Source organism: Gorilla gorilla, chromosome 7, assembly GCF_029281585.2.
Source record: "Gorilla gorilla gorilla isolate KB3781 chromosome 7, NHGRI_mGorGor1-v2.1_pri, whole genome shotgun sequence".
Classification (NCBI taxonomy): Eukaryota; Metazoa; Chordata; class Mammalia; order Primates; family Hominidae; genus Gorilla; species Gorilla gorilla.
Genome location: NC_073231.2, coordinates 151471580 through 151543668, shown reverse-complemented (window position 1 = coordinate 151543668; position 72089 = coordinate 151471580).

Here is a 72089-nt window from a genome sequence, read left to right as displayed (position 1 = left end):
ATCTCTATAAACATGGAAATATCTACACCGTCATCTCTATGAACATGGAAATATCTACACCGACATTTGTATGAAAATGGAAATATCCACACCGCTATCCGTGTAAACATGGAAATGTCTACACCGCTATCTGTGTAAACATGGAAATATCTACACCGCCATCTGTGTAAACATGGAAATATCTACACCGCCATTCCTATAAAAGTGGAAATATCTACACTGCCATCTGTATGAACATGGAAATATCTACACCGCCATCTCTATAAACGTGGAAATATCTACACCGCTATCTGTATGAACTTGGAAATATCTACACTGCTCTCTGTATAAAATTGAAATTATCTACACCACTATCTCTATAAACATGGAAATATCTACACTGCTATCTGTATAAACATGGAAATATCTACACCGCTATCTGTATAAACATGGAAATATCTTCACCGCTATCTGTATAAACATGGAAATATCTACAACGCTGTTTCTATAAACTTGGAAATAACTACAACACTATCTCTGTGAACATGGAAATATCTAGACCGCCATCTCTATAAACATGGAAACATCTACACCACCATCTGTATAAACATGGAAATATCTATACCGCTATCTGCATAAACATGGAAATATCTACACCGCCATCTCTATGAACATGGAAATATCTACACCGCCATCTGTACGAACATGGAAATATCTATACCGCCATGTGTATGAACATGTAAATATCTACACCGCCATCTGTATGAACATGGAAATATCTGCACCGCTAACTGTATGAACATGGAAACATCTACACCGCTATCTGTATGAACATAGAAATATCTACACCGTTATCTGTATGAACATGGAAATATCTACACCGCTATCTGTATGAACATGGAAATATCTACACCGCTATCTGTACGAACATGGAAATATCTACACCGCTATCTGTATGAACATGCAAATATCTACGCTGCTATCTGTATATCAATAGAAATATCTACAATGCTATCTCTATAAACATGGAAATAACTACACTGCTATCTGTATAAACATGGAAATATCTACACCGCCACCTGTATGAACATGGAAATATCTACACTGCCATCCGTACGAACATGGAAATATCTACACCGCCATCTGTATGAACATGGAAATATCTGCACCGCCATCTGTATGAACATGGAAATATCTACACCGCTAACCGTATGAACATGGAAATATCTACACCACTATCTGTATGAACATGGAAATATCTACACCGCTATCTGCATGAACATGGAAATATCTACACCGCCATCTGTATGAACATGGAAATATCTCCACCGCCATCTGTATGAACATGTAAATGTCTACACTGCCATATGTTAGAACATGGAAATATCTACACCGCTAACTGTATGAACATGGAAATATCTACACCGCTATCTGTACGAACATGGAAATATCTACAGCGCTATCTGTATAAACATGGAAATATCTACACTGCCATCTCTATGAACATGGAAATATCTACACCGCCATCTGTACGAACATGGAAATATCTACACAGCCATCTGTATGAACATGTAAATATCTACACCGCCATCTGTATAAACATGGAAATATCAATACCGCTATCTGCAAAAACATGGAAATATCTACACCGCCATCTCTATGAACATGGAAATATCTACACCGCCATCTGTACGAACATGGAAATATCTACACCGCCATCTGTATGAACATGGAAATATCTACACCGCCATCTGTATGAACATGGAAATATCTACACCGCTATCTGTATGAACATGGAAATATGTACACCGCTAACTGTATGAACATGGAAATATCTACACCGCTATCTGTATGAACATGGAAATATCTACACCGCTATCTGTATATCAATGGAAATATCTACACTGCTATGTCTATAAACATGGAAATAACTACACTGCTATCTGTACAAACATGGAAAGATCTACACCGCCATCTCTATGAACATGGAAATATCTATACCGCCATTTGTATGAACATGGAAATATCTACACCGCCATCTCTATGAACATGGAAATATCTACACTGCCATTTGTATGAACATGTAAATATCTACACCGCTAACTGTATGAACATGGAAATATCTACACCGCCCTCTGTATGAGCATGGAAATATCTACACCGCTATCTGTATGAACATGGAAATATCTACACCGCTCTCTGTACGAACATGGAAATATCTACACCGCTTTCTGTATGAACATGGAAATATCTACACCGCTATCTGTATGAACATGGAAATATCTACACAGCTATCTGTATGAACATGCAAATATCTACACAGATATCTGTATGAACATGCAAATATCTACACTGCTATCTCTATAAACATGGTAATAACTACACTGCTATATGTATAAACATGGAAATATCTACACCGTCATCTCTATGAACATGGAAATATCTACACCGACATTTGTATGAACATGGAAATATCCACACCGCTATCTGTGTAAACTCGGAAATGTCTACACCGCTATCTGTGTAAACATGGAAATATCTACACCGCCATCTGTGTAAACATGAAAATATCTACACTGCAATACCTATAAACGTGGAAATATCTACACTGCGATCTGTATGAACATGGAAATATCTACACCGCCATCTCTGTAAATGTGGAAATATCTACACCACTATCTGTATGAACTTGGAAATATCTACACTGCTCTCTGTATAAAATTGAAATTATCTACACCACTATCTCTATAAACATGGAAATGTCTACACTGCTATATGTATAAACATGGAAATATCTACAACGCTATCTGTATAAACATGGAAATATCTTCACCGCTATCTGTATAAACATGGAAATATCCACAACGCTGTCTCTATAAACTTGGAAATAACTACACCACAATCTCTGTTAACATGGAAATCTCTAGACCGCCATCTCTATAAACATGGAAATATCTACACCACCATCTGTATAAACATGGAGATATCTATACCGCTATCTGCTTAAACATGGAAATATCTACACCGCCATCTGTATGAACATGGAAATATCTTAAGCGCTAACAGTATGAACATGGAAATATCTACACCGCTATCTGTATGAACATGGAAATATCTACACCGTTATCTGTATGAACATGGAAATATCTACACCGCTATCTGTATGAACATGGAAATATCTACACGGCCATCTGTATGAACATGGAAATATCTACACCGCCATCTGTATGAAGATGTAAATATCTACACTGCCATCTGTATGAACATGTAAATATCTACACCGCCATCTGTATGAACATGGAAATATCTACACCGCTAACTGTATGAACATGGAAATATCTACACCGCTATCTGTATGAACATGGAAATATCTACACCGTTATCTGTATATCAATGGAAATATCTACACTGCTATCTCTATAAACATGGAAATAACTACACTGCTATCTGTATAAACATGGAAAGATCTACACCGCCATCTCAATGAACATGGAAATATCTACACCGCCATTTGTATGAACATGGAAATATCTACACCGCCATCTCTATGAACATGGAAATATCTACACAGCCATCTGTATGGACATGGAAATATCTTCACCGCCATCTCTATGAACATGGATGTATCTACACCGGCATCTGGATGAACATGGAAATAACTACACCGCAATCTGCATGAACATGGAAATATCTACACAGTTATCTGCATATACATGGAAATATCTACACAGATTTCTATATAAATATAGAAATAACTACAGCGCTATCTCTATAAACTTCGAAATATCTACACCGCCATCTGTATGAACATGGAAATATCTACACCACCATCTGTATAAACATGGAAATATCTATACCGCCATCTGCATAAACATGGAAATATCTACACCACCATCTGTATAAACATGGAAATATCTATACCGCTAACTGTATGAACATGGAAATATCTACACCACTATTGGTATGAACATGGAAATACCTACACCGCTATCTGTATGAACATGGAAATATCTACACCGCTATCTGCATACACATGGAAATATCCACACCGCTATCTGTGTAAACATGGAAATGTCTACACCGCTATGTGTGAAAACATGGAAATATCTACACTGCCATCTGTGTAAACCTGAAAATATCTACACCGCCATCTCTATAAACATGGAAATATCTACACCGCCATCTGTATGAACATGGAAATATCTACACAGCCATCTCTATAAACGTGGAAATATCTACACTGCTATCTGTATGAGCTTGGAAATATCTACTCTGCTATCAGTATAAAATTGGAATTATCTACACCACTATCTCTATAAACATGGAAATATCTACACCGCTATCTGTATAAACATGGAAATATCTATACCGCTATCTGTATAAACATGGAAATAACTTCACCGCTATCTGTATAAACATGGAAATATCTACAATGCTGTCTCTATAAACTTTGAAATAACTACACCACTATCTCTATAAACATGGAAATATCTAGACCGCCATCTCTATAAACATGGAAATATCTACACCACCATCTGTATAAACATGGAAATATCTATACCGCTATCTGCATAAACATGGAAATATCTACAACGCCATCTCTATGAACATGGAAATATCTACAGCGCCATCTGTAAGAACTTCTAAATACTTACACGGCCATCTGTATGAACATGTAAATATCTAAACCGCCATCTGTATGAACATGGAAATATCTACACCGCTAACTGTATGAACATGGAAATACCTACACCGCTATCTGTAGGAAAATGGAAATATCTACACCACTATCTGTATGAACATGGAAATATCTACACCGCTCTCTGTATGAACATGGATATAACTACACCGCTATCTGTATGAACATGCAAATATCTACACAGCTATCTGCATATCAATGGAAATATCTTCACTGCTATCTCTGTAAACATGGAAATAACTATACTGCTATCTGTATAAACATGGAAATATCTACACTGCCACCTGTATGAACATGAAAACATCTGCACTGCCATCCGTACGAACATGGAAATATCTACACCGCCATCTGTATGAACATGTAAATATCTACACCGCCATCTGTATGAACATGGAAATATCTACACCGCTAACTCTATGAACATGGAAATATCCACACCGCTATCTGTATGAAAATGGAAATATCTACACTGCTATCTATATGAACATGGAAATATCTACACCGCTATCTGTATGAACATGGAAATATCTACACCGCTATCTGTATATCAATGGAAATATCTACACTGCTATCTCTATAAACATGGAAATAACTACACTGCTATCTGTATCAACATGGAAATATCTACACCGCACTCTCTATGAACATGGAAATATCTACACAGCCATCTGTATGAACATGGAAATATCTTCACCGCCATCTGTATGAACATGGATGTATCTACACCGGCATCTGGATGAACATGGAAATAACTACACCGCTATCTCCATGAACATGGAAATATCTACACAGCTATCTGCATATACATGGAAATATCTACACAGATTTCTATATAAATATAGAAATAACTACAGCGCTATCTCTATAAACTTCGAAATATCTACACCGCCATCTGTATGAACATGGATATATCTACACCACCATCTGTATAAACATGGAAATATCTATACCGCCATCTGCATAAACATGGAAATATCTACACCACCATCTGTATAAAAATAGAAATATCTATACCGCTATCTGCATAAACATGGAAATATCTACACCGCCATCTGTATTAAGATTGAAATATCTACAAAGCTATCTGTATAAACATGGAAATATCTGCACCACTATCTGTATTAACATGGAAATATCCGCACCGCTTTCTGTATAAACATGGAAATATCTACACCGCTCTCTGTATGAACATGGAAATATCTACACAGCTATCTGTATGAACATGGAAATAACTACACCGCTATCTCTATGAACATGCAAATATCTACACAGCTATCTGTATATCAATGGAAATATCTACACTGCTATCTCTATAAACATGGAAATAACTACACTGCTATCTGTATAAACATGGAAATATCTACACCGCCATCTCTATAAATGTGGAAATATCTACACCGCTATCTGTATGAACTTGGAAATATCTACACTGCCCTCTGTTTAAAATTGAAATTATCTACACCACTATCTCTATAAACATGGAAATATCTACACTGCTATCTGTATAAACATAGAAATATCTACACCGCCATCTGTATAAACATGAAAATATCTTCACCGCTATCTGTATAAACATGGAAATATCTACACCGCCATTTGTATGAACATGGAAATATCTACACCGCCATCTCTATGAACATGGAAATATCTACACCGCCATTTGTATGAACATGGAATTATCTACACCCCCATCTCTATGAACATGGAAATATCTACACCGCCATCTGTATGAACATGGAAATATCTACACCGCTATCTGTATGAACATGGAAATATCTGCACCGCACTCTGTACGAACATGGAAATATCTACACCGCCATCTCTATGAACATGGAAATATCTACACCGCCGTCTGTATGAACATGGAAATATCTACACCGCTATCTGTATGAACATGGAAATATCTGCACCGCACTCTGTACGAACATGGAAATATCTACACCGCTATCTGTATGAACATGGAAATATCTACACCGCTATGTGTATGAACTTGCAAATATCTACACAGCTATCTGTATATCAATGGAAATATCTACACTGCTATCTCTATGAACATGGAAACATCTACACTGCTATCTGTATAAACATGGAAATATCTACACCGCCATTTGTATGAACATGGAAATATCTACACCGCTAACTGTATGAATATGGAAATATCTACACCGCTATCTGAATAAACATGGAAATATCTACACTGCTATCTGTATGAACATGCAAATATCTACACAGCTATGTGTATATCAATGGAAATATCTACACTGCTATCTCTATAAACATGGTAATAACTACACTGCTATCCGTATAAACATGGAAATATCTACACCGTCATCTCTATGAACATGGAAATATCTACACCGTCATTTGTATGAACATGCAAATATCCACACCGCTATCTGTGTAAACATGGAAATGTCTACACCGCTATCTGTGTAAACATGGAACTATCTACACCGCCATCTGTGTAAACATGAAAATATCTACACCGCAATACCTATAAACGTGGAAATATCTACACTGCCATCTGTATGAACATGGAAATATCTACACCACCATCTCTGTAAATGTGGAAATATCTACACCGCTGTCTGTATGAACTTGGAAATATCTACACTGCTCTCTGTATAAAATTGAAATTATCTACACCACTATCTCTTTAAACATGGAAATATCTACACTGCTATCTGTATAAACATGGAAATATCTACAACGCAATCTGTATAAACATGGAAATATCTTCACTGCTATCTGTATAAACATGGAAATATCTACAACGCTGTCTCTATAAACTTGGAAATAACTACACCACTATCTCTGTAAACATGGAAATATCTAGACCGCCATATCCATAAACATGGAAATATCTACACCACCGTCTGCATAAACATGGAAATATCTATACCGCTATCTGCATAAACATGGAAATATCTACACCGCCATCTCTATGAACATGGAAATATCTACACCGCCATCTGTACGAACATGGAAATATCTATACCGCCATATGTATGAACATGTAAGTATCTGCACCGCCATCTGTATGAACATGGAAATATCTACACCGCTAACTCTATGAACATGGAAATATCTACACCGCTATCTGTATGAACATGGAAATATCTACACCGCTATCTGTATATCAATGGATATATCTACACTGCTATCTCTATAAACATGGAAATAACTACACTGCTATCTGTATCAACTTGGAAATATCTACACCGCCATCTCTATGAACATGGAAATATCTACACAGCCATCTGTATGAACATGGAAATATCTACACCGCCATCTGTATGAACATGTAAATATCTACACTGCCATCTGTATGAACATGTAAATATCTACACCGCCATCTGCATGAACATGGAAATATCTACACCGCTAACTGTATGAACATGGAAATATCTACACCGCTATCTGTATGAACATGGAAATATCTACACCGCTATCTGTATATCAATGGAAATATCTACACTGCTATCTCTATAAACATGGAAATAACTACACTGCTATCTGTATAAACATGGAAAGATCTACACCGCCATCTCAATGAACATGGAAATATCTACACCGCCATTTGTATGAACATGGAAATATCTACACCGCCATCTCTATGAACATGAAAATATCTACACCGCCATTTGTATGAACATGGAAATATCTACACCGCTAACTGTATGAACATGGAAATATCTACACCGCTATCTGTATGAACATGGAAATATCTACACCGCTATCTGTATATCAATGGAAATATCTACACTGCTATCTCTATAAACATGGAAATAACTACACTGCTATCTGTATAAACATGGAAAGATCTACACCGCCATCTCAATGAACATGGAAATATCTACACCATTTGTATGAACATGGAAATATCTACACCGCCATCTCTATGAACATGGAAATATCTACACCGCCATTTGTATGAACATGGAATTATCTACACCGCCATCTCTATGAACATGGAAATATCTACACCGCCATCTGTATGAACATGGAAATATCTACACCGCTATCTGTATGAACATGGAAATATCTGCACCGCACTCTGTACGAACATGGAAATATCTACACCGCCATCTGTATGAACATGGAAATATCTACACCGCCATCTTTATGAACATGGAAATATCTACACCGCTATCTGTATGAACATGGAAATATCTGCACCGCACTCTGTACGAACATGGAAATATCTACACCGCTATCTGTATGAACATGGAAATATCGACACCGCTATGTGTATGAACATGCAAATATCTACACAGCTATCTGTATATCAATGGAAATATCTACACTGCTGTCTCTATGAACATGGAAACATCTACACTGCTATCTGTATAAACATGGAAATATCTACACCGCCATTTGTATGAACATGGAAATATCTACACCGCTAACTGTATGTATATGGAAATATCTACACCGCTATCTGAATAAACATGGAAATATCTACACCGCTATCTGTATGAACATGCAAATATCTACACAGCTATGTGTATATCAATGGAAATATCTACACTGCTATCTCTATAAACATGGTAATAACTACACTGCTATCCATATAAACATGGAAATATCTACACCGTCATCTCTATGAACATGGAAATATCTACACCGTCATTTGTATGAACATGGAAATATCCACACCGCTATCTGTGTAAACATGGAAATGTCTACACGGCTATCTGTGCAAACATGGAACTATCTACACCGCCATCTGTGTAAACATGAAAATATCTAAACCGCAATACCTATAAACGTGGAAATATCTACACTGCCATCTGTATGAACATGGAAATATCTACACCGCTAACTCTATGAACATGGAAATATCTACACCGCTATCTGTATGAACATGGAAATATCTACACCGCTATCTGTATATCAATGGAGATATCTACACTGCTATCTCTATAAACATGGAAATAACCACCCTGCTATCTGTATCAACTTGGAAATATCTACACCGCCATCTCTATGAACATGGAAATATCTACACAGCCATCTGTATGAACATGGAAATATCTTCACCGCCATCTCTATGAACATGGATGTATCTACACCGGCATCTGGATGAACATGGAAATAACTACACCACAATCTGCATGAACATGGAAATATCTACACAGTTATCTGCATATACATGGAAATATCTACACAGATTTCTATATAAATATAGAAATAACTACAGCGCTATCTCTATAAACTTCGAAATATCTACACCGCCATCTGTATGAACATGGAAATATCTACACCACCATCTGAATAAACATGGAAATATCTATACCGCCATCTGCATAAACATGGAAATATCTACACCACAATCTGTATAAACATGGAAATATCTATACCGATAACTGTATGAACATGGAAATATCTACACCACTATTGGTATGAACATGGAAATATCTACACCGCTGTCTGTATGAACATGGAAATATCTACACCGCTATCTGCATACACATGGAAATATCCACACCGCTATCTGTGTAAACATGGAAATGTCTACACCGCTATGTGTGTAAACATGGAAATATCTACACTGCCATCTGTGTAAACCTGAAAATATCTACACCGCCATATCTATAAACATGGAAATATCTACACCGCCATCTGTATGAACATGGAAATAACTACACCGCTATCTGTATGAACATGCAAATATCTACACAGATATCTGTATATCAATGGAAATAACTTCACTGCTATCTCTGTAAACTTGGAAATAACTATACTGCTATCTGTATAAACATGGAAATATCTACACTGCCACCTGTATGAACATGGAAACATCTACACTGCCATTCGTACGAACATGGAAATATCTACACCGCCATCTGTATGAACATGTAAATATCTACACCGCCATCTGTATGAACATGGAAATATCTACACCGCTAACTCTATGAACATGGAAATATCTACACCGCTATCTGTATGGACATGGAAATATCTACACTGCTATCTATATGAACATGGAAATATCTACACTGCTATCTGTATGAACATGGAAATATCTACACCGCTATCTGTATATCAATGGAAATATCTACACTGCTATCTCTATAAACATGGAAATAACTGCACTGCTATCTGTATCAACATGGAAATATCTACACCGCCATCTCTATGAACATGGAAATATCTACACAGCCATCTGTATGAACATGGAAATATCTTCACCGCCATCTGTATGAACATGGATGAATCTACACCGGCATCTGGATGAACATGGAAATAACTGCACCGCTATCTGCATGAACATGGAAATATCTACACAGCTATCTGCATATACATGGAAATATCTACACAGATTTCTATATAAATATAGAAATAACTACAGCGCTATCTCTATAAACTTCGAAATATCTACACCGCCATCTGTATGAACATGGAAATATCTACACCACCATCTGTATAAACATGGAAATATCTATACCGCCATCTGCATAAACTTGGAAATATCTACACCACCATCTGTATAAAAATGGAAATATCTATACCGCTATCTGCATAAACATGGAAATATCTACACCGCCATCTGTATTAAGATGGAAATATCTACAAAGCTATCTGTATAAACATGGAAATATCTGCACCACTATCTGAATTAACATGGAAATATCCGCACCGCTTTCTGTATAAACATGGAAATATCTACACCGCTCTCTGTATGAACATGGAAATATCTACACCGCTATCTGTATGAACATGGAAATAACTACACCGCTATCTCTATGAACATGCAAATATCTACACAGCTATCTGTATATCAATGGAAATATCTACACTGCTATCTCTATAAACATGGAACTAACTACACTGCTATCTGTGTAAACATGGAAATAGCTACACCGCCATCTGTGTAAACATGAATATATCTACACTGCCATCTCTATAAACATGGAAATATCTACACCGCCATTTGTATGAACATGGAAATATCTACACCGCCATCAGTATGAACATGGAAATATCTACACCGCCATCTCTATAAACGTGGAAATATATACACCGCTATCTGTATGAACTTGGAAATATCTACACTGCCCTCGGTTTAAAATTGAAATTATCTACACCACTATCTCTATAAACATAGAAATATCTACACTGCTATCTGTATAAACATGGAAATATCTACACCGCCATCTGTATAAACATGAAAATATCTTCACCGCTATCTGTATAAACATGGAAATACCTACAACGCTGTCTCTATAAACTTGGAAATAACTACACCACTGTCTCTATAAAGATGAAAATATCTAGACTGCCATCTCTATAAACATGGAAATATCTACAACACCATCTGTATAAACATGGAAATATCTATACCGCTATCTGCATAAACATGGAAATATCTACACCGCCTTCTCTATGAACATGGAAATATCTACACTGCCATCTGCATGAACATGGAAATATTTACACCGCCATCTGTACGAACATGTAAGTATCTACACCGCCATCTGTATGAACATGGAAATATCTACACCACTATCTGTATGAACATGCAAATATCTACACAGCTATCTGTATATCAATGAAAATATCTACACTGCTATCTCTATAAACATGGAAATAACTACACTGCTATCTGTATAAACATGGAAATATCTACACCGCCACATGTATGAACATGGAAATATCTACACCGCCATCTGTATGAACATGTAAATATCTACACTGCCATCTGTATGAACATGGAAATATCTACACCGCTAACTGTATGAACAGGGAAATACCGACACCGCTATCTGTATGAACATGGAAATATCTACACCGCTGTCTGCATGAACATGGAAATATCTACACCGCTCTCTGTACGAATATGGAAATATCTACACCGCTATCTGTATTAACATGGAAATATCTACACCGCTATGTGTATGAACATGCAAATATCTACACAGCTATCTGTATATCAATGAAAATATCTACACTGCTATCTCTATAAACATGGAAATAACTACACTGCTATCTGTATAAACATGGAAATATCTACACCGCCACATGTATGAACATGGAAATATCTACACCGCCATCTGTATGAACATGTAAATATCTACACTGCCATCTGTATGAACATGGAAATATCTACACTGCTAACTGTATGAACAGGGAAATACCTACACCGCTATCTGTATGCACATGGAAATATCTACACCGCTGTCTGCATGAACATGGAAATATCTACACTGCTCTCTGTACGAACATGGAAATATCTACACCGCTATCTGTATGAACATGGAAATATCTACACCGCTATGTGTATGAACATGCAAATATCTACACAGCTATCTGTATATCAGTGGAAATATCTACACTGCTATCTCTATAAACATGGAAATATCTACACTGCCATCTGTATAAACATGGAAATATCTACACCGCCATTTGTATGAACATGGAAATATCTACACCGCTAACTGTATAAAAATGGAAACATCTACACCGCTATCTGAATAAACATGGAAATATCTACACCGCTATCTGTATGAACTTGCAAATATCTACACAGCTATCTGTATATCAATGGAAATATCTACACTGCTATCTCTATAAACATGGTAATAACTACAGTGCTAACTGTATAAACATGGAAATATCTACACCGTCATCTCTATGAACATGGAAATATCTACACCGACATTTGTATGAACATGGAAATATCCACACCGCTATCTGTGTAAACATGGAAATGTCCACACCGCTATCTGTGTAAACATGGAAATATCTACACCGCCATCTCTGTAAACATGAAAATATCTACACCGCCATCCCTATAAACGTGGAAATATCTACACCGCTATCTGTATGAACTTGGAAATATCTACACTGCTCTCTGTATAAAATTGAAATTATCTACACCACTATCTCTATAAACATGGAAATATCTACACTGCTATCTGTATAAACATGGAAATATCTACACCGCTATCTGTATAAACATGGAAATATCTTCACCGCTATCTGTATAAACATGGAAATATCTACAACGCTGTCTCTATAAACTTGGAAATAACTACAACACTATCTCTGTGAACATGGAAATATCTAGACCACCATCTCTATAAACATGGAAACATCTACACCACCATCTGTATAAACATGGAAATATCTATACCGCTATCTGCATAAACATGGAAATATCTACACCGCCATCTCTATGAACATGGAAATATCTACACCGCCATCTGTACGAACATGGAAATATCTATACCGCCAAGTGTATGAACATGTAAATATCTACACTGCCATCTGTATGAACATGGAAATATCTACACCGCTAACTGTATAACATGGAAATATCTATACCGCTATTGGTATGAACATGGAAATAACTACACCGCTATCTGTATGAACATATAAATATCTACACCACCATCTGTATGAACATGGAAATATCTACACCGCTAACCGTGTGAACATGGAAATATCTACACAGCTATCTGTATATCAATAGAAATATCTACAATGCTATCTCTATTAACATGGAAATAACTACACTGCTATCTGTATAAACATGGATATATCTACACCGCCACCTGTATGAACATGGAAATATCCACACTGCCATCCGTAAGAACATGGAAATATCTACACCGCCATCTGTATGAACATGGAAACATCTGCACCGCCATCTGTATGAACATGGAAATATCTACACCGCTAACCGTGTGAACATGGAAATATCTACACCGCTATCTGTATAAACATGGAAATATCTACACCGCTATCTGCATGAACTTGGAAATATCTACACCGCCATCTGTATGAACATGGAAATACCTACACCGCCATCTGTATGAACATGTAAATATCTACACTGCCATCTGTAAGAACATGGAAATATCTACACCGCTAACTGTATGAACATGGAAATATCTACACCGCTATCTGTATAAACATGGAAATATCTACACCGCTATCTGTATGAACATGCAAATATCTACACAGCTATCTGTATATCAATGGAAATATCTACACTGTTATCTCTATAAACATGGAAATAACTACACTGCTATCTGTATAAACATGGAAATATCTACACCGCCATCTCTATGAACATGGAAATATCTACACCGCCATCTGTATGAACATGGAAATATCTACACCGCTAACTGTATAACATGGAAATATCTATACCGCTATTGGTATGAACATGGAAATAACTAGACCGCTATCTGTATGAACATATAAATATCTACACCACCATCTGTATGAACATGGAAATATCTACACCGCCATCTGTATGAACATGTAAATATCTACACCGCCATCTGTATGAACATGGAAATATCTACACCGCTAACTGTACGAACATGGAAATATCTACACCGCTATCTGTATGAACATGCAAATATCTACACAGCTATCTGTATATCAATGGAAATATCTACACTGCTATCTCTATAAACATGGAAATAACTACACTGCTATCTGTATAAACATGGAAATATCTACACCGCCATCTCTATGAACATGGAAATATCTACACCGCCATTTGTATGAACATGGAAATATCTACACCGCCATCTCTATGAACATGGAAATACCAAAACCGCCATTTGTATGAACATGGAAATATCTACACCGCCATCTGCATGAACATGGAAATATCTACACCGCCATCTCTATGAACGTGGAAATATCTACACCGCTATCTGTATGAACTTGGAAATATCTACACTGCTCTCGGTATAAATTGAAATTATCTACACCACTATCTCTATAAACATGGAAATATCTACACTGCTATCTGTATAAACATGGAAATATCTACACCGCTATCTGTATAAACATGGAAATATCTTCACCGTTATCTGTATAACATGGAAATATCTACAACGCTGTCTCTATAAACTTGGAAATAACTACACCACTATCTCTGTAAACATGGGAATATCTAGACCGCCATCTCTATAAACATGGAAATACCTACACCACCATCTGTATAAACATGGAAATATCTATACCGCTATCTGCATAAACATGGAAATATCTACACTGCCATCTCTATGAACATGGAAATATCTACACCGCCATCTGTACGAACATGGAAATATCTACACCGCCACCTGTATGAACATGTAAATATCTACACCGCCATCTGTATGAACATGGAAATATCTACACGGCTAACTGTATGAACATGGAAATATCTACACCGCTATCTGTATGAACATGGAAATATCTACACCGTTATCTCTAAGAACATGGAAATATCTACACCGCTAACTGTATGAACATGGAAATATCTACACCGCTATCTGAATGAACATGGAAATATCTACACCGTTGTCTGTATGAACATGGAAATATCTACACCGCTATCTGCATGAACATGGAAATATCTACACAGCTATCTGTATATCAATGGAAATATCCACACTGCTATCTCTATAAACATGGAAATAACTTCACTGCTATCTGTATAAACATGGAAATATCCACACCGCCACCTATGTGAACATGGAAATATCTACACTGCCATCCGTACGAACATGGAAATATCTACACCGCCATCTGTATGAACATGTAAATATCTACACCGCCAGCTGTATGAACATGGAAATATCTACACCGCTAACTGTATGAACATGGAAATATCTACACCGCTATTGGTATGAACATGGAAATAACTACACCGCTATATGAATGAACATGCAAATATCTACACAGCTATCTGTATATCAATGGAAATACCTACACTGCTATCTCTATAAACATGGAAATAACTACACTGCTATCTGTATAAACATGGAAATATCTTCACCGCTATCTGTATAAACATGGAAATATCTACCATGCTGTCTCTATAAACTTGGAAATAACTATACCACTATCTCTGTAAACATGGAAATATCTAGACCGCCATCTCTATAAACATGGAAATATCTACACCACCATCTGTATAAACATGGAAATATCAATACCGCTATCTGCAAAAACATGGAAATATCTACACCGCCATCTCTATGAACATGGAAATATCTACACCGCCATCTGTACGAACATGGAAATATCTACACCGCCATCTGTATGAACATGGAAATATCTACACCGCCATCTGTATGAACATGGAAATATCTACACCGCTATCTGTATGAACATGGAAATATGTACACCGCTAACTGTATGAACATGGAAATATCTACACCGCTATCTGTATGAACATGGAAATATCTGCACCGCTATCTGTATATCAATGGAAATATCTACACTGCTATGTCTATAAACATGGAAATAACTACACTGCTATCTGTACAAACATGGAAAGATCTACACCGCCATCTCTATGAACATGGAAATATCTATACCGCCATTTGTATGAACATGGAAATATCTACACCGCCATCTCTATGAACATGGAAATATCTACACTGCCATTTGTATGAACATGGAAATATCTACACCGCTAACTGTATGAACATGGAAATATCTACACCGCCCTCTGTATGAGCATGGAAATATCTACACCGCTATCTGTATGAACATGGAAATATCTACACCGCTCTCTGTACGAACATGGAAATATCTACACCGCTATCTGTATGAACATGGAAATATCTACACCGCTATGTGTATGAACTTGCAAATATCCACACAGCTATCTGTATATCAATGGAAATATCTACACTGTTATCTCTATAAACATGGAAACATCTACACTGCTATCTGTATAAACATGGAAATATCTACACCGCCATTTGTATGAACATGGAAATATCTACACCGCTAACTGTATGAATATGGAAATATCTACACCGCTATCTGAATAAACATGGAAATATCTACACCGCTATCTGTATGAACATGCAAATATCTACACAGCTATCTGTATATCAATGGAAATATCTACACTGCTATCTCTATAAACATGGTAATAACTACACTGCTATCTGTATAAACATGGAAATATCTACACCGTCATCTCTATGAACATGGAAATATCTACACCGACATTTGTATGAACATGGAAATATCCACACCGCTATCTGTGTAAACTCGGAAATGTCTACACCGCTATCTGTGTAAACATGGAAATATCTACACCGCCATCTGTGTAAACATGAAAATATCTACACTGCAATACCTATAAACGTGGAAATATCTACACTGCCATCTGTATGAACATGGAAATATCTACACCGCCATCTCTGTAAATGTGGAAATATCTACACCACTATCTGTATGAACTTGGAAATATCTACACTGCTCTCTGTATAAAATTGAAATTATCTACACCACTATCTCTATAAACATGGAAATGTCTACACTGCTATATGTATAAACATGGAAATATCTACAACGCTATCTGTATAAACATGGAAATATCTTCACCGCTATCTGTATAAACATGGAAATATCCACAACGCTGTCTCTATAAACTTGGAAATAACTACACCACAATCTCTGTTAACATGGAAATCTCTAGACCGCCATCTCTATAAACATGGAAATATCTACACCACCATCTGTATAAACATGGAGATATCTATACCGCTATCTGCTTAAACATGGAAATATCTACACCGCCATCTGTATGAACATGGAAATATCTTAAGCGCTAACAGTATGAACATGGAAATATCTACACCGCTATCTGTATGAACATGGAAATATCAACACCGTTATCTGTATGAACATGGAAATATCTACACCGCTATCTGTATGAACATGGAAATATCTACACGGCCATCTGTATGAACATGGAAATATCTACACCGCCATCTGTATGAAGATGTAAATATCTACACTGCCATCTGTATGAACATGTAAATATCTACACCGCCATCTGTATGAACATGGAAATATCTACACCGCTAACTGTATGAACATGGAAATATCTACACCGCTATCTGTATGAACATGGAAATATCTACACCGTTATCTGTATATCAATGGAAATATCTACACTGCTATCTCTATAAACATGGAAATAACTACACTGCTATCTGTATAAACATGGAAAGATCTACACCGCCATCTCAATGAACATGGAAATATCTACACCGCCATTTGTATGAACATGGAAATATCTACACCGCCATCTCTATGAACATGGAAATATCTACACATCCATCTGTATGGACATGGAAATATCTTCACCGCCATCTCTATGAACATGGATGTATCTACACCGGCATCTGGATGAACATGGAAATAACTACACCGCAATCTGCATGAACATGGAAATATCTACACAGTTATCTGCATATACATGGAAATATCTACACAGATTTCTATATAAATATAGAAATAACTACAGCGCTATCTCTATAAACTTCGAAATATCTACACCGCCATCTGTATGAACATGGAAATATCTACACCACCATCTGTATAAACATGGAAATATCTATACCGCCATCTGCATAAACATGGAAATATCTACACCACCATCTGTATAAACATGGAAATATCTATACCGCTAACTGTATGAACATGGAAATATCTACACCACTATTGGTATGAACATGGAAATACCTACACCGCTATCTGTATGAACATGGAAATATCTACACCGCTATCTGCATACACATGGAAATATCCACACCGCTATCTGTGTAAACATGGAAATGTCTACACCGCTATGTGTGTAAACATGGAAATATCTACACTGCCATCTGTGTAAACCTGAAAATATCTACACCGCCATCTCTATAAACATGGAAATATCTACACCGCCATCTGTATGAACATGGAAATATCTACACAGCCATCTCTATAAACGTGGAAATATCTACACTGCTATCTGTATGAGCTTGGAAATATCTACTCTGCTATCAGTATAAAATTGGAATTATCTACACCACTATCTCTATAAACATGGAAATATCTACACCGCTATCTGTATAAACACGGAAATATCTATACCGCTATCTGTATAAACATGGAAATAACTTCACCGCTATCTGTCTAAACATGGAAATATCTACAATGCTGTCTCTATAAACTTTGAAATAACTACACCACTATCTCTATAAACATGGAAATATCTAGACCGCCATCTCTATAAACATGGAAATATCTACACCACCATCTGTATAAACATGGAAATATCTATACCGCTATCTGCATAAACATGGAAATATCTACAACGCCATCTCTATGAACATGGAAATATCTACAGCGCCATCTGTAAGAACTTGGAAATACTTACACGGCCATCTGTATGAACATGTAAATATCTAAACCGCCATCTGTATGAACATGGAAATATCTACACCGCTAACTGTATGAACATGGAAATACCTACACCGCTATCTGTAGGAAAATGGAAATATCTACACCACTATCTGTATGAACATGGAAATATCTACACCGCTCTCTGTATGAACATGGATATAACTACACCGCTATCTGTATGAACATGCAAATATCTACACAGCTATCTGTATATCAATGGAAATATCTTCACTGCTATCTCTGTAAACATGGAAATAACTATACTGCTATCTGTATAAACATGAAAATATCTACACTGCCACCTGTATGAACATGAAAACATCTGCACTGCCATCCGTACGAACATGGAAATATCTACACCGCCATCTGTATGAACATGTAAATATCTACACCGCCATCTGTATGAACATGGAAATATCTACACCGCTAACTCTATGAACATGGAAATATCCACACCGCTATCTGTATGAAAATGGAAATATCTACACTGCTATCTATATGAACATGGAAATATCTACACCGCTATCTGTATGAACATGGAAATATCTACACCGCTATCTGTATATCAATGGAAATATCTACACTGCTATCTCTATAAACATGGAAATAACTACACTGCTATCTGTATCAACATGGAAATATCTACACCGCCATCTCTATGAACATGGAAATATCTACACAGCCATCTGTATGAACATGGAAATATCTTCACCGCCATCTGTATGAACATGGATGTATCTACACCGGCATCTGGATGAACATGGAAATAACTACACCGCTATCTCCATGAACATGGAAATATCTACACAGCTATCTGCATATACATGGAAATATCTACACAGATTTCTATATAAATATAGAAATAACTACAGCGCTATCTCTATAAACTTCGAAATATCTACACCGCCATCTGTATGAACATGGATATATCTACACCACCATCTGTATAAACATGGAAATATCTATACCGCCATCTGCATAAACATGGAAATATCTACACCACCATCTGTATAAAAATAGAAATATCTATACCGCTATCTGCATAAACATGGAAATATCTACACCGCCATCTGTATTAAGATTGAAATATCTACAAAGCTATCTGTATAAACATGGAAATATCTGCACCACTATCTGTATTAACATGGAAATATCCGCACCGCTTTCTGTATAAACATGGAAATATCTACACCGCTCTCTGTATGAACATGGAAATATCTACACAGCTATCTGTATGAACATGGAAATAACTACACCGCTATCTCTATGAACATGCAAATATCTACACAGCTATCTGTATATCAATGGAAATATCTACACTGCTATCTCTATAAACATGGAAATAACTACACTGCTATCTGTATAAACATGGAAATATCTACACCGCCATCTCTATAAATGTGGAAATATCTACAACGCTATCTGTATGAACTTGGAAATATCTACACTGCCCTCTGTTTAAAATTGAAATTATCTACACCACTATCTCTATAAACATGGAAATATCTACACTGCTATCTGTATAAACATAGAAATATCTACACCGCCATCTGTATAAACATGAAAATATCTTCACTGCTATCTGTATAAACATGGAAATACCTACAACGCTGTCTCTATAAACTTGGAAATAACTACACCACTGTCTCTATAAAGATGGAAATATCTAGACTGCCATCTCTATAAACATGGAAATAACTACAACACCATCTGTATAAACACGGAAATAGCTATACCGCTATCTGCATAAACATGGAAATATCTACACCGCCTTCTCTATGAACATGCAAATATCTACACTGCCATCTGCATGAACATGGAAATATTTACACCGCCATCTGTACAAACATGTAAATATCTACACCGCCATCTGTATGAACATGGAAATATCTACACCGCTATCTGTATGAACATGCAAATAACTACACAGCTATCTGTATATCAATGAAAATATCCACACTGCTATCTCTATAAACATGGAAATAACTACACTGCTATCTGTATAAACATGGAAATATCTACACCGCCACATGTATGAACATGGAAATATCTACACCGCCATCTGTATGAACATGTAAATATCTACACTGCCATCTGTATGAACATGGAAATATCTACACCGCTAACTGTATGAACAGGGAAATACCTACACCGCTATCTGTATGAACATGGAAATATCTACACCGCTGTCTGCATAAACACGGAAATATCTACACCGCTCTCTGTACGAACATGGAAATATCTACACCGCTATCTGTATGAACATGGAAATATCTACACCACTATGTGTATGAACATGCAAATATCTACACAGCTATCTGTATATCAATGGAAATATCTACACTGCTATCTCTATAAACATGGAAATATCTACACCGTCATCTCTATGAACATGGAAATATCTACACCGACATTTGTATGAAAATGGAAATATCCACACCGCTATCCGTGTAAACATGGAAATGTCTACACCGCTATCTGTGTAAACATGGAAATATCTACACCGCCATCTGTGTAAACATGGAAATATCTACACCGCCATTCCTATAAAAGTGGAAATATCTACACTGCCATCTGTATGAACATGGAAATATCTACACCGCCATCTCTATAAACGTGGAAATATCTACACCGCTATCTGTATGAACTTGGAAATATCTACACTGCTCTCTGTATAAAATTGAAATTATCTACACCACTATCTCTATAAACATGGAAATATCTACACTGCTATCTGTATAAACATGGAAATATCTACACCGCTATCTGTATAAACATGGAAATATCTTCACCGCTATCTGTATAAACATGGAAATATCTACAACGCTGTTTCTATAAACTTGGAAATAACTACAACACTATCTCTGTGAACATGGAAATATCTAGACCGCCATCTCTATAAACATGGAAACATCTACACCACCATCTGTATAAACATGGAAATATCTATACCGCTATCTGCATAAACATGGAAATATCTACACCGCCATCTCTATGAACATGGAAATATCTACACCGCCATCTGTACGAACATGGAAATATCTATACCGCCATGTGTATGAACATGTAAATATCTACACCGCCATCTGTATGAACATGGAAATATCTGCACCGCTAACTGTATGAACATGGAAACATCTACACCGCTATCTGTATGAACATAGAAATATCTACACCGTTATCTGTATGAACATGGAAATATCTACACCGCTATCTGTATGAACATGGAAATATCTACACCGCTATCTGTACGAACATGGAAATATCTACACCGCTATCTGTATGAACATGCAAATATCTACGCTGCTATCTGTATATCAATAGAAATATCTACAATGCTATCTCTATAAACATGGAAATAACTACACTGCTATCTGTATAAACATGGAAATATCTACACCGCCACCTGTATGAACATGGAAATATCTACACTGCCATCCGTACGAACATGGAAATATCTACACCGCCATCTGTATGAACATGGAAATATCTGCACCGCCATCTGTATGAACATGGAAATATCTACACCGCTAACCGTATGAACATGGAAATATCTACACCACTATCTGTATGAACATGGAAATATCTACACCGCTATCTGCATGAACATGGAAATATCTACACCGCCATCTGTATGAACATGGAAATATCTCCACCGCCATCTGTATGAACATGTAAATGTCTACACTGCCATATGTTAGAACATGGAAATATCTACACCGCTAACTGTATGAACATGGAAATATCTACACCGCTATCTGTACGAACATGGAAATATCTACAGCGCTATCTGTATAAACATGGAAATATCTACACTGCCATCTCTATGAACATGGAAATATCTACACCGCCATCTGTACGAACATGGAAATATCTACACAGCCATCTGTATGAACATGTAAATATCTACACCGCCATCTGTATAAACATGGAAATATCAATACCGCTATCTGCAAAAACATGGAAATATCTACACCGCCATCTCTATGAACATGGAAATATCTACACCGCCATCTGTACGAACATGGAAATATCTACACCGCCATCTGTATGAACATGGAAATATCTACACCGCCATCTGTATGAACATGGAAATATCTACACCGCTATCTGTATGAACATGGAAATATGTACACCGCTAACTGTATGAACATGGAAATATCTACACCGCTATCTGTATGAACATGGAAATATCTACACCGCTATCTGTATATCAATGGAAATATCTACACTGCTATGTCTATAAACATGGAAATAACTACACTGCTATCTGTACAAACATGGAAAGATCTACACCGCCATCTCTATGAACATGGAAATATCTATACCGCCATTTGTATGAACATGGAAATATCTACACCGCCATCTCTATGAACATGGAAATATCTACACTGCCATTTGTATGAACATGTAAATATCTACACCGCTAACTGTATGAACATGGAAATATCTACACCGCCCTCTGTATGAGCATGGAAATATCTACACCGCTATCTGTATGAACATGGAAATATCTACACCGCTCTCTGTACGAACATGGAAATATCTACACCGCTTTCTGTATGAACATGGAAATATCTACACCGCTATCTGTATGAACATGGAAATATCTACACAGCTATCTGTATGAACATGCAAATATCTACACAGATATCTGTATGAACATGCAAATATCTACACTGCTATCTCTATAAACATGGTAATAACTACACTGCTATATGTATAAACATGGAAATATCTACACCGTCATCTCTATGAACATGGAAATATCTACACCGACATTTGTATGAACATGGAAATATCCACACCGCTATCTGTGTAAACTCGGAAATGTCTACACCGCTATCTGTGTAAACATGGAAATATCTACACCGCCATCTGTGTAAACATGAAAATATCTACACTGCAATACCTATAAACGTGGAAATATCTACACTGCCATCTGTATGAACATGGAAATATCTACACCGCCATCTCTGTAAATGTGGAAATATCTACACCACTATCTGTATGAACTTGGAAATATCTACACTGCTCTCTGTATAAAATTGAAATTATCTACACCACTATCTCTATAAACATGGAAATGTCTACACTGCTATATGTATAAACATGGAAATATCTACAACGCTATCTGTATAAACATGGAAATATCTTCACCGCTATCTGTATAAACATGGAAATATCCACAACGCTGTCTCTATAAACTTGGAAATAACTACACCACAATCTCTGTTAACATGGAAATCTCTAGACCGCCATCTCTATAAACATGGAAATATCTACACCACCATCTGTATAAACATGGAGATATCTATACCGCTATCTGCTTAAACATGGAAATATCTACACCGCCATCTGTATGAACATGGAAATATCTTAAGCGCTAACAGTATGAACATGGAAATATCTACACCGCTATCTGTATGAACATGGAAATATCTACACCGTTATCTGTATGAACATGGAAATATCTACACCGCTATCTGTATGAACATGGAAATATCTACACGGCCATCTGTATGAACATGGAAATATCTACACCGCCATCTGTATGAAGATGTAAATATCTACACTGCCATCTGTATGAACATGTAAATATCTACACCGCCATCTGTATGAACATGGAAATATCTACACCGCTAACTGTATGAACATGGAAATATCTACACCGCTATCTGTATGAACATGGAAATATCTACACCGTTATCTGTATATCAATGGAAATATCTACACTGCTATCTCTATAAACATGGAAATAACTACACTGCTATCTGTATAAACATGGAAAGATCTACACCGCCATCTCAATGAACATGGAAATATCTACACCGCCATTTGTATGAACATGGAAATATCTACACCGCCATCTCTATGAACATGGAAATATCTACACAGCCATCTGTATGGACATGGAAATATCTTCACCGCCATCTCTATGAACATGGATGTATCTACACCGGCATCTGGATGAACATGGAAATAACTACACCGCAATCTGCATGAACATGGAAATATCTACACAGTTATCTGCATATACATGGAAATATCTACACAGATTTCTATATAAATATAGAAATAACTACAGCGCTATCTCTATAAACTTCGAAATATCTACACCGCCATCTGTATGAACATGGAAATATCTACACCACCATCTGTATAAACATGGAAATATCTATACCGCCATCTGCATAAACATGGAAATATCTACACCACCATCTGTATAAACATGGAAATATCTATACCGCTAACTGTATGAACATGGAAATATCTACACCACTATTGGTATGAACATGGAAATACCTACACCGCTATCTGTATGAACATGGAAATATCTACACCGCTATCTGCATACACATGGAAATATCCACACCGCTATCTGTGTAAACATGGAAATGTCTACACCGCTATGTGTGAAAACATGGAAATATCTACACTGCCATCTGTGTAAACCTGAAAATATCTACACCGCCATCTCTATAAACATGGAAATATCTACACCGCCATCTGTATGAACATGGAAATATCTACACAGCCATCTCTATAAACGTGGAAATATCTACACTGCTATCTGTATGAGCTTGGAAATATCTACTCTGCTATCAGTATAAAATTGGAATTATCTACACCACTATCTCTATAAACATGGAAATATCTACACCGCTATCTGTATAAACATGGAAATATCTATACCGCTATCTGTATAAACATGGAAATAACTTCACCGCTATCTGTATAAACATGGAAATATCTACAATGCTGTCTCTATAAACTTTGAAATAACTACACCACTATCTCTATAAACATGGAAATATCTAGACCGCCATCTCTATAAACATGGAAATATCTACACCACCATCTGTATAAACATGGAAATATCTATACCGCTATCTGCATAAACATGGAAATATCTACAACGCCATCTCTATGAACATGGAAATATCTACAGCGCCATCTGTAAGAACTTCTAAATACTTACACGGCCATCTGTATGAACATGTAAATATCTAAACCGCCATCTGTATGAACATGGAAATATCTACACCGCTAACTGTATGAACATGGAAATACCTACACCGCTATCTGTAGGAAAATGGAAATATCTACACCACTATCTGTATGAACATGGAAATATCTACACCGCTCTCTGTATGAACATGGATATAACTACACCGCTATCTGTATGAACATGCAAATATCTACACAGCTATCTGCATATCAATGGAAATATCTTCACTGCTATCTCTGTAAACATGGAAATAACTATACTGCTATCTGTATAAACATGGAAATATCTACACTGCCACCTGTATGAACATGAAAACATCTGCACTGCCATCCGTACGAACATGGAAATATCTACACCGCCATCTGTATGAACATGTAAATATCTACACCGCCATCTGTATGAACATGGAAATATCTACACCGCTAACTCTATGAACATGGAAATATCCACACCGCTATCTGTATGAAAATGGAAATATCTACACTGCTATCTATATGAACATGGAAATATCTACACCGCTATCTGTATGAACATGGAAATATCTACACCGCTATCTGTATATCAATGGAAATATCTACACTGCTATCTCTATAAACATGGAAATAACTACACTGCTATCTGTATCAACATGGAAATATCTACACCGCACTCTCTATGAACATGGAAATATCTACACAGCCATCTGTATGAACATGGAAATATCTTCACCGCCATCTGTATGAACATGGATGTATCTACACCGGCATCTGGATGAACATGGAAATAACTACACCGCTATCTCCATGAACATGGAAATATCTACACAGCTATCTGCATATACATGGAAATATCTACACAGATTTCTATATAAATATAGAAATAACTACAGCGCTATCTCTATAAACTTCGAAATATCTACACCGCCATCTGTATGAACATGGATATATCTACACCACCATCTGTATAAACATGGAAATATCTATACCGCCATCTGCATAAACATGGAAATATCTACACCACCATCTGTATAAAAATAGAAATATCTATACCGCTATCTGCATAAACATGGAAATATCTACACCGCCATCTGTATTAAGATTGAAATATCTACAAAGCTATCTGTATAAACATGGAAATATCTGCACCACTATCTGTATTAACATGGAAATATCCGCACCGCTTTCTGTATAAACATGGAAATATCTACACCGCTCTCTGTATGAACATGGAAATATCTACACAGCTATCTGTATGAACATGGAAATAACTACACCGCTATCTCTATGAACATGCAAATATCTACACAGCTATCTGTATATCAATGGAAATATCTACACTGCTATCTCTATAAACATGGAAATAACTACACTGCTATCTGTATAAACATGGAAATATCTACACCGCCATCTCTATAAATGTGGAAATATCTACACCGCTATCTGTATGAACTTGGAAATATCTACACTGCCCTCTGTTTAAAATTGAAATTATCTACACCACTATCTCTATAAACATGGAAATATCTACACTGCTATCTGTATAAACATAGAAATATCTACACCGCCATCTGTATAAACATGAAAATATCTTCACCGCTATCTGTATAAACATGGAAATACCTACAACGCTGTCTCTATAAACTTGGAAATAACTACACCACTGTCTCTATAAAGATGGAAATATCTAGACTGCCATCTCTATAAACATGGAAATAACTACAACACCATCTGTATAAACATGGAAATAGCTATACCGCTCTCTGCATAAACATGGAAATATCTACACCGCCTTCTCTATGAACATGCAAATATCTACACTGCCATCTGCATGAACATGGAAATATTTACACCGCCATCTGTACAAACATGTAAATATCTACACCGCCATCTGTATGAACATGGAAATATCTACACCGCTATCTGTATGAACATGCAAATAACTACACAGCTATCTGTATATCAATGAAAATATCCACAATGCTATCTCTATAAACATGGAAATAACTACACTGCTATCTGTATAAACATGGAAATATCTACACCGCCACATGTATGAACATGGAAATATCTACACCGCCATCTGTATGAACATGTAAATATCTACACTGCCATCTGTATGAACATGGAAATATCTACACCGCTAACTGTATGAACAGGGAAATACCTACACCGCTATCTGTATGAACATGGAAATATCTACACCGCTGTCTGCATGAACACGGAAATATCTACACCGCTCTCTGTACGAACATGGAAATATCTACACCGCTATCTGTATGAACATGGAAATATCTACACCGCTATGTGTATGAACATGCAAATATCTACACAGCTATCTGTATATCAATGGAAATATCTACACTGCTATCTCTATAAACATGGAAATATCTACACCGTCATCTCTATGAACATGGAAATATCTACACCGACATTTGTATGAAAATGGAAATATCCACACCGCTATCTGTGTAAACATGGAAATGTCTACACCGCTATCTGTGTAAACATGGAAATATCTACACCGCCATCTGTGTAAACATGGAAATATCTACACCGCCATTCCTATAAACGTGGAAATATCTACACTGCCATCTGTATGAACATGGAAATATCTACACCGCCATCTCTATAAACGTGGAAATATCTACACCGCTATCTGTATGAACTTGGAAATATCTACACTGCTCTCTGTATAAAATTGAAATTATCTACACCACTATCTCTATAAACATGGAAATATCTACACTGCTATCTGTATAAACATGGAAATATCTACACCGCTATCTGTATAAACATGGAAATATCTTCACCGCTATCTGTATAAACATGGAAATATCTACAACGCTGTCTCTATAAACTTGGAAATAACTACAACACTATCTCTGTGAACATGGAAATATCTAGACCGCCATCTCTATAAACATGGAAACATCTACACCACCATCTGTATAAACATGGAAATATCTATACCGCTATCTGCATAAACATGGAAATATCTACACCGCCATCTCTATGAACATGGAAATATCTACACCGCCATCTGTACGAACATGGAAATATCTATACCGCCATGTGTATGAACATGTAAATATCTACACCGCCATCTGTATGAACATGGAAATATCTGCACCGCTATCTGTATGAACATGGAAACATCTACACCGCTATCTGTATGAACATAGAAATATCTACACCGTTATCTGTATGAACATGGAAATATCTACACCGCTATCTCTATGAACATGGAAATATCTACACCGCTATCTGTACGAACATGGAAATATCTACACCGCTATCTGTATGAACATGCAAATATCTACGCTGCTATCTGTATATCAATAGAAATATCTACAATGCTATCTCTATAAACATGGAAATAACTACACTGCTATCTGTATAAACATGGAAATATCTACACCGCCACCTGTATGAACATGGAAATATCTACACTGCCATCCGTACGAACATGGAAATATCTACACCGCCATCTGTATGAACATGGAAATATCTGCACCGCCATCTGTATGAACATGGAAATATCTACACCGCTAACCGTATGAACATGTAAATATCTACACCACTATCTGTATGAACATGGAAATATCTACACCGCTATCTGCATGAACATGGAAATATCTACACCGCCATCTGTATGAACATGGAAATATCTCCACCGCCATCTGTATGAACATGTAAATGTCTACACTGCCATATGTTAGAACATGGAAATATCTACACCGCTAACTGTATGAACATGGAAATATCTACACCGCTATCTGTACGAACATGGAAATATCTACAGCGCTATCTGTATAAACATGGAAATATCTACACTGCCATCTCTATGAACATGGAAATATCTACACCGCCATCTGTACGAACATGGAAATATCTACACAGCCATTTGTATGAACATGTAAATATCTACACCGCCATCTGTATAAACATGGAAATATCAATACCGCTATCTGCAAAAACATGGAAATATCTACACCGCCATCTCTATGAACATGGAAATATCTACACCGCCATCTGTACGAACATGGAAATATCTACACCGCCATCTGTATGAACATGGAAATATCTACACCGCCATCTGTATGAACATGGAAATATCTACACCGCTATCTGTATGAACATGGAAATATGTACACCGCTAACTGTATGAACATGGAAATATCTACACCGCTATCTGTATGAACATGGAAATATCTACACCGCTATCTGTATATCAATGGAAATATCTACAATGCTATGTCTATAAACATGGAAATAACTACACTGCTATCTGTACAAACATGGAAAGATCTACACCGCCATCTCTATGAACATGGAAATATCTATACCGCCATTTGTATGAACATGGAAATATCTACACCGCCATCTCTATGAACATGGAAATATCTACACTGCCATTTGTATGAACATGTAAATATCTACACCGCTAACTGTATGAACATGGAAATATCTACACCGCCCTCTGTATGAGCATGGAAATATCTACACCGCTATCTGTATGAACATGGAAATATCTACACCGCTCTCTGTACGAACATGGAAATATCTACACCGCTATCTGTATGAACATGGAAATATCTACACCGCTATCTGTATGAACATGGAAATATCTACACAGCTATCAGTATGAACATGCAAATATCTACACAGATATCTGTATGAACATGCAAATATCTACACTGCTATCTCTATAAACATGGTAATAACTACACTGCTATCTGTATAAACATGGAAATATCTACACCGTCATCTCTATGAACATGGAAATATCTACACCGACATTTGTATGAACATGGAAATATCCACACCGCTATCTGTGTAAACTCGGAAATGTCTACACCGCTATCTGTGTAAACATGGAAATATCTACACCGCCATCTGTGTAAACATGAAAATATCTACACTGCAATACCTATAAACGTGGAAATATCTACACTGCCATCTGTATGAACATGGAAATATCTACACCGCCATCTCTGTAAATGTGGAAATATCTACACCACTATCTGTATGAACTTGGAAATATCTACAATGCTCTCTGTATAAAATTGAAATTATCTACACCACTATCTCTATAAACATGGAAATGTCTACACTGCTATATGTATAAACATGGAAATATCTACAACGCTATCTGTATAAACATGGAAATATCTTCACCGCTATCTGTATAAACATGGAAATATCCACAACGCTGTCTCTATAAACTTGGAAATAACTACACCACAATCTCTGTTAACATGGAAATCTCTAGACCGCCATCTCTATAAACATGGAAATATCTACACCACCATCTGTATAAACATGGAGATATCTATACCGCTATCTGCTTAAACATGGAAATATCTACACCGCCATCTGTATGAACATGGAAATATCTTAAGCGCTAACAGTATGAACATGGAAATATCTACACCGCTATCTGTATGAACATGGAAATATCTACACCGTTATCTGTATGAACATGGAAATATCTACACCGCTATCTGTATGAACATGGAAATATCTACACGGCCATCTGTATGAACATGGAAATATCTACACCGCCATCTGTATGAAGATGTAAATATCTACACTGCCATCTGTATGAACATGTAAATATCTACACCGCCATCTGTATGAACATGGAAATATCTACACCGCTAACTGTATGAACATGGAAATATCTACACCGCTATCTGTATGAACATGGAAATATCTACACCGTTATCTGTATATCAATGGAAATATCTACACTGCTATCTCTATAAACATGGAAATAACTACACTGCTATCTGTATAAACATGGAAAGATCTACACCGCCATCTCAATGAACATGGAAATATCTACACCGCCATTTGTATGAACATGGAAATATCTACACCGCCATCTCTATGAACATGGAAATATCTACACAGCCATCTGTATGGACATGGAAATATCTTCACCGCCATCTCTATGAACATGGATGTATCTACACCGGCATCTGGATGAACATGGAAATAACTACACCGCAATCTGCATGAACATGGAAATATCTACACAGTTATCTGCATATACATGGAAATATCTACACAGATTTCTATATAAATATAGAAATAACTACAGCGCTATCTCTATAAACTTCGAAATATCTACACCGCCATCTGTATGAACATGGAAATATCTACACCACCATCTGTATAAACATGGAAATATCTATACCGCCATCTGCATAAACATGGAAATATCTACACCACCATCTGTATAAACATGGAAATATCTATACCGCTAACTGTATGAACATGGAAATATCTACACCACTATTGGTATGAACATGGAAATACCTACACCGCTATCTGTATGAACATGGAAATATCTACACCGCTATCTGCATACACATGGAAATATCCACACCGCTATCTGTGTAAACATGGAAATGTCTACACCGCTATGTGTGTAAACATGGAAATATCTACACTGCCATCTGTGTAAACCTGAAAATATCTACACCGCCATCTCTATAAACATGGAAATATCTACACCGCCATCTGTATGAACATGGAAATATCTACACAGCCATCTCTATAAACGTGGAAATATCTACACTGCTATCTGTATGAGCTTGGAAATATCTACTCTGCTATCAGTATAAAATTGGAATTATCTACACCACTATCTCTATAAACATGGAAATATCTACACCGCTATCTCTATAAACATGGAAATATCTATACCGCTATCTGTATAAACATGGAAATAACTTCACCGCTATCTGTATAAACATGGAAATATCTACAATGCTGTCTCTATAAACTTTGAAATAACTACACCACTATCTCTATAAACATGGAAATATCTAGACCGCCATCTCTATAAACATGGAAATATCTACACCACCATCTGTATAAACATGGAAATATCTATACCGCTATCTGCATAAACATGGAAATATCTACAACGCCATCTCTATGAACATGGAAATATCTACAGCGCCATCTGTAAGAACTTGGAAATACTTACACGGCCATCTGTATGAACATGTAAATATCTAAACCGCCATCTGTATGAACATGGAAATATCTACACCGCTAACTGTATGAACATGGAAATACCTACACCGCTATCTGTAGGAAAATGGAAATATCTACACCACTATCTGTATGAACATGGAAATATCTACACCGCTCTCTGTATGAACATGGATATAACTACACCGCTATCTGTATGGACATGCAAATATCTACACAGCTATCTGTATATCAATGGAAATATCTTCACTGCTATCTCTGTAAACATGGAAATAACTATACTGCTATCTGTATAAACATGGAAATATCTACACTGCCACCTGTATGAACATGAAAACATCTGCACTGCCATCCGTACGAACATGGAAATATCTACACCGCCATCTGTATGAACATGTAAATAACTACACCGCCATCTGTATGAACATGGAAATATCTACACCGCTAACTCTATGAACATGGAAATATCCACACCGCTATCTGTATGAAAATGGAAATATCTACACTGCTATCTATATGAACATGGAAATATCTACACCGCTATCTGTATGAACATGGAAATATCTACACCGCTATCTGTATATCAATGGAAATATCTACACTGCTATCTCTATAAACATGGAAATAACTACACTGCTATCTGTATCAACATGGAAATATCTACACCGCCATCTCTATGAACATGGAAATATCTACACAGCCATCTGTATGAACATGGAAATATCTTCACCGCCATCTGTATGAACATGGATGTATCTACACCGGCATCTGGATGAACATGGAAATAACTACACCGCTATCTGCATGAACATGGAAATATCTACACAGCTATCTGCATATACATGGAAATATCTACACAGATTTCTATATAAATATAGAAATAACTACAGCGCTATCTCTATAAACTTCGAAATATCTACACCGCCATCTGTATGAACATGGATATATCTACACCACCATCTGTATAAACATGGAAATATCTATACCGCCATCTGCATAAACATGGAAATATCTACACCACCATATGTATAAAAATAGAAATATCTATACCGCTATCTGCATAAACATGGAAATATCTACACCGCCATCTGTATTAAGATTGAAATATCTACAAAGCTATCTGTATAAACATGGAAATATCTGCACCACTATCTGTATTAACATGGAAATATCCGCACCGCTTTCAGTATAAACATGGAAATATCTACACCGCTCTCTGTATGAACATGGAAATATCTACACAGCTATCTGTATGAACATGGAAATAACTACACCGCTATCTCTATGAACATGCAAATATCTACACAGCTATCTGTATATCAATGGAAATATCTACACTGCTATCTCTATAAACATGGAAATAACTACACTGCTATCTGTATAAACATGGAAATATCTACACCGCCATCTCTATAAATGTGGAAATATCTACACCGCTATCTGTATGAACTTGGAAATATCTACACTGCCCTCTGTTTAAAATTGAAATTATCTACACCACTATCTCTATAAACATGGAAATATCTACACTGCTATCTGTATAAACATAGAAATATCTACACCGCCATCTGTATAAACATGAAAATATCTTCACCGCTATCTGTATAAACATGGAAATACCTACAACGCTGTCTCTATAAACTTGGAAATAACTACACCACTGTCTCTATAAAGATGGAAATATCTAGACTGCCATCTCTATAAACATGGAAATAACTACAACACCATCTGTATAAACATGGAAATAGCTATACCGCTATCTGCATAAACATGGAAATATCTACACCGCCTTCTCTATGAACATGCAAATATCTACACTGCCATCTGCATGAACATGGAAATATTTACACCGCCATCTGTATGAACATGTAAATATCTACACCGCCATCTGTATGAACATGGAAATATCTACACCGCTATCTGTATGAACATGCAAATAACTACACAGCTATCTGTATATCAATGAAAATATCCACACTGCTATCTCTATAAACATGGAAATAACTACACTGCTATCTGTATAAACATGGAAATATCTACACCGCCACATGTATGAACATGGAAATATCTACACCGCCATCTGTATGAACATGTAAATATCTACACTGCCATCTGTATGAACATGGAAATATCTACACCGCTAACTGTATGAACAGGGAAATACCTACACCGCTATCTGTATGAACATGGAAATATCTACACCGCTGTCTGCATGAACACGGAAATATCTACACCGCTCTCTGTACGAACATGGAAATATCTACACCGCTATCTGTATGAACATGGAAATATCTACACCGCTATGTGTATGAACATGCAAATATCTACACAGCTATCTGTATATCAATGGAAATATCTACACTGCTATCTCTATAAACATGGAAATATCTACACCGTCATCTCTATGAACATGGAAATATCTACACCGACATTTGTATGAAAATGGAAATATCCACACCGCTATCTGTGTAAACATGGAAATGTCTACACCGCTATCTGTGTAAACATGGAAATATCTACACCGCCATCTGTGTAAACATGAAAATATCTACACCGCCATTCCTATAAACGTGGAAATATCTACACTGCCATCTGTATGAACATGGAAATATCTACACCGCCATCTCTATAAACGTGGAAATATCTACACCACTATCTGTATGAACTTGGAAATATCTACACTGCTCTCTGTATAAAATTGAAATTATCTACACCACTATCTCTATAAACATGGAAATATCTACACTGCTATCTGTATAAACATGGAAATATCTACACCGCTATCTGTATAAACATGGAAATATCTTCACCGCTATCTGTATAAACATGGAAATATCTACAACGCTGTCTCTATAAACTTGGAAATAACTACAACACTATCTCTGTGAACATGGAAATATCTAGACCGCCATCTCTATAAACATGGAAACATCTACACCACCATCTGTATAAACATGGAAATATCTATACCGCTATCTGCATAAACATGGAAATATCTACACCACCATCTCTATGAACATGGAAATATCTACACCGCCATCTGTACGAACATGGAAATATCTATACCGCCATGTGTATGAACATGTAAATATCTACACCGCCATCTGTATGAACATGGAAATATCTGCACCGCTAACTGTATGAACATGGAAACATCTATACCGCTATCTGTATGAACATAGAAATATCTACACCGTTATCTGTATGAACATGGAAATATCTACACCGCTATCTGTATGAACATGGAAATATCTACACCGCTATCTGTACGAACATGGAAATATCTACACCGCTATCTGTATAAACATGCAAATATCTACGCAGCTATCTGTATATCAATAGAAATATCTACAATGCTATCTCTATAAACATGGAAATAACTACACTGCTATCTGTATAAACATGGAAATATCTACACCGCCACCTGTATGAACATGGAAATATCTACACTGCCATCCGTACGAACATGGAAATATCTACACCGCCATCTGTATGAACATGGAAATATCTGCACCGCCATCTGTATGAACATGGAAATAACTACACCGCTAACTGTATGAACATGGAAATATCTACACCACTATCTGTATGAACATGGAAATATCTACACCGCTATCTGCATGAACATGGAAATATCTACACCGCCATCTGTATGAACATGGAAATATCTCCACCGCCATCTATATGAACATGTAAATGTCTACACTGCCATATGTTAGAACACGGAAATACCTACACCGCTAACTGTATGAACATGGAAATATCTACACCGCTATCTGTACGAACATGGAAATATCTACAGCGCTATCTGTATAAACATGGAAATACCTACACTGCCATCTCTATGAACATGGAAATATCTACACCGCCATCTGTACGAACATGGAAATATCTACACAGCCATCTGTATGAACATGTAAATATCTACACCGCCATCTGTATGAACATGGAAATATCTACACCGCTAACTGTATGAACATGGAAATATCTACACCGCTATCTGTATGAACATGGAAATATCTACACCGTTATCTCTATGAACATGGAATTATCTACACCGCTAACTGTATGAACATGGAAACATCTACACCGCTATCTGTATGAACATGGAAATATCTACACCGTTATCTGTATGAACATGGAAATATCTACAATGCTATCTGAACATGGAAATATCTACACCGCTATCTGGACGAACATGGAAATATCTACACCGCTATCTGTATGAAAATGCAAACACCTACACAGCTATCTGTATATCAATGGAAATATACACACTGCTATCTCTATAAACATGGAAATAACTACACTGCTATCTGTATAAACATGGAAATATCTACACCGCCACCTATATGAACACGGAAATATCAACACTGCTATCCGTACGAACATGGAAATATCTACACCGCCATCTGTATGAACATGGAAGTATCTACACTGCTAACTGTATAACATGGAAATATCTATACCGCTATTTGAACATGGAAATAACTACACCGCTATCTGTATGAACATGGAAATATCTACACCGCCATCTGTATGAACATGGAAATATCTACACCGCCATCTGTATGAACATGTAAATATCTACACCGCCATCTGTATGAACATGGAAATATCTACACCGCTAACTGTATGAACATGGAAATATCTACACCGCTATCTGTATGAACATGCAAATATCCACACAGCTATCTGTATATCAATGGAAATATCTACACTGCTATCTCTATAAACATGGAAATAACTACACTGCTATCTGTATAAACATGGAAATATCTACACCGCCATCTCTATGAACATGGAAATACCTACACCGCCATTTGTATGAACATGGAAATATCTACACCGCCATCTGCATGAACATGGAAATATCTACACCGCCATCTCTATAAATGTGGAAATATCTACACCGCTATCTGTATGAACTTGGAAATATCTACACTGCTCTCGGTATAAATTGAAATTATCTACACCACTATCTCTATAAACATGGAAATATCTACACTGCTATCTGTATAAACATGGAAATATCTACACCGCTATCTGTATAAACATGGAAATATCTTCACCGTTATCTGTATAAACATGGAAATATCTACAACGCTGTCTCTACAAACTTGGAAATAACTACACCACTATCTCTGTAAACATGGGAATATCTAGACCACCATCTCTATAAACATGGAAATATCTACACCACCATCTGTATAAACATGGAAATATCTACACCGTCATCTCTATGAACATGGAAATATCTACACCGACATTTGTATGAAAATGGAAATATCCACACCGCTATCTGTGTAAACATGGAAATGTCTACACCGCTATCTGTGTAAACATGGAAATATCTACACCGCCATCTGTGTAAACATGAAAATATCTACACCGCCATCCCTATAAACGTGGAAATATCTACACTGCCATCTGTATGAACATGGAAATATCTACACCGCCATCTCTATAAACGTGGAAATATCTACACCGCTATCTGTATGAACTTGGAAATATCTACACTGCTCTCTGTATAAAATTGAAATTATCTACACCACTATCTCTATAAACATGGAAATATCTACACTGCTATCTGTATAAACATGGAAATATCTACACCGCTATCTGTATAAACATGGAAATATCTTCACCGCTATCTGTATAAACATGGAAATATCTACAACGCTGTCTCTATAAACTTGGAAATAACTACAACACTATCTCTGTGAACATGGAAATATCTAGACCGCCATCTCTATAAACATGGAAATATCTACACCACCATCTGTATAAAAATGGAAATATCTATACCGCTATCTGCATAAACATGGAAATATCTACACCGCCATCTCTATGAACATGGAAATATCTACACCGCCATCTGTACGAACATGGAAATATCTATACCGCCATGTGTCTGAACATGTAAATATCTACACCGCCATCTGTATGAACATGGAAATATCTTCACCGCTAACTGTATGAACATGGAAATATCTACACCGCTATCTGTATGAACATAGAAATATCTACACCGTTATCTGTATGAACATGGAAATATCTACACCGCTATCTGTATGAACATGGAAATATCTACACCGCTATCTGTACGAACATGGATATATCTACACTGCTATCTGTATGAACATGCAAATATCTACACAGCTATCTGTATATCAATAGAAATATCTACAATGCTATCTCTATAAACATGGAAATAACTACACTGCTATCTGTATAAACATGGAAATATCTACACCGCCACCTGTATGAACATGGAAATATCTACACTGCCATCTGTATGAACATGGAAATATCTTCACCGCTATGTGTATGAACATGGATGTATCTACACCGGAATCTGGATGAACATGGAAATAACTACACCGTTATCTGTATGAACATGGAAATATCTACACCGCTATCTGTATGAACATGGAAATATCTACACCGCTATCTGTATGAACGTGGAAATATATACACCGCTATCTGAATGAATGTGGAAATATCTACACCGCTATCTGTATGAACATGGAAATATCTACACCGCTATCTGTATAAACATGGAAATATCTACACCGCTATCTGTATGAACATGGAAATATCTACACTGCTATCTGTGTAAACATGGAAATATCTACACCGCCATCTGTATGAACATGGAAATATCTACACCGCCATCTGTATGAACATGGAAATATCTACACCGCTAACCGTATGAACATGGAAATATCTACACCGCTATCTGTATGAACATGGAAATATCTACAACGCTATCTGCAAGAACATGGAAATATCTACACCGCCATCTGTATGAACATGGAAATATCTCCACCGCCATCTGTATGAACATGTAAATGTCTACACTGCCATATCTTAGAACATGGAAATATCTACACCGCTAACTGTATGAACATGGAAATATGTACACCGCTATCTGTATGAACATGGAAATATCTACACCGCTATCTGTATAAACATGGAAATATCTACACTGCCATCTCTATGAACATGGAAATATCTACACCGCCATCTGTACGAACATGGAAATATCTACACAGCCATCTGTATGAACATGTAAATATCTACACCGCCATCTGTATGAACATGGAAATATCTACACCGCTAACTGTATGAACATGGAAATATCTACACCGCTATCTATATGAACATGGAAATATCTACACCGTTATCTCTATGAACATGGAAATATCTACACCGCTAACTGTATGAACATGGAAACACCTACACCGCTATCTGTATGAACATGGAAATATCTACACCGTTATCTGTATGAACATGGAAATATCTACACCGCTATCTGTATGAACATGCAAATATCTACACCGCTATCTGGACGAACATGGAAATATCTACACCGCTATCTGTATGAACATTCAAATACCTACACAGCTATCTGTATATCAATGGAAATATACACACTGCTATCTCTATAAACATGGAAATAACTACACTGCTATCTGTATAAACATGGAAATATCTACACCGCCACCTATATGAACACGTAAATATCAACACAGCTATCCGTACGAACATGGAAATATCTACCCCGCCATCTGTATGAACATGTAAATATCTACACCGCCATCTGTATGAACATGGAAGTATCTGCACCGCTAACTGTATAACATGGAAATATCTATACCGCTATTTGTATGAACATGGAAATAACTACACCGCTATCTGTATGAACATGGAAATATCTACACCACCATCTGTATGAACATGGAAATATCTACACCGCCATCTGTATGAACATGTAAATATCTACACCGCCATCTGTATGAACATGGAAATATCTACACTGCTAACTGTATGAACATGGAAATATCTACACCGCTATCTGTATGAACATGCAAATATCTACACAGCTATCTGTATATCAATGGAAATATCTACACTGCTATCTCTATAAAGATGGAAATAACTACACTGCTACCTGTATAAACATGGAAAGATCTACACCGCCATCTCTATGAACATGGAAATATCTACACCGCCATTTGTATGAACATGGAAATATCTACACCGCCATCTCTATGAACATGGAAATATCTTCACTGCCATTTGTATGAACCTGGAAATATCTACACCGCTAACTGTATGAACATGGAAATATCTACACCGCCATCTGTATGAACATGGAAATATCTACACCGCTATCTGTATGAACATCGATATATCTACACCGCTCTCTGTACGAACATGGAAATATATACACCGCTATCTGTTTGAACATGGAAATATCTACACCGCTATGTGTATGAACATGCAAATATCTACACAGCTATCTGTATATCAATGGAAATATCTACAATGCTATCTCTATAAACATGGAAATATCTACACTGCAATCTGTATAAACATGGAAATATCTACAACGCCATTTGTATGAACATGGAAATATCTACACCGCTAACTGTATGAATATGGAAATATCTACACCGCTATCTGAATAAACATGGAAATATCTACACCGCTATCTGTATGAACAAGCAAATATCTACACAGCTATCTGCATATCAATGGAAATATCTACACTGCTATCTGTATAAACATGGTTATAACTACACTGCTATCTGTATAAACATGGAAATATCTACACCGTCATCTCTATGAACATGGAAATATCTACACCGACATTTGTATGAACATGGAAATATCCACACCGCTATCTGTGTAAACATGGAAATCTCTACACCGCTATCTGTGTAAAGATGGAAATATCTACACCGCCATCTGTGTAAACATGAAAATATCTACACCGCCATCCCTATAAACGTGGAAATATCTACACTGCTATCTGTATGGACATGGAAATATCTACACCGCCATCTCTATAAACGTGGAAGTATCTACACCGCTATCTGCATGAACTTGGAAATAACTACACTGCTCTCTGTATAAAATTGAAATTATCAACCCCACTATCTCTATAAACATGGAAATATCTACACTGCTCTCTGTATAAACATGGAAATATCTACACCGCAATCTGTATAAACATGGAAATATATTCACCGCTATGTGTATAAACATGGAAATATCTACAACGCTGTCTCTATAAACTTGAAAATAACTACACCACTATCTCTATAAACATGGAAATATCTAGACCGCCATCTCTATAAACATGGAAATATCTACACCACCATCTGTATAAACATGGAAATATCTATACCGCTATCTGCATAAACATGGAAATATCTACACCGCCATCTGTATGAACATGGAAATATCTTCACCACTAACTGTATGAACAGGGAAATATCTACACCGCTATCTGTATGAACATGGAAATATCTACACCGTTATCGGTATGAACATGGAAATATCTACACCGCTATCTGTATGAACATGGAAATATCTACACCGCTATCTGTATATCAATGGAAATATCTACACTGCTATGTCTATAAACATGGAAATAACTACACTGCTATCTGTATAAACATGGAAAGATCTACACCGCGATCTCTATGAACATGGAAATATCTACACCGCCATTTGTATGAACATGGAAATATCTACACCGCCATCTCTATGAACATGGAAATATCTACACTGCCATTTGTATGAACATGTAAATATCTACACCGCTAACTACATGAACATGGAAATATCTACACCGCCATCTGTATGAACATGGAAATATCTACACCGCTATCTGTATGAACATGGAAATATCTACACCGCTCTCTGTACGAGCATGGAAATATCTACACCGCTATCTCTATGAACATGGAAATATCTACACCGCTATCTATATGAACATGCAAATATCTACACAGCTATCTGTATATCAATGGAAATATCTACACTGCTATCTCTATAAACATGGTAATAACTACACTGCTCTCTGTATAAACATGGAAATATCTACACCGTCATCTCTATGAACATGGAAATATCTACACCGACATTTGTATCAACATGGAAATATCCACACCGCTATCTGTGTAAACATGGAAATGTCTACACCGCTATCTGTGTAAACATGGAAATATCTACAACGCCATCTGTTTAAACATGAAAATATCTACACTGCAATACCTATAAACGTGGAAATATCTACACTGCCATCTGTATGAACATGGAAATATCTACACCGCCATCTCTGTAAACGTGGAAATATCTACACCGCTATCTGTATGAACTTGGAAATATCTACACTGCTCTCTGTATAAAATTGAAATTATCTACACCACTATCTCTATAAACATAGAAATGTCTACACTGCTATCTGTATGAACATGGAAATATCTACACCGCTAACTGTATGAACATGGAAATACCTACACCGCTATCTGTATGAACATGAAAATATCTACACCGCTATCTGTATGAACATGGAAATATCTGCACCGCTATCTGTATGAAAATGGAAATATCTACACCGCTATCTGTATGAGCATGGGAATATCTACACCGCTATCTGTGTAAACATGAAAATATCTGCACCGCCATCTGTGTAAACATGAAAATATCTACACCGCCAACTCTAAAAACATGGAAATATCTACACCGCCATCTGTATGAACATCGAAATATCTACACCGCCATCTCTATAAACGAGGAAATATCTACACCGCTATCTGTATGAACTTGGAAATATCTACAATGCTGTCTCTATAAACTTGGAAATAACTACACGACTGTCTATGTAAACATGGAAATATCTAGACCGCCATCTCTATGAACATGGAAATATCTACACCACCAACTGCATAAACATGGAAATATCTATACCGCTATCTGCATAAACATGGAAATATCTACACCGCCATCTCTATGAACATGGAAATATCTACACCGCCATCTGTATGAACATGGAAATATCTTCACCGCTAACTGTATGAACATGGAAATATCTACACCGCTATCTGTATGAACATGGATATACCTACACCGCTATCTGCATGAACATGGATATATCTACACCGTTATCTGAATGAACATGGAAATATCTACACCGCTATCTGTGTGAACATAAAAATATCTACACCGCTATCTGTAAGACCATGGAAATATCTACACCGCTATCAGTATGAACATGCAAATATCTACACAGCTATATGTATATCAATGGAATTATCTACATTGCAATCTCAATAAACATGGAAATAACCACACCGCTATCTGTATGAACATGGAAATATCTACACCGCTATCTGTATGAACATGGAAATATCTGCACCGCTATCTGTATGAAAATGGAAATATCTACACCGCTATCTGTATGAGCATGGGAATATCTACACCGCTATCTTTATGAACATACAAATATCTACACAGCTATCTGTGTATCAATGGAAATATCTACACTGCTATCTCTATAAACATGGAAATAAATACACAGCTATCTGTAATAACATGGAAATATCTACACCGCTAACTGTACGAACATGGAAATATCTAGAAGGCTATCTGTATCAACATGGAAATATCTACACCGTTATCTGAATGAACATGGAAATATCTACACCGCTATCTGTATGAACATTGAAATATCTACACCGCTATCTGTACGAACATGGAAATATCTACACCGCTATCTGCATGAACATGCAAATATCTACACAGCTATCTGTATATCAATGGAAATATCTATACTGCTATCTCTATAAACATGGAAATAACTACATTGCTATCTGTATAAACATGGAAATACCTACACCGCCACCAGTATGAACATGGAAATATCTACACTGCCATCCGTGCGAACATGGAAATATCTACACCGCCATATGTATGAACATGTAAATATCTACACCGCCATCTGTATGAAAATGGAAATATCTAAACCGCTAACTGTATGAACATGGAAATATCTACACCGCTATCTGTATCAACATTGAAATGTCTACACCGCTATCTGTATGAACATGGAAATATCTACACCGCTATCTGTATGAGCATGGACATATCTACACCGCTATCTGTATGAACATGCAAATATCTACACAGCTGTCTGTGTATCAATGGAAATATCTACACTGCTATCTCTATAAACATGGAAATAACTACTCTGATATCTGTACAAACATGGAAATATCTACACCGCCATCTCTATGAACATGGAAATATCTACACCGCCATTTGTATGAACATGGAAATATCTACACCGCCATCTGTAAGAACGTGGAAATATCTTCACCGCCATCTGTATGAACATGGATATATCTACACCGGCATCTGGATGAACATGGAAATATCTACACCGCTATCTGCATGAACGTGGAAATATGTACACAGCTATCTGCATATACATGGAAATATCTACAGAGATTTCTGTATAAATATGCAAATAACTACAGCGCTATCTCTATAAACTACGAAATATCTACACCGCCATCTGTATGAACATGGAAATATCTACACCGCCATCTCTATAAACGTGGAAATATCTACACCGCTATCTGTATGAACTTGGAAATATCGACACTGCTATCTGTATAAAATTGATATTATCTACACCACTATCTCTATAAACATGCCAATATCTACACTGCTATCTATATAAACATGGAAATATCTACACCGCTATCTGTACAAACATAGAAATATCTTCACCGCTATCTGTATAAACATGGAAATATCTACAATGCTGTCTCTATAAACTTGGAAATAACTACACCACTATCTCTATAAACATGGAAATATCTAGACCGCCATCTCTATGAACATGGAAATATCTACACCACCATCTGTATAAACATGGAGATATCTATACCGCTATCTGCATAAACATGGAAACATCTACACCGCCATCTCTATGAATATGGAAATATCTATACCGCCATCTCTACGAACATGGAAATATCTACACCGCCATCTGTATGAACATGTAAATACACCGCCATCTGTATGAACATGGAAATATCTACACCGCTAACTGTATGAACATGGAAATAACTACACCGCTATCTGTATGAACATGGAAATATCTACACCGTTATCTGAATGAAGATGGAAATATCTACACCGCTATCTGTATGAACATGGAAATATCTACACCGCTATCTGTACGAACATGGAAATATCTACACCGCTATCAGTATGAACTTGCAAATATCTAAACAGCTATATGTATATCAATGGAAATATCTACATTGCTATCTCTATAAACATGGAAATAACTACACTGCTATCTGTATAAACATGGAAATACCTACGCCGCCACCTGTACGAACATGGAAATATCTACACTGCCATCCGTACGAACATGGAAATATCTACACCGCCATCTGTATGAACATGTAAATATCTACACAGCTATCTGTATATCAATGGAAATAGCTACACTGCTATCTCTATAAACAAGAAAAAAACTACACTGCTATCTCTATGAACATGGAAATATCTACACCGCCACGTGTATGAACACGGAAATATCTACACTGCCATCACTAAGAACATGGAAATATCTACAACGCCATGTGTATGAGCATGTAAATATCTACACCGCCATCTGTATGAACATGGAAATATCTACACCACTAACTGTATGGACATGGAAATATCTACACCGCCGTCTCTATAAACGTGGAAATATCTACAACGTTATCTGTATGAACTTGGAAATAACTACAATGCTATCTGTATAAAATTGAAATTATCTACACCACTATCTCTATAAACATGGAAATATCTACACTGCTATCTGTATAAACATGGAAATATCTACATCGCTATCTGTATAAACATGGAAATATCTTCACCGCTATCTGTATAAACATGGAAATATCTACAATGCTGTCTCTATAAAGTTGGAAATAACTTCACCACTATCTCTATAAACATGGAAATATCTAGACCGCCATCTCTATAAACATGGAAATATCTACTCCACCATCTGTATGAACATATAAATATCTACACCGCCATCTGTATGAACATATAAATATCTACACCGCTAACAGTATGAACATGGAAATATCTACACGGCTATCTGTGTGAACATGGAAATATCTACACCGTTAACTGAATGAAGATGGAAATATCTACACCGCTATCTGTATGAACATGGAAATATCTACACCGCTATCTGTACGAACATGGAAATATCTACACCGCTATCTGTATAAACATGGAAATATCTTCACCACTCTCTGTATAAACATGGAAATATCTACAACGCTGTCTCTATAAACTTGGAAATAACTACAACACTATCTCTATAAACATGGAAATATCTAGACCGCCATCTCTAAAAACATGGAAATATCTACACCACCATCTGTATAAACATGGAAATACCTATACCGCTATCTGCATAAACATGGAAATATCTACACCGCCATCTCTATGACCATGGAAATATCTGCACCGCCATCTGTACGAACATGGAAATATCTACACCGCCATCTGTATGAACATGGAAATATCTACACCGCCATCTGTATGAACATGGAAATATCTACACCGCTAACAGTATGAACATCGAAATATCTACAAGGCTATCTGTATGAACATGGATATACCTGCACCGCTATCTGCATGAACATGGATATATCTACACCGTTATCTGAATGAACATGGAAATATCTACACCGCTATCTGTGTGAACATAAAAATATCTACACCGCTATCTGTAAGACCATGGAAATATCTACACCGCTATCAGTATGAACATGCAAATATCTACACAGCTATATGTATATCAATGGAATTATCTACATTGCAATCTCAATAAACATGGAAATAACCACACCGCTATCTGTATGAACATGGAAATATCTACACCGCTATCTGTATGAACATGGAAATATCTGCACCGCTATCTGTATGAAAATGGAAATATCTACACCGCTATCTGTATGAGCATGGGAATATCTACACCGCTATCTTTATGAACATACAAATATCTACACAGCTATCTGTGTATCAATGGAAATATCTACACTGCTATCTCTATAAACATGGAAATAAATACACAGCTATCTGTAATAACATGGAAATATCTACACCGCTAACTGTACGAACATGGAAATATCTAGAAGGCTATCTGTATCAACATGGAAATATCTACACCGTTATCTGAATGAACATGGAAATATCTACACCGCTATCTGTATGAACATTGAAATATCTACACCGCTATCTGTACGAACATGGAAATATCTACACCGCTATCTGCATGAACATGCAAATATCTACACAGCTATCTGTATATCAATGGAAATATCTATACTGCTATCTCTATAAACATGGAAATAACTACATTGCTATCTGTATAAACATGGAAATACCTACACCGCCACCAGTATGAACATGGAAATATCTACACTGCCATCCGTGCGAACATGGAAATATCTACACCGCCATATGTATGAACATGTAAATATCTACACCGCCATCTGTATGAAAATGGAAATATCTAAACCGCTAACTGTATGAACATGGAAATATCTACACCGCTATCTGTATCAACATTGAAATGTCTACACCGCTATCTGTATGAACATGGAAATATCTACACCGCTATCTGTATGAGCATGGACATATCTACACCGCTATCTGTATGAACATGCAAATATCTACACAGCTGTCTGTGTATCAATGGAAATATCTACACTGCTATCTCTATAAACATGGAAATAACTACTCTGATATCTGTACAAACATGGAAATATCTACACCGCCATCTCTATGAACATGGAAATATCTACACCGCCATTTGTATGAACATGGAAATATCTACACCGCCATCTGTAAGAACGTGGAAATATCTTCACCGCCATCTGTATGAACATGGATATATCTACACCGGCATCTGGATGAACATGGAAATATCTACACCGCTATCTGCATGAACGTGGAAATATGTACACAGCTATCTGCATATACATGGAAATATCTACAGAGATTTCTGTATAAATATGCAAATAACTACAGCGCTATCTCTATAAACTACGAAATATCTACACCGCCATCTGTATGAACATGGAAATATCTACACCGCCATCTCTATAAACGTGGAAATATCTACACCGCTATCTGTATGAACTTGGAAATATCGACACTGCTATCTGTATAAAATTGATATTATCTACACCACTATCTCTATAAACATGCCAATATCTACACTGCTATCTATATAAACATGGAAATATCTACACCGCTATCTGTACAAACATAGAAATATCTTCACCGCTATCTGTATAAACATGGAAATATCTACAATGCTGTCTCTATAAACTTGGAAATAACTACACCACTATCTCTATAAACATGGAAATATCTAGACCGCCATCTCTATGAACATGGAAATATCTACACCACCATCTGTATAAACATGGAGATATCTATACCGCTATCTGCATAAACATGGAAACATCTACACCGCCATCTCTATGAATATGGAAATATCTATACCGCCATCTCTACGAACATGGAAATATCTACACCGCCATCTGTATGAACATGTAAATACACCGCCATCTGTATGAACATGGAAATATCTACACCGCTAACTGTATGAACATGGAAATAACTACACCGCTATCTGTATGAACATGGAAATATCTACACCGTTATCTGAATGAAGATGGAAATATCTACACCGCTATCTGTATGAACATGGAAATATCTACACCGCTATCTGTACGAACATGGAAATATCTACACCGCTATCAGTATGAACTTGCAAATATCTAAACAGCTATATGTATATCAATGGAAATATCTACATTGCTATCTCTATAAACATGGAAATAACTACACTGCTATCTGTATAAACATGGAAATACCTACGCCGCCACCTGTACGAACATGGAAATATCTACACTGCCATCCGTACGAACATGGAAATATCTACACCGCCATCTGTATGAACATGTAAATATCTACACAGCTATCTGTATATCAATGGAAATAGCTACACTGCTATCTCTATAAACAAGAAAAAAACTACACTGCTATCTCTATGAACATGGAAATATCTACACCGCCACGTGTATGAACACGGAAATATCTACACTGCCATCACTAAGAACATGGAAATATCTACAACGCCATGTGTATGAGCATGTAAATATCTACACCGCCATCTGTATGAACATGGAAATATCTACACCACTAACTGTATGGACATGGAAATATCTACACCGCCGTCTCTATAAACGTGGAAATATCTACAACGTTATCTGTATGAACTTGGAAATATCTACAATGATATCTGTATAAAATTGAAATTATCTACACCACTATCTCTATAAACATGGAAATATCTACACTGCTATCTGTATAAACATGGAAATATCTACATCGCTATCTGTATAAACATGGAAATATCTTCACCGCTATCTGTATAAACATGGAAATATCTACAATGCTGTCTCTATAAAGTTGGAAATAACTTCACCACTATCTCTATAAACATGGAAATATCTAGACCGCCATCTCTATAAACATGGAAATATCTACTCCACCATCTGTATGAACATATAAATATCTACACCGCCATCTGTATGAACATATAAATATCTACACCGCTAACAGTATGAACATGGAAATATCTACACGGCTATCTGTGTGAACATGGAAATATCTACACCGTTAACTGAATGAAGATGGAAATATCTACACCGCTATCTGTATGAACATGGAAATATCTACACCGCTATCTGTACGAACATGGAAATATCTACACCGCTATCTGTATAAACATGGAAATATCTTCTCCACTCTCTGTATAAACATGGAAATATCTACAACGCTGTCTCTATAAACTTGGAAATAACTACAACACTATCTCTATAAACATGGAAATATCTAGACCGCCATCTGTATGAACATGGAAATATCTACACCGCTATCTGTATAAACATGGAAATATGTACACCACCATCTGTATAAACATGGAAATATCTATACCGCTATCTGCATAAACATGGAAATATCTACACCGCCATCTCTATGAACATGGAAATATCTACACCGCCATCTGTACGAACATGGAAATATCTACAACGCCATCTGTATGAACATGTAAATATCTACACCGCCATCTGTATGAACATGGAAATATCTACACCGCTAACTGTATGAACATGGAAATATCTACACCGCTATCTGTATGAACTTGGAAATATCTACAATGCTATCTGTATAAAATTGAAATTATCTACACCACTATCTCTATAAACATGGAAATATCTACACTGCTATCTGTATAAACATGGAAATATCTACATCGCTATCTGTATAAACATGGAAATATCTTCACCGCTATCTGTATAAACATGTAAATATCTACAATGCTGTCTCTATAAAGTTGGAAATAACTTCACCACTATCTCTATAAACATGGAAATATCTAGACCGCCATCTCTATAAACATGGAAATATCTACACCACCATCTGTATGAACATATAAATATCTACACCGCCATCTGTATGAACATATAAATATCTACACCGCTAACAGTATGAACATGGAAATATCTACAAGGCTATCTGTGTGAACACGGAAATACCTACACCGTTATCTGTATGAACATGGAAATATCTACACCACTATCTGTATGAACATGGAAATATCTACACCTCTATCTGTAGGAACATGGAAATATCTACACCGCTATCTGTATAAACATGCAAATATCTACACAGCTATCTGTATATCAATGGAAATATCTACATTGCTATCTCTATAAACATGGAAATTAGGACACTGCTATTTGTATAAACATGGAAATATCTACACCGCCACCTGTATGAACATGGAAATATCTACACTGTCATCCGTACCAACATGGAAATATCCACACCACCATCTGTATGAACATATAAATATCTACACCGCCATCTGTATGAACATGGAAATATCTACACCGCTAACAGTATGAACATGGAAATAACTACAAGGCTATCTGTGTGAACATGGAAATATCTACACCGCTATCTGTATGAACATGGAAATATCTACACCGCTATCTGTATGAACATGCAAATGTCTACAGAGCTATGTGTATATCAATGGAAATATCCACACTGCTATCTCTATAAACATAGAAATAACTACACAGCTATCTGTAAAAACATGGGAATATCTACACCGCCACCTGTATGAACATGGAAATATCTACACTGCCATCCGAACGAACATGGAAATATCTACACCGCCATCTATATGAACATGTAAATATCTACACCGCCATCTGTATGAACATGGAAATATCTACACCGCCATCTGTATGAACATGGAAATATCAACAATGCTAACTGTATGAAGATGGAAATATCTACACCGCGATCAGTATGAACATGGAAATATCTACACCGCTATCCGTATGAACATGCAAATATCTACACAGCAATCTGTATATCAATGGAAATAACTACACTGCTATCTCTATAAACTTGGAAATAACTACACTGCTATCTGTATAAAAATGGAAATATCTACACCGCCATCTCTATGAACATGGAAATATCTACACCGCCATTTGTATGAACATGGAAATATCTACACCGCCATCTCTATGAACATTGAAATATCTACACCGCCATGTATATGAACATGGAAATATCTACACCGCCATCTGTATGAACATGGAAATATCTTCACCGCCATCTGTATGAACATGGATATATCTACACCGGCATCTGAATGAACATGGAAATACCTACACCGCTATCAGCATGAACATGAAAATATCTACACCGCTAACTGTATGAACATGGAAATATCTACACTGCTATCTGTATGAAGATGGAAATATCTACACCGCTATCTGTACGAACATGGAAATATCTACACGGCTATCTGTATGAACATGCAAATATCTACACAGCTATCTGTATATCAATGGAAATATCTACACTGCTATCTCTATAAGCATGGAAATAACTACACTGCTATCTGTATGAACATGGAAATACCTACACCGCCACCTGTAGGAACATGGAAATATCTACACCGTCATCTGCATGAACATGTAAATATCTACACCGACATCTGTATGATCATGGAAATATCTACACCGCTAACTGTATGAACATGGAAATATCTACACCGCTATCTGTAAAACATGGAAATATCTACACCGCTATCTGTACGAACATGGAAATATCTACACAGCTATCAGCATGAACATGGAAATATCTACACCGCTAACTGTATGAACATGGAAATACCTACACCGCTATCTGTGTGAACATGGAAATATCTACACCGCTATCTGTATGAACATGGAAATATCTACACCGTTATCTGTATGAACATGGAAATATCTACACCGCTATGTGTATTAAAATGGAAATATCTACACCGCTATCTGTATGAACATAGAAATATCTACACCACTATCTGTATGAACATGCAAATATCTACACCGCTATCTGTATATCAATGGAAATATCTACACTGGTATCTCTATAAACATGGAAATAACTACACAGCTATCTGCAAAAACATGGGATTATCTACACCGCCACCTGTATGAACATGGAAATATCTACACTGCCATCCGTACGAACATGGAAATATCTACACCGCCATCTCTATGAACATGTAAATATCTACACCGCCATCTGTATGAACATGGAAATATCTACACCGCCATCTGTATGAACATTGAAATATCTACACAGCTAACTGTATGAACATGGAAATATCTACACCGCTATCAGTATCAACATGGAAATATCTACACCGCTATCTGTATCAACATGGAAATATCTTCACCGCCATCTGTATGAACAAGGATATATCTACACCGTCATCTGGATGAACATGGAAATATCTAAACCGCTATCGGCATGAACATGGAAATATATACAGAGCTATCTGCATATACATGGAAATATCTACACAGATTTCTCTATAAATATGGAAATAACTACAGCGCTATCTCTATAAACTTTGAAATATCTACACCGCCATCTGTATGAACATGGAAATATCTACACCGCCATCTGTACGAACATAGACATATGTACACCGCCATCTGTATTAAGATGGAAATATCTACACCGCTATCTGTATAAACATGGAAATATCTGCCCAACTATCTGTATAAACATGAAAATATCCGCACTGCTATCTGTATAAACATGGAAATACCTACACCGCTATCTGCATAAACATGGAAATATCTCCACCGCTATCTGTGTAAACATGGAAATGTCTACACCGCCATCTCTATAAACGTGAAAATATCTACACCGCCATCTCTATAAACGTGGAAATATCTACACCGCTATCTGTATGAACTTGGAAATATCTACACTGCTATCTGTATAAAATTGAAATTATCTACACCACTATCCCTATAAACAAGGAAATATCTACACAGCTATCTGTATAAACATTGAAATATCTACACCGCTATCTGTATAAACATGGAAATATCTTCACCGCTATCTGTATAAATATGGAAATATCTACAATGCTGTCTCTATAAACTTGGAAATAACTACATCACTATCTCTATAAACATGGAAATATCTAGACCGCCATCTCTATGAACATGGAAATATCTACACCACCATCTCTATAAACATGGAAATATCTATACCGCTATCTGCATAAACATGGAAATATCTACACCGCCATCTCTATGAACATGGAAATATCTACACCGCCGTCTGTACGAACATGGAAATATCTACACCGCCATCTGTATGAACATGTAAATATCTACACCGCCATCTGTATGAACATGGAAATACCTACACCTCTAACTGTATGAACATGTAAATATCTACACCGCTAACTGTATGAACATGGAAATATATACACTGCTATCTGTGTGAACATGGAAATATCTACACCGCTATCTGTATGAACATGGAAAGATCTACACCGTTATCTCTATGAACATGGAAATATCTACACCGCTATGTGTATGAACATGGAAATATCTACACCGCTATCTGTATGAAGATGGAAATATCTACACCGCTATCTGTATAAACATGCAAATATCTACACAGCTATCTGTATATCAATGGAAATATCCACACTGCTATCTCTATAAACATGGAAATAACTCCAAAGCTATCCATAAAAACATGGGAATATCTACACCACCACCTGTACGAACAAGGAAATATCTACACTGCCATCCGTAGGAACATGGAAATATCTACACTGCCATCTGAATGAACATGGAAATATCTACACTATTACCTGTATGAACACGGAAATATCTACACCGCTATCTGTATGAACATGGAAATATGCACACCGCTATCTGTACGAACATGGAAATATCTACACCGCTATCTGTATGAACATGCAAATATCTACACAGATATATGCATATCAATGGAAATATCTACATTGCTATCTCTATAAACATGGAAATAACTACACTGCTATCTGTATGAACATGGAAATATCTACACCGCCATCTGTATGAACATGGAAATATCTACACCGCCATCTGTATTAAGATGGAAATATCTACACCGCTATCTGCATAAACATGGAAATATCCACACCGCTATCTGTGTAAACATGGAAATGTCTACACCGCTATCTGTGTAAACATGTAAATAACTCCACCGCCACCTGTGTAAACGTGAAAATATCTACACCGCCATCTCTATAAACGTGGAAATATCTACACCGCTATCTGTATGAACTTGGAAATATCTACACTGCTATCTGTATAAAATTGAAATTATCTACACCACTATCCCTATAAACAAGGAAATATCTACACTGCTATCTGTATAAACATGGAAATATCTACACCGCTATCTGTATAAACATGGAAATATCTTCACCGCTATCTGTATAAACATGGAAATATCTACAATGCTGTCTCTATAAACTTGGAAATAACTACACCACTATCTCTATAAACATGGAAATATCTAGACCGCCATCTCTATGAACATGGAAATATCTACACCACCATCTGTATAAACACGGAAATATCTATACCGCTATCTGCATAAACATGGAAATATCTACACCGCCATCTCTATGAACATGGAAATATCTACACCGCCGTCTGTACGAACATGGAAATATCTACACCGCCATCTGTATGAACATGTAAATATCTACACCGCCATCTGTATGAACATGGAAATACCTACACCTCTAACTGTATGAACATGGAAATATCTACACCGCTAACTGTATGAACATGGAAATATATACACTGCTATCTGTGTGAACATGGAAATATCTACACCGCTATCTATATGAACATGGAAAGATCTACACCGTTATCTCTATGAACATGGAAATATCTACACCGCTATGTGTATGAACATGGAAATATCTACACTGCCATCTGTATGAACATGGAAATATCTACACTGTTACCTGTATGAACATGGAAATATCTACACCGCTATCTGTATGAACATGGAAATATGCACACCGCTATCTGTACGAACATGGAAATATCTACACCGCTATCTGTATGAACATGCAAATATCTACACAGATATATGCATATCAATGGAAATATCTACATTGCTATCTCTATAAACATGGAAATAACTACACTGCTATCTGTATGAACATAGAAATATCTACACCGCCACCTGTATGAACATGGAAATATCTACACAGCCATCCGTACGAACATGGAAATATCTACACCGCCATCTGTATGAACATGGAAATATCTACACCGCCATCTGTATGAACATGGAAATATCTACACCGCTAACTGTATGAACATGGAAATATCTACACCGCTATCTGTATGAACATGGAAATATCTACACCGCTATCTGTATGAACATGCAAATATCTACACCGCTATCTGTATGAACATGCAAATACCTACACAGCTATCTGTATATCAATGGAAATATCTACACCGCTATCTCTATAAACATGGAAATATCTACATTGCTATCTGTATAAACATGGAAATATCTACACCGCCATCTCTATGAACATGGAAATATCTACACCCCCAATTGAATGAACACGGAAATATCTACACCGCCATCTGTATGAACATGGAAATATCTACACCGCCATTTGTATGAACATGGAAATATCTACACCGCCATCTGTATGAACATGGAAATATCTTCACCGCTATCTGTATTAACATGGAAATATCTACACTGCTATCTGTATGAACTTGGAAATATCTACACCGCTATCTGTATGAACATGGAAATATCTACACCGCTATCTGTATGAACAAGCAAATATCTACACAGCTATCTGTATATCAATGGAAATATCTACACTGCTATCTCTATAAACATGGAAATAACTTCACTGTTATCTCTATAAACATGGAAATATCTACACCGCCATCTCTATGAACATGGAAATACCTACACCGCCATTTGTATGAACATGGAAATATCTACACCGCCATCTCTAGGAACATGGAAATATCTACACCGCCATTTGTATGAACATGGAAATATCTACACCGCCATCAATATGAACATGGAAATATCCACACCGCTATCTGCATGAACATGGAAATATCTACACAGCTATCTGAATATACATGGAAATATCTACACAGATTTCTCAGTAAATATGGAAATAACTACAGCGCTATCTCTATAAACTTCGAAATATCTACACTGCCATCTGTATGAACCTGGAAATATCTACAACGCCATCTGTACAAACATGGACATATCTACACCGCCATCTGTATTAAGATGGAAATATCCGCACCGCTATCTGTATAAACATGAAAATATGTAAACCGCAATCTGTGTAAACATGAAAATATCTACACCGCCATCCCTATAAACATGGAAATATCTACACTGCCATCTGTATGAACATGGAAATATCTACACCGCCATCTCTATAAACGTGGAAATATCTATACCGCTATCTGTATGAACTTGGAAATATCTATACTGCTCTCTGTATAAAACTGAAATTATCCACACCACTATCTCTATATTCATGGAAATATCTACACCGCTATCTGTATAAACATGGAAATATCTACACCGCTATCTGTATAAAAATGGAAATATCTTCACCGCTATCTGTATAAACATGGAAATATCTACAACGCTGTCTCTATAAACTTGGAAATAACTACACCACTATCTCTGTAAACATGGAAATATCTAGACCGCCATCTCTATAAACATGGAAATATCTACACCACCATCTGTATAAACATGGAAATATCTATATGGCTATCTGCATAAACATGGAAATATCTACACCGCCATCCCTATGAACATGGAAATATCTACTCCGCCATCTGTACGAACATGGAAATATCTATACCGCCATCTGTATGAACATGTAAATATCTACACCGCCACCTGTATGAACATGGAAATATCTACACCGCTAACTGTAAGAACATGGAAATATCTACACCGCTATCTGTATGAACATGCAAATATCTACACCGCTATCTGTATGAACATGGAAATATCTACACCGCTATCTGTATGAACATGGAAATATCTACACCGCTATCTGTACGAACATGGAAATATCTACACAGCTATCTGTATATCAATGGAAATATGTACACTGCTATCTCTATAAACATGGAAATAACTACACTGCTATCTGTATAAACATGGAAATATCTACACCGCCACCTGTATGAACATGGAAATATCTACACTGCCATCCGTACGAACATGCAAATATCTATACCGCCATCTGTACGAACATGTTAATATCTACACCGCCATCTGTATGAACATGGAAATATCTACACCGCTAACTGTATGAACATGGAAATATCTACACCGCTATCTGTATGAACATGGAAATATCTACACCGCTATCTGTATGAACATGCAAATAACTACACAGCTATTTGTATATCAATGGAAATATCTACACTGCTATCTCTATAAACATGGAAATAACTACACTGCTATCTGTATAAACATGGAAATATCTACACCGCCATCTCTATGAACATGGAAATATCTACACCGCCATTTGTATGAACATGGAAATAGCTACACTGCCATCTCTATCAACATGGAAATATCTACACCGCCATTTGTATGAACATGGAAATATCTACACCGACATCTGTATGAACATGGAAATATCTTCACCGCCATCTGTATGAACATGGATATATCTACACCGGCATCTGGATGAACATGAAATATCTACACCGCTTTCTGCATGAACATGGAAATAACTACACAGCTATCTGCATACACATGGAAATATCTACACAGATTTCTCTATAAATATGGAAATAACTACAGAGCTATCTCTATAAACTTCATAATATGTACACCGCCATCTGTATGAACATGGAAATATCTACAACGCCATCTGTACGAACATGGACATATCTACACCGCCATGTGTATTAAGATGGAAATATCCACACCGCTATCTGTATAAACATGGAAATTTCTGCACCACTATCTGTATAAACATGGAAATAACCGCAGCGCTATCTGTATAAACATGGAAATATCTACACCGCTATCTGTGTAAACATGGAAATGTCTACACCGCTATCTGTGTAAACATGGAAATATCTACAAAGCCATCTGTGTAAACATGAAAATATCTACACCGCCATCTCTATAAACATGGAAATATCTACACCGCCATCTGTATGAACATGGAAATATCTACACCGCCATCTCTACAAACGTGGAAATATGTACACTGCTATCTGTATGAACTTGGAAATATCTACACTGCTATCTGTATAAAATTGGAATTATCTACACCACTATCTCTATAAACATGGAAATATCTACACCGCTAAGTGTACAAACATTGAAATATCTACACCGCTATCTGTATAAACATGGAAATATCTTCACCTCTATCTGTATAAACATGGAAATATCTACAATGCTGTCTCTATAAACTTTCAAATAACTACACCGCTATCTCAATAAACATGGAAATATCTAGACCGGCATCTCTATAAACATGGAAATATCTACACCACCATCTGTATGAACATGGAAATATCTATACCGCTATCTGCATAAACATGGAAATATCTACACCGCCATCTCTATGAACATGGAAATATCTACACCGCTGTCTGTGAGAACATGGAAATATTTACACCGCCATCTGTATGAACATGTAAATATCTAAACCGCCATCTGTATGAACATGGAAATATCTACACCGCTAACTGTATGAACATGGAAATACCTGCACCGCCATCTGTATGAACATGGAAATATCTATACCGCTATCTGTATGAACATGGAAATATCTACACCGCTCTCTGAACATGGAAATATCTACACCGCTATCTGTATGAACAATGAAATATCTACACCGCTATCTGTATGAACATGCAAATATCTACACAGCTATCTGTATATCAATGGAAATATCTACACTGCTATCTCTGTAAACATGTAAATAACTACACAGCTATCTGTAAAAACATGGAAATATCTACACTGCCACCGGTATGAACATGGAAATATCTACACTGCCATCTGTACGAACATGGAAATATCTACACCGCCATCTGTATGAACATGTAAATATCTACACCGCCATCTGTATGAACATGGAAATATCTACACCGCCATCTGTATGAACATGGAAATATCTACACCGCCATCTGTATGAACATGGAAATATCTACACCACTAACTGTATGAACATGGAAATATCTACACCGCCATCAACATGAACATGGAAATATCTACACCGCTATCTGTATGAACATGCAAATATCTACACAGCTATCTGTATATCAATGGAAATATCTACACCGCTATCTCTATAAACATGGAAATAACTACATTGCTATCTGTATAAACATGGAAATATCTACACCGCCATCTCTATGAACATGGAAATATCTACACCGCCATTTGTCTGAACATGGAAATATCTACACCGCCATCTCCATGAACATGGAAATATCTACACCGCTATCTGCATGAACATGGAAATATCTACACAGCTATCTGCATATACGTGGAAATATCTACACAGATTTCTCCATAAATATGGAAATAACTACAGCGCTATCTCTATAAACTTCGAAATATCTACACCGCCATCGGTATGAACATGGAAATATCTACACCGCCATCTGTACGAACATGGACATATCTACACCGCCATTTGTATTAAGATGGAAATATCTACACCGCTATCTGTATAAACATGGAAATATCTGCCCAACTATCTTTATAAACATGGAAATATCTGCCCAACTATCTGTATAAACATGGAAATATCCGCACCGCTATCTGTATAAACATGGAAATATCTACACCGCTATCTGCGTAAACATGGAAATATCCACAGCGCTATCTGTGTAAATATGGAAATGTCTACACTGCTATCTGTGTAAACATGGAAATATCTACACCGCCATCTGTGTAAACATGAAAATATCTACAAGGCCATCTCTATAAACATGGAAATATCTACACTGCTATCTCTATAAACATGGAAATAACTACACCGCTATCTCTATGTACATGGAAATAACTACACCGCCATCTCTATGAACATGGAAATATCTACACCACCACCTGTATGAACATGAAAATATCTACACCGCCATCTGTATGAACATGGAAATATCTTCACCGCCATCTGCATGAACATGGAAATATCTACAACGCCATCTGCATGAACATGGAAATATCTACACCGACATCTGGATAAACATGGAAATAACTACTCCGTCATCTGGAAGAACATGGAAATAACTACACCACTACCGGTATAGAGATGTAAATATGTATACCGCTATCTGTATATACATGGAAATATCCACATCGCCATCTGTATGAACATGGAAATATCTGCACCGCCATTTGTATGAACATGGAAATATCTACACCGTCATCTCAACAAACATAGAAATATCTACACCGCCATCTGAATAAACATGGAAATATCTACACCACCATCTCAATAAACATGGAAATATCTACACCGCCATCTGTATGAACATAGAAATATCTACACCGCCATGTCTATAAAGGTGAAATTATCTACATAACTATCTGTATGAACATGGAAATATCCACACTACTATCTGCATATACATGGAAATATCTACACAGCTTTCTCTGAAAACATGGACATAACTACACCGCTATCTCTATAAACTTGGAAATATCTACACCGCCATCTGTATGAACATGGAAATATCTACACAGCCATCTGTAGGAACACGGAAATACCTACACCTCCATCAGTATTAAGATGGAAATATCTACACCGCTATCTGTATAAACATGGAAATATCTACGCCGCTATCTGTATGAACATGGAAATATCTACGCAGCTAAGTGCATATACATGGAAATATCTACACAGCTTTCTCTATAAACAAGGAAATAACTACACCGCTATCTCTATAAACATGGAATTATCTTCACCGCCATCTGTATGAACATGGAAGTATTTACACCACTATCTGTATGAACATGGAAATATCTACACCGCTATCCGTATGAACATGGAAATATCTACACCGCTATCTCTATGAACATGGAAATATCTACACAGCTAAATGCATATACATGGAAATATCTACACAGCTTTCTCTATAAACAAGGAAATAACTACACCGCTATCTCTATAAACATGGAAATATCTACACCGCCATCTGTATGAACATGGAAATATCTACACGGCCATCTCTATAAACATAGAAATATCTACACCGCCATCTCTATAAACATGGAAATATCTACACCGCTATCTGTATAAACATGGAGATATCCATACCGCTATCTGTGTAAACGTGGAAATATCTACACCGCTATCTGTATAAACATAGAAATATCTACATCGCCATCCCTATAAACATGGAAATATCTGCCCCGCCATCTGTATAAACATGGAAATATCTACACCTCCATCTCTATAAATATGGAAATATCTACAACGCCATCTGTATGAACATGGAACTATCTACACCGCCATCTCTATAAACGTGGAAATATATACACCGTTATCTGTATGAACATGGAAATATCTACACTGCCATCTGTATGAACATGGAAATATCTACACCGCTATATGTATGAACATGGAAATATCTACACCGCTAACTGTATAAACATGGAAATATCTACACCACTATCTCTATAAACATGGAAACATCTACACAGCTCTCTCTTTAAACGTGGAAATATCTACACCGCTATCTGTATCAACAAGGAAATATCTACACCACCATCTCTGTAAACATGGAAATATCTACATTGCCACCTGTATAAACAAGAAAATATCTACACCACTATTTCTATAAACATGGAAATATCTCCACCGCTATCTCTATAAACATGCAAATACCTACACTGCTATCTTTATAAACAAAGAAATATCTACACCGCCTTCTCTGTAAACATGAGAATATCTACAGCGCCATCTGTACAAACATGGAAATATCTACACCGCCATCTCTGTAAACATGGAAATACCTACACGGCCATCTGTTTGAAGATGAAAACATCTACACCGCCATCTCTATAAACATGGAAATATATAAACCGCCATCTGTATGAACGTAGAAATATCTACACCGCTATCCGTAGAAACATGGAAATATCAAGACCATTATCTGTATAAACATGGAAACAACTACACTGCTATCTCTGTAAACATGGAAATATCTACACCACTATCTGTATAAACATGGAAATATCTCCACAGCTATCTGCAAAACAGGGAAGTATCTACACCGCTATCTCTATAAACTTGGAGATATCTACACTGCTCTCTGTATAAACATTGAAATATCTACACCGCTATCTGTATAAACATGGAAATATCTACAACGCTATCTCCATTAACATGGAAATATCTACACCACTATCTCCATAAACATGGAAATATCTTCACCGTTGTTTGTATAAACATGGAAATATCAACAGCGCCATCTCTATAAACATGGAAATATCTACATCACCGTCTGTATAAACATGGAAATATCTACACCACCATCTCTATAAACATGGAAATATCTACACCGCCATCTGTAGGAACATGGAAATATCTGCACCGCCATCAGTATGAACATGGAAATATCTACACCGCCATTTGTATGAAGATGGAAATATCTACACCGCTATCTGAATGAACATGGAAATATCTACACGGCTATCTGTAAAAACACGGAAACATCTACACCGCAATCTCTATAAACATGGAAATACCTACACCACTAACTGCATAAACAACGAAACAACTACACCGCCATTGCTATAAACATTTAAATACGTACAGCGCCATCTGTATAAACATGGAAGTATCTACACCGCTATCTCTATAAACATGGAAATATCTACCCTGCTATCTGTATAAACATGGAAATATCTACACTGCCATCTCTATAAGTATGGAAATATCTACACCACTATCTGTATAAACTTGGAAATATCTGCACTGCTATCTGTAAAACTGGGAGGTATCTACACAGCTCTCTCTCCAAACACGGAGATATCTACACTGCTATCTGTGTAAACATTGAAACATCTACACCGCTATCTGTATAAACATGGAAATATCTACACCACTATCTATACGACCATGGAAATATCTACACCGCTATCTGTATGAACATGGAAATATCTACAATGCCATCTGTATGAACATGGAAATAACAACACCGCTATCTCTATAAACATGGAAGTAACTACACCGCAATCTCTATAAACATGGAAATATCTATGTCATCTCTATAAACATTGAAATATCTACAACGCCATCAGTAAAAACACGGAAATATCTACACCGCCATCTGTATAAACATGTATATATATACACCGCCATCTGTATAAAGATGAAAATATCTACACCGACATCTGTATAAACATGGAAATATCGACACCGCTCTCAGTATAAACATGGAAATATCTACACGGCTATCTGTATAAACATAGATATATCTTCACCACTATCTGTATAAACATGGAAATATCTACACCGCCATCTCTATAAACATGGAAATCTCTACAACGCTATCTGTGTAAACATGGAAATGTCTCCGCTATCTGTGAAAACAAGGAAATATCTACACCGCTACCTGTATAAACATGGAAATATCTACAATGCTATGTGAATAAACATGGAAATATCTACACCGCCATCTGTATAAACATGGAAATATCTACACCACTATCTCTATAAACATGGAAATATCTACACCGCCATCTATATAAACATTGAAATATCTAGACCGCTATCACTATAAACATGGAAGTATATACACCGCCATCTCCATAAACATGGAAATATCTACACTGCCATCTGCAAGAACATGGAATTATCTACTCTGCCATCTGCATAAAGACGGAAATATCTACACCGCTATCAGTATGAACATGGAAATACATACGCCGTTATCTGTATTAACATGGAAATATCTAAACTGCTATCTGTAAAACAGGGAAGTATCTACACCGACATCTCTAAAAACATGGAGATATCTACACCGCTATCTGTATAAACATTGAAATATCTACACCGCTCTCTCTATAAACACGTAAATGTCTACAACGTTATCCCTATTAACATGGAAATATCTACACGGCTATTTCTATAAACATGAAAATATCTACAAAGCTATCTGTAAAAACATGGAAATATCTACACTGCCATCTCTATAAACATGGAAATATCTACACCGCTATATGTATAAACATGGAAATACCTTCACCGCTATCTGTATAAACATGGAAATATCTACAACGCTGTCTCTATAAACTTGGAAATAACTACACCACTATCTCTGTAAACATGGAAATATCTAGACTGCTATCTCTATAAACATGGAAATATCTACACCACCATCTGTATAAACATGGAAATATCTATACCGCTATCTGTATGAACATGCAAATATCTACACCACTATCTGTATGAACATGAAAATATCTACAGCGCCATCTGTATAAACATGGAAGTATCTACACCGCTATCTTTATAAACATGGAAATATCTACACCGCTATCTCTATAAACATGGAAATATCTACACCACTATGTGTATAGACATGGAAATATCTACACCGCCATCTGTATAAACATGGAAATATCTACAAAGCCATCTGTATAACCATGGACTTATCTACACCGCCATCTCTATAAACATGGAAATATCTACACCGCCATCTGTATGAACATGGAAATAACTACACGGCCATCTGTAGGAACACGGAATTATCTACACTGCCATCTATATGAACATGGAAATATCTACACCGCCATCTGTATAGAGATGTTAATATCTTCACCGCCATCTGTATGAACATGGAAATATATACACCGCCCTCTGTATAAACATGGAAATATCTACCCCGCTATTTGTATAAACACGGAAATAACTACACCGCTATCTCTATAAACATGGATATATCTACAACGCTATCTGTGTAAACATGGAAATGTCTACACCGCTATCTGTATTAACATGGAAATACCTACACCGCTATCTGTATAAACATGGAAATATCTACACCGCCATCTGTATAAACATGGAAATATCTACACCGCCATCTGTATGAACATGGAAATATCTACACCGCCATCTGAATGAACTTGGAAATATCTACACTGCCATCTGTATGAACATGGAAAGAACTTCACCGCCATCTGTATGGACACGGAAATATCTACACCGCCATCTGTATGAACATGGAAATATCTACACCGCCATCTGGATGATCATGGAAATATCTACACCGCTATCTTTATGAACATGGAAATATCTACACCGCTATCTGTATGAACATGGAAATATCTTCAATGCTATCTGTATGAACATGGAAATATCTACACCGCCATCTTTGTAAACATGGAAATAACTACACCGCCATCTCTATAAACATGGAAATATCTAGACGGCCATCTCTATGAACATGGAAATATCTACACCGCTATCTGTATAAACAAGGAAATATCCACAATGCCATCTCTAAACATGGAAATATCTACACCGCTGTCTGTATGAACATGAAAATATCTACAGCGCCATCTGTATAAACATGGAAGTATCTACACCGCTATCTTTATAAACATGGAAATATCTACACCGCTATCTCTATAAACATGGAAATATCTACACCACTATGTGTATAGACATGGAAATATCTACACCGCCATCTGTATAAACATGGAAATATCTACACCGCCATCTGTATGAACATGGAAATATCTACACCGCCATCTGAATGAACTTGGAAATATCTACACCGCCATCTGTATAAACATGGGAATACCTACACCGCCTTCTGTATAAACATGGACCTACACCGCCATCTGTATAAACATGGAAATATCTACACCGCCATCTGTAAAAACATGGAAATATCTACACGGCTATCTGTATACACTTGGAAATATCTACACCGCTATCTGTATACACATGGAAATATCTACACCGCTATCTGTATAAACATGGAAATATCTTCACCGCTATCTGTATAAACATGGAAATATCTGCACCGCTATCTCTACAAACATGGAAATATCTACACCGCTATCTGTGTAAACATGGAAATGTCTACACCGCTATCTGTATAAACATGAAATATCTACAGCGCTATATGTATAAACATGGAAATATCTACACCGCCATCTGGATGAACATGGAAATAACTACACCGCTATCTGTATGAACATGGAAATATCTACACCGGCATCTGTATGAACATGGAAATATCTACACCGCCATCTGTATAAAGGTGGAAATATCTACACCGCTATCTGTATAAACATGGAAATATCTACACCGCTATCTGTATGAACATGGAAATATCTACACCACTACCTGTACAAACATGGAAATATCTACGCAGCTATCTGGACAAACTTGGAAATATCTACACCGCTATCTCTATAAACATGGAAATATCTACACCGCTATCTCTTTAAATATAGAAATATCTACACCGCTGTCTCTATAAACGTGGAAATATCTACACCACTATCTGTATAAACATGGAAATATCCACACCGTTATCTGTATAGACATGGAAATATCTACACCGCTATCTGTATAAACATGGAAATATCTACACCGCTATCGGTATAAACATCCGTATTTGCTCTTAATTTATACCCAAGGCTGGAATGTTTCATATGATAAAAAACCAAATACAGAATTAGTCTATATTTGGTCTGGCAATTAATCTCTGCAATAATCAAACCTCAAAGACAATCAAACCTGAAACCTAAGCTACATATTAAATAGTTTGGTTTTTTGTTGCACGTTGCTGTGTATGCTGGCTTATTAGAAAATGCAAGTAGCAATGGCCATTTTTTAATAGTCATTAGCCTTGAAGCTCTCCTAGTTTTGAATCACATAGAAATAGAAATCAAATCTCACTAGATTTTTTTTTTGAAACAGGGTCTGGCTTCGTTGCCCAGCCTGAAGAGCAGGGCATGATCTTGGCTCACACCTCTGCCTCTCGGACTCAAGCCATCCTCCCACCTCAGCCTTGGAGTAGCTGGGACCACAGGCATGTGCCACCATATCCAGCTAATATTTTTATTTTTGTACAAATGTGGTTTGTCATCTTTCCCAGGCAGGCCTCAAACTCCAAGACTCAAGAAATCCACCTGCCTTGAATTCCCAAAGTGCTGGGTTTACAGGTGACAGCCACTACGCCCAGCAACTAAACTTCTAAAAATCAATTTTACATAAAATTATCTAAGCGTGCAAGGAAAGATAAGAAGCCTAAGGAACCAGTGAGTTGAAGAATAAATGCAGTTTAAATCATACATGTAAACAACATGATGTGATGTGGTAGGAATCATCTAACATGCTTTAAAGCATGAGTAAAAGGTCTTTTCTTAGAAAACTGGATCTTAGTTTAGGATATCTTTAGATAAGAGTATGAAAAGTCATATCATATTGATAAGAAAAGTGCTTCCTTTGGCTAATTTTAAGGATAGGACATTTACTTTCATATAATTCGTAGGAATCTTAGACTTAAAAATAAAATTTCCCTTCTCAAATCCTTACTTTCATACATTTTTTGCATTTCTTTCACTTTTGTGTTAATGGCCTATGTCTCAACATATTCTATTAAGCCTTCTGGAAACACATACTTTGTTTCCAGCCTCTTCAGAGAACCATCACTCCACTTCCTAGGCTTCTGAAGAAGCAGACCCAAGCTTATAGTTATTACATATTTCTAAATCTAGGTGACCAAGAAAAATTGATACTTTTCCCATCATACCTTATGTTAATAATCAGGTGTATGCTGAGAGGTAAAGACCCAAGAGTGTTGGTTGTCTAATTGTGCAGCTGTATAAGCAAATCTTAATGCTTGAAAATATTCAAAGGTTATTCTCACGTTGATTGTTGGTAACTATGTGTAACAACATGAAAAGAAAAAAAAATCAAAGAATTACGTCTGAGGATAATACACAATCTCTAAGGGTAAGAAGAGCAACAAAAATTCTGCTTCAATTACCACTGAAATAATATATTTATCCTGTAAAATCTATGGTGGCTGGTTGTAAAAATTAGGCATTAGCAAACTGATAAAGACTTTTTAATGAAAACATTATGAAACATAGTTTTTAAAAAGTTAAATACACCCACACCAGTTTTTCACATTCTTTGGGCTGCTTTAATGCTGCCATTAAATAATTGATTTAGTTGTGACATAGATCCTATGTTCCATGGAGTCTACCATTCATAAAGATGCAATGTAAGGTAACAAAAATATAAATTGTGTGTGTGGGGGGGAGAAGTCAAGAGTATTTTTATGTGACAGAAGTTAAGTTGTTATCAGTGTAAAATAGTCTGTTACAAATACAGGACTCTGTATGTTAGTTTCACTAACCAGAAAGAAAGAAATTACAGCAGATACACACACACACACCAAAAAAGGGAAAAGAAACAAAGCTTAGCACCACAGAAAACCACCAAACTAGAGAGATAAACAATAAGAAAGGAAGAAGTGAACAAGTAATCTAAAAAACAACTAATGAAATGGTAGAAGGAAGTCCTATTTTATCAATAATAAACTTGAATAGAAGTGGATTAAACTCTACTTAAAAGATATAAAGTGGATGAATGGATTTAGATAGCAAAACCCACCTATATGCTGCCTACATGATACTTACCTCACTATTAAAGATAAATAGACTGAAAGTGAAGAGATGGAAAAATATATTTTATGCAAACAAATGGAAAGCAAGCAGGAGTAGCCACAGTCATGTCATATTTTAAAAGGCTTTAAATAAAAAAAACTATATAAAAAAAGAGTGTCACTGTATAATGAAATGATAAAAGGCCCAATTCAATAAGAGGACATAACATATATATTACTTAGGTGTAACTATATATGTACCCAACACCAGTACAACCAGATATATAAAGCAAATATTAGATTTAAAGGTAGAGATAGACTGCAATACAATATTAGTAGGAAATTTCAACACTCCACTTTAAAAATGGACAGATTATATGAAGAGAAAATCAACCAAAAAATGACAGACTCAAACTATACCATAGACCAAATGGACCTAGCAGGTAAAGAAGATCTCACCTGATATGGTTTGGCTGTATATCCCCACCCAAATCTCATCTTGATTATAGCTCCCATAATTCATACATGTTGTGGGAGGAAACCAGTGGGAGATAATTGAATCATGGGGGCGGTTTCCCCCATACTGTTCTTGTGGTAGTGAATACGTCTAACAAGATCTGATGGTTTTATAAGGGGGAACCCTTTCACTTGGTTCTCAATTCCATTTTGTTTGCTACCATGTAAGATGTGCCTTTCGCCTTCCATCATGATTGGGAGACCTCCCCAGCCACGTGGAACTATGAGTCCACTAAACCTCTTTTTCTCTGTAAATTACCCAGTCTCGGGTATGTCTTTATCAGCAGTATGAAAACAGACTAATACATCATCCAACAGCTGCAGAATACAAATTATTCTCAACTGTACACCAAACATTCTCTAGGACCAATCATACATTATGACACATAATAAGTCTTAACAAACTTAAGAAGACAGATATCATATGAAGTATCTTTTCTGATTACAGTGATATAAAGCCAGAAATCAACAACAGGAAAGCCCTTGGAAATTTTATAAAAACATGGAAATTAAATAGCATGCACCCAAGAAATCAATAGGTCTCATTAAGACATTAATAGGAAAATTTCAAAAGTCACTGAGACAAGTAAGAATGAAAATCCAACATACCCAAACCTATGGAACGTAGCAAAAGCAGTTCTAAGAGGGAAATTTATAGCAATAAAAGCCTACACCAAAAAAGAAGAAAGATTTTCAAATCACAA